The following is a 72,089-nucleotide window of genomic DNA, read 5'->3' on the forward strand; positions in this document are numbered from 1 at the left end:
CAAAGGATGAAAAGTACAAACTGAAGCTATAGCTTTAGAGGTAGTAAATGAAGCTTGTTAGTTTTTTTTCTGTAACTGGAAGATAAAATAGAAAACAGTAGAAATAGAAGAGAGCTAAAGGTAAGGCAGCAGTGCCTGTGTTGGGAAGGGCTATTAGTAGAAATAATCAGAAGAGATTTATGAACCAGTCCCCTCGCACTGCCTGTTAGACGAGTTAGTCTGGACTGAGCTGCCAGGAAACACATCTTACTGCATGCAAATTACCCACTCCTCTTCAAAGAACACAGTCTGTCTCCACACCTAAGGTCTTTCCTAACAGCTTTCTGGTTTTGTTACCATATGAATTTTTGTTACCGTATGAATACCATGTTCCAGCTGAAATACTTTCATCTGAACACAAGCACAAAAAGAGAAGTGAGTTAAAAGGACATATATATTAGAATCCTAACAAAACCATAATATCATTTGGGGAAAAAAAGTAATAAGAGAACAAAATACCCAGATACTTCATACCTTAAGCTTTTAACTGGGCAAGTTGGAAATGCCTTAACATTAAATTCCCCGCTCTCAAATATATGCAACCAGTGCTTATCCTACAAACACCCTCCTTGTTGTAGTCTCTTCTCAGAATCCTTTTTGATCCATGTTTTTGACTGCTAGACTTCTAAATTAGGAAATGGAAATTGTATTAGGAATGTGGGATCATCATTTTATTGACTCTCCCTTTATTCCTCAGATTATGAAATAAATGGCACAAAATACATCAAAGAATAGTTACAACTTCGGAATCATCCTTCTTCTGGATTAATTGCGTTTTGCCAAGTTCATTTTACTTGAAATTAAGGAGAAATTTGTCAAAGGAATTTCATGAAACAGTTAGTAAGGGACCTGCATGTTTTTCATTTCATTTGTTTGTAGCTTCCTTCGTTAATGGTGCAGCATCCTAACATGTTTGTGTAAGAAGCAAACGTACTTCCAGGTCATGCTGTTTGTGCATGTGGATCAATGCCAGTTTGTGTGCTGAGACCAGCTTTAATGAAGGAAACAGGTACTGTTTTTAATAGCAGCTACATGGTAGGATTTTTTGGTAACTATACATTGTGCAAGAAGTAGACACTGAAGCCTTTGCAATTTTTGGATTGCTGCTGTTCTTTTCTCTGTGGAGAGACAGGAGGCATATATTTGAAATTAGAAATAATGATGATGGCAGTGTGTCATTAAAAATGTGACTATAGAAACCCTCGTGTCGATAATACAAATGTGATCCAAAGTATGTAGTGGTTTTGGTACATTTTTGTAGGCTGAATCAAAAACGTCTAAGATGCCTAGAATGGTAATTCAGTAATGATAGACTTTTCCTAATAACAGGCTGTTTGTACTTGACTAGAAAAGCATTTCTGAGCGTTGTGGTATGGGAATGTCGCTCACAGTACTTGGGATGCAGAAGTTGTGTAGAAATTAAATGTGTGCAGTGGACCAAGCTCAGAAAGTTTCTTGAACACCTCTGCCTACCAAGGCACCATTACAGGAGATAGTGGCAACACCATCATAACAAAGCTCAACAGCATTGTGAAAGCCCTTTGTCCACTTGTCAGTTGTCATCAAGTTGACCAAGTTGAAAATAAGTCTTGATTGCAGCTGCCTATTCAGTGACAGTTGTGTTGTTTTGGAAACAGCACTCTTGAGATTGTTGTGTCCTGGAAAGGAAGAGCTCATACAGCGCTGTGGGAACATGCAGGGACATTGAAATGTCATAAGCCTAGGTACATAAGTTTTGTTATTAGCAGGCTAGTGAAAGGAAGGAGGAGACACTGCTGGTGGCAAAGCAGGTCTGGATTGAAAATGCTGGACAAGGGTAGTTGTTCTGTGTAATTGCCTCTGTTAAGATTCCTGATGTTGATGTGCAGCTGTTGCCCTGAGCTGTCTTTTAGATTGTGCAGCTAGCTTTCACCTAATGCTGTATCTGCAGCTGTTGTATGAGCCATGACAGAGGGTCAGTTCCTGCATGAAGTCCCCCTACTACATCACTACTAGCAATACAGCTCGAAGTAAAAGAAGAAAATTCACAGAAACACTGTTAATGAGGCATGGTCAGAGTCAGTGTCATGAAGTTTTTGCCGTGCTGCTTACATGTGCAGGCATTGTGGCATATAAAACACAGAAAGGGTGTGACAGTGAGTGAGCATCTGTGTTATGTACATAAAAATGGCTTTATTAAGTCATCTGCACTTTGTAAAACTGGTTGTGGAACAAATGAGTCTTTTACCTTGCAGCTTTCTGCTGAAGAAGTGTAAAGATTGCTGTAGATTAGCCTGTTATTTAAACTGCCCATGTTGTTAGTCATCCACTGATCCACCAAAATGGACATTTACACTGAGAACAGTGCCATATAAACAGGACAAGGTAGGACAAATATTCAAATCATTTTTCCACAGAGAGAGACCATCCACAGAGGTGTTCTCAGAGGGTGAATTTTAGTGGTTGTTTCATCCTTAAAGATGAAATCTAAAGAAGTATTGAAATAATAATATCAGAAATTTTTAAAATACCCAAACACTCCAAAACCAGCCAAAGGTTTGCTCCCCAAAGGGAAGTGATTTCTTTTAACACCACAAGAAAATCTTACATGTTTTAAAAGTAAAAGGAAGAAAACCGAGCAAACAGTGGACTAGGTGCTAAGGCTAGTCAGTTGCAATTAATAAAAGAGATCACTCTGATTGTTTCAGAAAATTTCTGAATTCAGCCAAGAGAGATGGAAGGAGTATTCCTGTGAAGAGACTGTTATGAAGAAGGGGAAGAACAGTTTATTCTATTGTTACTACTCAATGTCAGCAATTTGTGCTTAGGTTCAGTAAATGCCCTGAAGTACTGGGACAAAAGCAATAATTCTGGAACAGATTACAATACCGTTCTTAATCCTAATCTTAATCCTAGATTTACTTTCTGACAATTTTCCAAAATTGTTCACTATACCCAGCTATATTTAAATACAGTAAAAAGCTAATTTTGAGCAAAGAAAGTGCAAGTAATAAAATTAACTAGATAAATTCTACCTGATTTTTCTAGCAGTCAGTCACTCACAAATGGTCACAAATTTATTTGGCAACATTATTTACCATTTGATAATTTATAAGTTAATCAATAATGATTGGTTTCAGATTACTCTCTCATTATATGTATTATACCACCATCCATTTTATAGTGTATTTTCCTTTTTGTATACATCACATGGTACCATTTCCGTTTCTGACTGAACAATTTATGTGACCAGCAGTATGAGTTCTTCAACAATATGTTGCAATAATGTCTTGGTTTTGTTTTTCCCAGTGGATGAACCAAACAACTAACAAATTTTTGTTCTAAATTTCTTGAATGTATGCATCACTGAAGAGTGGCTTTCACCAAGCATTCAAGAACCCAAAGCTAAAATTTACAAATAAGTTTACTAGTGAATTTTAGAGTGGAAATGTATGTGGATACAAATACAATAAGGTTGTGGTTATGGCTTAGCAATCAAGTAAATTTGGGCGCGAAATACTTTCTTGTGTTTACTTATCTCTGAGAAAATAGAAACGGAAATCATGACAGAGCTCTTGCCATGCATTAACAGCCATACACAATATATAAAGCCAGACAAAAAGAGAGAAAAATATTTCAGAGTTTTGGAGTGCCAAACCCATGGTCTATCAGATTTAACATGGCTAGCACAACATTTGCAGAAAACCTGGATTCTTTAGATTATACAGCCCTGAGGACTTCAGTTTGGTTTTCATAACTGCTTTAAGTTCAGTGGAGGGTATTTAAAAAAAAAATCTTCTACATCAGTGAAAATATCCTTAGAAATACAATCTGTTCTTTCAGACTTCATTATCTGGGTTTCAGTGACTCGTAAATATGCTCTTAGTTTCATGAATAGCTTACTGCTGAAGTATTTGCTTTGTGCACACAATTACTTTGCCAAAAGCCATTGCGGTTTCTGAATATGTCTAGAGAACTGCGTTCCTTGAAGGTCTTTGATCTTTGATACTAGGAAGACGAAACATCCAGAATCACAGATAATTTTTGAAGTCTCAGCTTTAGGAAATAATCAAATTCTTTTAGATTCTGGAACACACAGTGCTGCCTCCTATGCAAAGCACCAACATAATGAACTCCAAGTCATTTACTTGCATCATGTCACCTCTGCTCGATAAAGAGTCTGTATATAAACTATACATGATTTTCCAAGAGGAAAAAGGAAATGTAGAAGGAGCTGACTCTGGTATGCATTTTCTAACATAAATAATTTTCACTGCTATAAACCAGTGCTGGAAAGACATTTTCTATTCACTGTAAAAAACCTGACCAAAGAACCATGCAACCTGCCATGTGTGCAAAGAAATTAATGAAACTTTTTTGGGGTGATAACTGCATGTTTTTACCAGGTAACACCACCTACGTGAAGTATGAGCTACACAGTACAGTTGGAGTATATCAGTTGGATATGGGAGTAGCAGACAAAAGAGTTGGAGAGATAGGAGCTCTTGCTTCTAGAAGCATTGGTAGACAGGATAGCCTACACATGTCATATATTATACATTTAAATTACTAGTTTGACTAGGTGTTTCTGGAATTTTGTGAACATCTGCTTTATTGTATAATCTGAGATTCAAAGAAAGTGCACTTGAATTACATTGCTATCCATATTGTAGCCATACGTGTTATCCATAACACGTGTTATACAGTGTTACCTGTAATAGATCATGCCTCAGCTCTGCTGATGAATTTGAATGTTTTCAGTTGGAATGTAAGGACAACAGATGCTGGAGGCAGGAGTCTGATCTGGCAGTCTGTTGAACATTATCTGCAGCATGGAACACAGTCTATATCCAAGAAGCAGGGCCCTGATTTTCAGGTGACAAGATGTAAAACACATCTGCAAGTATCTTCTGAGCAGATATAAGGAACAAGTAAAAGGAAGAAAGAAAACACTGGGATTTTCTTCTAAAATATCAGTGGATCTTAACCTTATCTTCTCTTCCCTGTTTCTTCACGGCAGGCACTTACTTGGACTGAGATGCATGCTAAGTAACCTCTAACAGTATGTTAAGATGCAGACAGTGTTCAGCAGTGCCCTCTGCAGGCTTTTTTTGTGGTGAGCCGAGAGAGGTGTGGCAGCTCCACTCTGTTTCGATTATGTGTTTATAGTGGTTGAGCTGGTTCTTTTAAAATATTTTTCTAGTAGAGCATCATCTGAACTTTGTAATTTTATTCCCAAGCTGCTTGGAAACATACACAGAGTGCTGTAAGTGATTCATGAAATGACACACAAATTACATGCTTGTTTGAAGAACCTGATTTCTTATCAGTTTTTGTGTTACAACCACACAGAGTTGTGAGCAACAGGAATTCCAACTCCCTTCTCTCTTTCCCCTAGAAGCTTATTTATGTCTGTACTGACCTGGCTGTGTCTGAAAAAAAAAAAAGTGATCGATTAAGTTTTTAGTTCTTTGAGAACAGGGATGACACTGGAAAAAAAAAAAGATCAACTGTTTTGCAAGGGCCTTGTGTCACTTTCAGCCAAGTTGATACTGAAATAGAACTGTCCAAACATCCCTAAAATATAGCTGCAAGTACAATGGACATTGTCACTGTCAAGAGAAGGCATATTTTGAGCTGTTTCCTATTGAAGTGCAATGTAAAAGAAATTATTTTCAAATTCTTCTTTTTTTACCTATTTGTTAATGATCTATGTATTGTGGCTTAAAATACCTTTCAGGTGCAGGACAGACTTGGAAATAATTTCTCTCTTGGTAAATTATATGAAAATTGATTGTTTATTCCAAATCATCATTGATTAAATGGTAAGCCTTTCAATGCAATGATATAATCACATAAGATAGAGCCTTCTCATTAGTGTATTTGTTAGTAAATTGCTCTCATTCCTGCCAGTGCCCTGCACATTAAGCAAACTATATTTTCCAGTTACGAGGCTCAGAACAATGAGGACACTTAGAATCCAAATGTTCTGTCTTCTAGTCTGAGACTGTGCAAGGTCATCTTTGTGGTCTCTAGGATGTCATCAAAGTCTTTGTTGCTAAAATCTTACTAAGAGTATGTGCATCACCACACTTAAGTGTGTAAATTATTTAAAGAGACAGATTTGAAGTTTTTGTCAAGCAGAGGCTTCTACTTGCGTAGCTGAAGATCTGAAGTGACAAAAGATAGTCCTGAAGTGGCATCAGGACTAGCTGTAAATACACACACAAAAAATGTGAATTCTGTCAGTTATATTCCTAGATAGACCTGACAAATATTAAATAACCTACATTAAAAATAAAATCATTAAAAAGAATGCACTTGAAAAATTATAGAAAGTTAGTTGACTTTATCCACATTTAGAGAAATCTGTAGGTATTCTGTAGCCTATTCAGAGATTTGATGTTGGTAAATTAACGCTGTGTGGAGCTGTAGAGCTTGTTCTTCAGGAGATTTAAATTGGCATCCAAACAACAAAATAAAAGGAGAAGTGCTATATGAACTTCTGCTTTTAGGCTATACCACAGTAGTCACATTTTTTCAGCCACTAATGCCAACTTTTCCGTGGTTCCTTGGCAGAGTTAGACATTTTCCTAATTGTAATCAAAGCTCTCGTTTCCAGTTAATAAGAAAAAGAGGATCATTTCAGTTTTTGTAGATCATACCCACAAAACTATTCAGTGGGAAGCAAACTGGTTGAATGCTGGAAGAAAAAAATACAGTTCTGTACATCAAAGCTTACTTGTTTTGATAACTGTGTTATTTATCATTGGATGCTAGTTTTTCAGCTTGGATACTACTTTATGACTTGGCTTTTTACTTACTTACAGTAAATAAATAAGGACATGCAGAAAACTCTCCATTACTCATCTCTTTAGGCATCATATGATGAAACATAGTAGCAGTTGTTCTTAAATGATCCTGGGGAACACAGGTCTTGGAGTGACTGGCTTACAGTCTCATTAAGAATATCTACCAGGTTTTACTGAGAATACTGTATTTCCATATTAAGAGTTATTTTTATGTTTTGCTTATGTAGGTCAATGAAAAATTCAGACCAACCCTGATTATATTGAAATGATCTTTGTGACAGGAAATGCACATCTTAAAGAAGACAGATGCAGGAAGATGTTTAGTAAGAAAACTGATTTAGCAAGCGTGTGCTTTAAGTGCCTTAGTAACTCACGTTGGCTTCAGAAGACTGTAAATAGATTAAACCCTTTAGCTATACTTTTTTATTGTGACATATTGTACTGATAAGAGGTTCTTACAAGTTAAAAATTAGTGACAAATGCTTTTAATGCACTCCTAAACTACAGCTACAATATCAGCTCTTAAACACTTTGAATCACTGATGTTTTGCCCTTTCAAATGCCAGCTCAGTAATACTGTACTGATAGTAATAAGGACATTATTTTATCAGTAAAGTTCAAAGTGGTCTTGTCACTTGAACACAGTTGGCTGTTCTCACTCTTTGATGTCAGCAAGGGCAACAAGAATGATCAAAAGTCTCAGGCCTGCAGGCTGCTGAGTAGGATCTGACCAAGGGTTAAAATAGTTGAAAAGAATGTGAAAAATTATTGTACATGACGTGAAAAGGACTCCAAATGTGAATGGACTTTTGAGATATGTGAGTGAGGGCCTGCATATGTGCTGTTGATCAGCCAGAGAGGAGGAGCAAGATCAGGCCATCTGTGTATCCATGCTTGTGTGAGTGCAGTTTCTGTTTGCATGGAAGACACAGAAGGAAGAGATGAGGGGGGAGCATTGCAAAATCTATCAAACTTGGTGGTATGAACAAGGACTTGTGTTCACTGTCCTTTCCAGTATAAGACCTAGGCAGTATCCAGTGAAGCTTGGTATTGGGTTCGGCACTAAAAAAACAGAAGGACGAAATCGGTGTGTTCACTTCTTGAGTAGGCTGTTCCATTGCAAGCATGTGTTTTCTCACCATTTTATGATTTTTTCAAAATCAGTTCATCAGTCAGTATATATTGTTACTTGACGAGTCTGAACAAGATTGCATAAAGGTTAAAAATCATAATGCTCATAATGAAAATTGCTGTAATTCCTGTGTTGCATCCATTTGGAATGCATAATATGTAGTTCATGAGCATTTCCCAGCATTAAATGAGGTAAAACTTTAATCCTTCAATCACAGTATCCAGTGATCCTCCTTCAGCTTTTACTCAGGCAACACATTTCAAAATGGCATGTTTTAGTTCTTTGATAGAGTATCCATTTTATCCCAAAACCTTGTACAAATAGAATTCTAATTAATCTCTGTTGACATAAAAAACCCAGAACCTCAGAGACTCACCAATTACAAATTACTTCTTAAGGGATGGATTTGCAAAATTTTATTTTTTGTTTAATTCCTCTGACAGACATCTGAGGGCTTATGAGAAGGCTCACAGGAAACTGCTCTTGAAACCTTGCTTTATCAGCTGGAATAAATTACCAGCTTGCAAGGCTTATAAGCAAGCATAGGACATGCATAACTGAAGTCAGTAGAAACGTTTATAAATCTAGTCCTTGCAACTGTTCAGTTTTGCAGCTGCTGTTGAACATAGATACTTGTGACAGCTCAGCATCCCTCAGGATTTAGCTCTATGTAAACATGGGAAAACCAGGTATGCCATTGTTCAGCAAAATCTGGAGAAAAGCTGTATTTAAAAGAAGTGCTCGTCTTGAGTCATGTTGCATTCTTGGATTTGTGAGACTTTTATACAGTCCTTGAAATACTGAGATTTTGTCCCCCCTTTCTTCTACTCCCACTAATAACTAGATTCCAAAATACTATTCCTCTTGCTAAGGCAGTAAACTAAAATTCCTATGTTACAGGCAGAGTCTTGTGCTTTGTTGTAAAGGTCTCAAGAGACATTTCCAAATGTGACATGCAAATTGGAATTAAGGAGCTGAAAACTCAGCTTCTGCCAGTCGAACAAAAGAGGTGCAGTAATACAGGATTTTGCAACAAGAACATTATAATTTAAATTTTGACAAACCCAGTGGAAACACTAGCAATCTGGAGTTTCAACATGTAAATGACAGGTAAAACACAAACCTCCCTCATGTCAATAGCACTGTTTAGCCTGTTTGACCAGGGCTAGGTGTCATTAAAAATGTAGGAACACCAGACCTAGATTCCAAATTTCTCTTGTTACAAAGTACATACTAGTGTGCACGCACTGTGACTAGTGCACAGCAAATAATCTTAAAGAGAAGAAAAACACAGCAATTATTTTTTTTTTTTAAAGAAGAAGAAAGATAACCAGATTTGTCAGTGATATTGTTGTTTTCCCTCAAATTTTTTTATGAGAAGCAACTTGATCTGTATTTCTCCTGGCATACAGAAACAGCCCTCACATGCCCCCCAACATCCCTGGACAGAGCACAGTGCTTGGGCATCAGACATCTTGTCTACTTTTATTTATAAAGTCTGACTTGAAATGGCATCTTAGTCAAATAGCGTAAAATCTTCAGGTCTCTGTATTAGTAAAAGAAAGTCTTTAGAGACTTACTGGCAATAAAGGGATTATTTGAAATATCAGCCAGACAATGGTACTCTGACTCAGTGTTAGTTATATATATTAAAATGTTAACAAATATGTTGTCATTTCTTCTTTTTTTTTTCCTGTGGCTGTTGGCACATACTGCTCAAGAGAAATTTGAAATATGAAATATTCAGAGGAGGGCAGCAGGAGAGGAGAAGAACCAGACAGCAGATAGGACTGAAAAACTTTAGTGTAGCATACAAAGAAACCTTTACTGATTTAATATCAAATTCCAGATTAAAGACCCCCATTGGAATCCTGTGGCTGTTTGAGACACATGGTATGCCTTCACAGCAGTTGAATTGCTGCATAAAAAGCACAGTTTGCTTGGCTATTTAACTATTTTCTTGTCACATCCTTAGGGCTGTTTCAGATTTTGGGCAGTGTATTTCCCTGTTGGAGTGATTGAGATAATGTGGGAAAGTATCATAGTTATTATCATAATTTTCCTTTTTTTTCAGTAGTTCTTGCTTTGTTCTTGAATTTTACCTTTTTTTCCTTTAGATGGTGAGGTCTTATTATGAGATTTTTTTTTTTTATAATTCTCCATTACTCTACTTGGTAAAAGTTCTGTCTGTGGTACCTGTGCTGATGATTTATTCAGCTGAAAATCACTTGGCTCCATACTGTGATAACTTTTTAACACCATCGTTTAATTTAAAGGCTTTTACTGAGCAGTAAAGGCAGTACTGCTGCAAGGAAGGTCTCTAGCACTTGCTATTGCATTATCAGCCCTACCAGTCTTCTGGTCTGCTGACTTGTGAGAAGCAGCAAAATTGCGAAGTCACACTATGTATCTGTCAGAAGCAGATGTCAAGTGACATTTCCTTAGATTAACCAAGTTTATTTTGAAAAAGGGAGAATAGGTTGCTAATCATGTAACCAATCCTCCTAATCTAAGATCTGTCAGCAGCATTGTGGTCAGCTCAGCAGAACTTAGCTGGGACAAGTTTCTTTTCTTGGTTAATACTTTCAGAAAAACAAATCCATTTGAGTGGGTGCAGGAATCAAGTCAGCTGTATTTCTGCTTAGAGTTTTCCAAACCTCTGCTGGGAGCTCAGAGGTTCCAAATTTCACAAGGAAAAAAATCATGCTGCTGTGCAATGCAGAGCAACTGGAAGTTAACAGACTTAATTTTTGTTAACAGACAGTTAGACGTGAGTATGAATAAATATATTTGAGCATCTGTGTTTCTTTATTGCAAAAGAAACTCCAAACCATTTAATATTTAAAAATAGCAGTATGCAGGGCAGCAGTTAAATAGTACAGTTAAAGCAGAAGGAACATAGTTCCTCCAGATAGTTACTCCAGAAGTGGCTGCTTTAAAAATAGGACTCATAGGAGACATCCTACTCTAGTACAAAGATGATTGCTATTAAAACTAGTAATATTAAATACAGGATGTGTTACAGAAGGCAATGAACTCCTCACTGTTGGGTGGCTATGTTGAACAGAGTATTTTAGCTACCCTGGCCAGCCTCACTGGTGACCCCAGCAATGCACCCTCTGCCCATGGGCCCAAGAATCCCCCTTTAAGTTCATGCTCAGGCACCCAAGCATTGCCTGATCTGAGCTGTAGGTAGGTCTGTGCCCAGCCCTGTCCCCTGTCATCCTGACTTTCTGCTTTTCCTGACTGGGGCATTGGTGCATGCTGTAGATTATCCTGTGTCCAGGCCTGGCTGGCTGTGCCCAACCAGATCTCTTGGATGGGTCTTGAACTTGACTTATCACCTTTAGTGAGAAGGGGTTGTTTAGAGATGTGTCACTCACCCTTGTCCTGCTTAACCTTGGTGTTAAGCTCTGCTGGGAGGATGTGGTGCTGAGGTTGCCCTCTGTTCCTGGCTTATAGCCCCTCATGGGGCAGCCCTGCTCTTGCAGCTCACTGACTACCTTGCAAGGATAGTAAAACTAGTTACATGAGAATTGTAATGAAATTTCGGAGATGTGACTTTTATTCCTTTGATGTCCTTCAGTCTGCTTTTATTAAGGTACATACTTGCCTTCTCTGTAAGTAAAATATATTTGGAAAACATTTTTAGACTCAGGTAGGAGATACTGTTTTGATGCTTCACTTAAAAAACACCAAGTCAGCTAATTAAATCCCTTTCTCAGGAAATTGTTGCTTCTTGTGAAGTAGATTAGATGACAAAGTATAAGATTCAGTACAAAAAAGTAGTCCCTTTCTCAAGTCATCTTATGAGAAATCACGCGCAGGATAGAAAATGGGGCCAAAATAGACCACCTTGTTCCTTCTGAAAGCAGCCATCTGCGTTTTCAACCTAGTTACTCTCTCTTTTTCAGAAACACAGTCAGCTATTTTCCTGCTACTTTTACCTGCAACTGTTTCCCAAAGTTCAAATAAATATAGTAGTGTGATGATGGGGTGTATGCCCTGCTCTTTGGGCAGACACTTAATGAAAGCAGGTAAGAGCATCCCTGCTTTCAAGTATTATTTGCTGTAGTGTAGTCTGCTGTACTTCAGTGTTCTTCTGTAAATATCTCAAAATGCAGCTTGCAGCACTGAGATCTACAGCTACTAGGTTTTGGAGGAAAAGAAGCACAAGCGTATCATGTTGTCCTAGCTTACCAAAAGCCAGAGGAAGTACCTCTCCTTTCCTGAAGAAAGTGGATTTTTAGAACGCATTGTATCCTATTAAAACACTACTAAAAGGAACAGTTCAACTTAAATCTAATGAAGTGGAAAAATTCTAGTAATTACACTGAAAATACAAGCCAGATTCCCTAACTCATTCACGTTTTGGTTCTCTTATCTCCCTATAGCTTTTTGCATGTAATTAACAATTTTTAAAATTTCAGGGGTGTTCATAGCCACTAGGAGGGTTTTAAAACAGATTGTGTCACTTCTGCTCCCACAGACTGGCTCACACAATTGGTTTCATCTGCTTTTGTAGCTTTTGTAGCACAAGGTGTATGTTAATGGCATGAAGCCCAGTTGTGCAAAAAGCCACATGCCTGCAAGCAGCACGCACACACGTGTCAGCTGGCCAATGCCTGCAGAAGCAGAGCCACGGGCAGGGCAGTAACTCATACCTGTACTCTGTACAACAACTCCCACTGTCAGACAGCAATGAAGTGAAAGGCTGGTGTGGAGGAAGCCTGAGCATCTAGCTACACACAGCTACATAAGGCAGAAGAACAGTTTAACTTACCCTTATTTCTGAATTTACCTTTTCCTTATTTCTGCTGTGAAGCTTCTGGTTTCTAAACCATCAGTAGGCCCTTTTACTAGAACATTTACTTCATGGCTGTGCAAGTTGAGAACTGTTTTTCATGACAAGTAAGGTTTCCATATACATCAAAACAGTGTACATGTTCTTATTCTCCTGGGTAAACCCCAGGTTTGAACAAGTGTCTGGCCAGTCTCTAAGGTCAAGAAATTTTTATTAAAACAGACCTTTTCTTTGGTTAAAGGCCTAGGCAATAAGAGTTTCTGAGCAGGAGCTTAGTTGTGGCTAACTACAGCTTGTCACTCTTGTTTATTATAGGTGGTTATGAAAGGAAATAATTATAGGCAAGGCTTACTGGTGGGAAACAGTGTCTCAAAAGTTGCATCTCCTGGAAGGCTGGTGTCCTTAGAAATATAGACCTCAGTTTGTGTTAAAAAGGGTTTCTGTGATCTTTAAAACAAGAGCACAATTGGAGAAGGTCTCTTTATTGTCATGTCCAGGACCCCAATTTTGCAAGACTCAGGTCATACAATCCCTTTCATAAACTTACTGAGCTCTAGCTGTACCACTTTCACTGAAAAGCTTCTTCTCATCCTCCCTTCTCTAAAACTCTCAAGAAGTCTAATCTCTACAGTGCCTTTAGCATACAGCCACTTTATACCTTTGTCTCACTGCCACTTATTGTCTTCTAAACAATTCCTTTCCATCCTGGTAGACTGTTTCTCTAATAACCTAGGTGAGATAATTCGTTTAACAACAATCCTGTCTTCACTGCAGGCAGGCAAAATCCAAGGAGTACTCAAGTACTATAGAAGGGGCAGCGACAAAAAGGAAAACTCTGCAGGCTTGGAAATAGGAAGTTGAATTATCTGTTACAATTATAATTTGAAATAACAAATCCAGGAGCAAGTTATAAGTGTAGCCCAGAACTGCAGCTAAGTCATATATGCAGTGTGTTGCTGTTGCTGACAGAGTACCTGTCATGGGCAGAATGGAATCTTTGGACAAGGTTCATCAAGGAGCTCCTTCGTTTGAGTACAGAAAGGATACACATGCTTTCTAAACTCCTTCTCAGAGAGGAGTCTTGGTGTGCTAGATCCAATCCTAGCCCCAGACTTGGTCAACAGTTTATTACTTTATATTATACTTACTTCTTTATATTATGCTTTATAATTATTCCTGTGTAACTAAAGGATTACGTAGGTGTACTTGAGCCTTTATATGACTTCGTCCTGAACAATTAAGGAGGGCAAACCAAATATATTTATATAAATAAATGATTTCTTCAAATTTATTATAATGATGATGGTTAGACTAAAAGATCTTAATGAGAATTACTTGCTAGACAGTATGGGTAGCTGGAAGTGCTAGTATAGTGCACTATTTATTGAGGCAATATTGAATCAGTTATATTAAAGTTAGCAAAATAATAAGTAGATATTGATGTTCCCCACCTATACCAAGGACCATGGACACATCTCTTGCTTAGCCAAGATGACTAACCTTGAGGGCTGTTCCCACTCAAGGGAGGAATCTCCACATGCGCTCTGAGAAGGAATATGTTAGAAGATCCTACCATTACAAAGTGGGACTGGGCTTTTTTAGGATAAAGTGACTATCAGTCAAATGTCTCCAGGCTAGCTGTGTCAGGTCAGCAGCTTTAGATAAGTTACCAGTAGTATCACTGATTCCTTTATCAGGAACCTTGTATCACCGTAGACAGTTTGCCAGGAAACACTGTTTTTCCTCAGGATGTTTTAAGTTCAGAATTGATGAGTCAGGCTGGTTTCAGCATTCTGCAATAAGAAAAGCAGTGTGTGCCCGCCCTCTCCTCCATCTATCACTGAGAGCTTTTTCAAATAGGGTATTGTTCAAGCTGGCTTACCCCCACTCTAGCCAGAGCATTCTGTTACAGTACCCAAGGCATTTCAATTAACGAATGAAGATCAAAACATGCAGATCAACAAAAGATGCATGACTTATATCAAGACCCAGCACACAGCAGATGCATAGATGATGACCTTTGACTGGAGAAAATCCTTGGCTTTTTCTGCATGGTACTGGGATCCTGTCTGTCTAGTTGATTTTAGTAATCGCTATCTACCATTCTTCACAGCTTTCCATATTTGAGTCAAGAAACTTTTAGCTTCTGCCCATGAGCAATTCTCCTGTCAGGCCAAATTCACAGCTAAATCTCAATGTTTTAGATGGTAACCAGTCACCTGGAAGCGCTAAGAGTGTTACATTATACCAGTGCACAGTTTGGCTTCCAGAATAGTGGTGTCTGCAGTAGACTGGATAGGTTGGCAGTGACTAATGGAGCAGAGTTGGCTCATGCCCTGAACTGACTTCCACAGTATGTCTTGTTCTAGTCTGCCTTGGCTGAAGCAAGAAAATTCTTGGACTTTTTCCACCCTCATCTCTCCAGTCTGGGGTACAATTGTACAACTCAGGATTGTGGAAATCCTGGGAGTACCCAACCCAAGCAACTTCCTCCCAGTGGAGATTACCAGGGCTCTAACATTCTGTTATCTTGCAGCAATTGTCATATGCATTTTTAGTTTTGAAAAACTGAATGACTTTGTAGAAATGAAGTTTCAGACTTTTTATAAAGAACCCAAACAGTCCTTCATACACTCTAACATAGTGGCAATTCAAACAGTGGATTGAGTAGTCCCTTCTGAAGTTAAACTGTTAAACCTATGTTAAGAGAAGAAGGTATGGGACAGTAGAAATCATTCCAAGTCACAACATATACTAATCTTCATCTATCTCTGTGAAATTTCATTTAAATAAGCTTCACAAATGGGAATTCACCAGATTCTTCACCTCTTAGGTTTGCTGAATCAGATTCTGCACCTGGTTTTGAGCATTTAACTGGTCCAGAAGCAGGCTCTAACCTCTGACATCTTCCCCAGTATCTCAGCAAGGTCTGCCCTCTGTGGCTTGCATTTTACTTCACAACTGTTTAGGAGTGTAAGGTACATGCATGGCAAACATAGAGAAGATCAAAGACTTTGCATGGAGGTCTAAATATGTTGCTTCTGCTCAATAAATTTACAGATGTCTTGCTGTCTCAGTTTTCTTACCAGTCTGAGGCAGATCTATGGACTAGGACTGCAGTATTTTGGGGATGTACAGAAACATTACTCAGCAGTTATAGCTTCTTATATGGACTGGGAAGTTCTTCGAGCTCACAGTGCTTCATCTGACTTTTATCATTTTCACAAACATTCTATGTCCCACTTGAAAAAAAATTGTTGACCTTCTCCTGTTCCTTTTTCTCACCAGCAGCTTCTCCTTTCTCAGTGATTTTCTCAAGTTTATACATCTATTCACTGACAGCTAACCTCTGTTCTGCCAGGTTTGCATAGTTAAGACTGACAATTATCTATTTTATTTCTGTAAAGAGTATGTTCATCATATCACCTGAAAAAAGTTGATTTCATATACAAGTACTGTGTCCAGTAGCACAGAAATCCCCTTGCTAGCAATGTTGTGATTAGAACCCCAAACTTTGACTCGATAGATTCCCCACCTCACCAGAGAAAGCTCTGCCTTCACCAGCTGAGACTCAGGTAATCATCTCACCCTACTGCTTGACAAACATGTGTCTAAGGAATGAGCTTAAACCCACTCTTCAAATTTCTACTGCATCATTCCTTATGTAAAGTGGTTTCTAACACAGACTTTGCACGAAAGACATTTCACTTCTCACTTGGGGGAAAGCCCATTAAGGAAAGGTGCTTGTGAGTAAACAAACATTAGCTGCTGAAAAATGGCAGTGAAAATAAAATCAAAAGTGAACTCAACAGTTCTTTGAAGTCAGCTTTTAAAAATGTTTGCACAGTGCACTTACCTGTTCCAGCTACTTTTTACCATATGGCTGCATATTGAGTTTGAGTGAAGTATTACCAAGTACAGGCTATAAAAAAGTATCACAGAGCATACTTGACAATATGGTGAGGAAAACCAGGATATCTTGTTGAACCAGATGGTAGTCATTGATCTGGGGCTATACTTTCAGGCCACCTGTTCATCAGGGTATACAAAAAGCCAGATAATTACAAAGGATATGGAAGTTAATTTGAGCAGCAAGTTTACAGTCAAAGGTCCCTGGGTTAGAAGGTACTTCTGAGATCAGTTAGTTGATCCCCATCCCCACAGAAAAAAAAGACAAGCTTGAAGTTAGACTTATTCCTGTAGCAGCGACTCTTTACTGTATAGAGGTGGTTTGTAAATCCATTCTCTCTCACTGTTTTGTGAAGTAGGTAGATACTGGTTTTGGTGGCAAGCAGTATAGTTCTGTCAGATGAAAGAACAAATTCTGTAAGAAAAGATGACTGCAGTATTTCTTAAGAAAGAACAGGGGTTTCTTTCCCAAAATTCTGGAAGGCATTTCCAATGACTCCCATGGTCAGAATCAGCTGGTAGTTTTCTAGTATGCAGACTTAAGTCTTGTAAGGCATTTCAGCTGGGTCTTAGAAATACCTTTTCAACTTCAGTCTTTTTCCAGGGATATTAACATTCTTGATGTTAACTGTTGCTTTCAGATATGTCTATGCTAATGGGAATCAAGAAAATGGAATGGGTTTAAGCTGGTGCCGGTATGAAAGTGGACTTGGTACAAACAGCTGATCTTACTCTGCTCTATGCTCTTAATCACAGACCAAGCTGCAACTCACGGCTACTGAAAATGCTGCAGTTGTGGAAAAGATGAAATAAGCCTACTGTAAGCCCTTAAAATCTCTGGTAGATAGCAGAGATGAGGAATGAGCAGGAAGACTAACCAGCCAATTTGCCAGTTGTTCCTGTGCTAAAATGGCAAGTACCTCACTCATACAAAGTGAAGCAGGTCAGTGAATTGGAAAAGTAGGTTTTCCTTAGCCATACCAGAAAAATTAAAACAAATTTTTTCTCTCCTTGCTTGTGAAAAATGGTCATCATTAGAGTTCAGTGAACTATGTTTTAGATGACTATAAACCACCGAGTAGATTCTTTGCATGTGTTTTCACACAAACATTTCACCAACTTCAGTTGAACCCATACTTTTTCCAGTACACTAACATGCTATTGCTTATGACATGCACCTAGTTGAGACAAATATCAGGAGATGAATGGAGGCAGTACATATTAGAAAGAGTAACAGAATCTTCTTATGCAAGGTATCCTCTCTGCCACTCAAAAATACCAGGTGACAGTAAAAGTAAGTTTTAAAGTCAAACTCTAAAAACACCTAATAGTTTTATGGTCTAACAACATCAGCTCTTGACTCACTGTAAGCTTCAAAACTATAAAAAAATCAAACAAAAAGACAACAACAACACCAAACAAAAACCCCCAACAACCCAAATTTTAAAAAAAACCCAACAAACAAACCAAACAACAACAAAAAAAAAACCACAAAGAGAACACCCCAAACAAGCAGAACACAAACCCTTCAAACATTTTGCAGGCAGTATGCAAAAACTTGCTTCAGCTGTTTGGAGGTAACAGCATGTAAAACAGTAGGTGAAGCAGAAAGAACAGAGACTCATCACATCACACACATATCATATGCTCAATGGCTTACAGTAAAAAACAAGTCATGCATGAATTCATAGACATATATAGACTGGCCAAGCTGCTGACAAGCTAACTTTCACATGCTCAGATGTTACAGTCAGCTTCATAAGCATCCAGTGAGAGCTGGTGAAAACAGAAACTCGTGAACCAAAATACATTTCTAGGTATTCTTATAATTATTGCAGTAAACAGTGCTATTGTTCCATTCATAATAACATGGAGTGGACAGGGTATAGGAGTGTTGTGGAAAACTGAGCTACCTCTGCCTAGGGATGCCAGGTGAAACCTTTAAGTGTACAATCCAGTAAGAGGGAAAGCAGGGTAGTGTTTGCCATGCCTGTAAAATGGGCAGGAAATGTTACCCACACTTGTTCTATGCTGCCCACACCAAGACAGTATTTACTCAGCAGTATAAGATAATGACAGGATGACTTCCATTTCAGTAAGGAACAAGGATAACGACTGTAATCTAATTGCAAAGACTGCGATGTACTATTTATGTTCATTCACATAAATTCAGTTTTAATTACTTCCATTCCATTACTATGAGGAAAAAAGAAATAGAAAAAAGGCAAAATTAACTCTTTCTAGGAACACAATGAGTTAGATTTTCACCATGGCTGACAGAAGGGCTCACAGTTCTCAGCAGAGTACAAATCTGGAACAGACAGAAATTGCTTGACCTTATGCACTGACCCTTAAATATTGCTAAATGGTGCAAGCCAGGGCAGTTCCCAAACTCCTATTCCATATTAAGCTAAGCAATGCTTCAAGAAGCTGCCTCTGATTCTCTGACATCTGCCTGATTTGCCTTGTCAGCAAGGACATAGGACATAGCAAGCCTGGTGTGGATTTGTGTCAGTTGAATCCCATGGCTACAAATGGGTAATTAAAGGTGCAATACATAGATATTAAATTAGAGGTGATGTCAGAGACAGATTAGTTTTTCTCTTCCACAAGTAAAATCAATAGCAGTCCTGCTTTTTAAATCACCTGTCCTGGTGAAACAAGAGAGGTTGAATGCTGATGTTCTGTCTCGTAACAGCACTGTGGGTCTGCTTTTTGCTGGAAAGTGATGCTGGAGAAGCAGTTCCCATCCAAATTCAGAGCAAGTGCTATGAAAACACCTTAACTAACGGCACTCCTCTAAGACCAAGATCATGACAGGAGTAGCTTCCACGTGAACACCTTTCTTCAATCTTGTTACATCTATCTTAGTAGAAAACACTGCTTACCAAAGCCACTGGTCTTTCAAAATCATATGGCAGATCTTACCCAGTGCCCTTGTTTCACTATCTGATGACTACCTAAGAGGCAAAGTTGTTTCATTTTGGATGTTTTTCCAAATCTGGCATTCCATTATTAGGAAGTAAAGCAGCCTGACATGGAAAAGACTCACCTCTTCATCTGAACAAAGACAAAATTACTGTTTAAAAATAACTAGTGCAGAAATCTGTCTGAGCTTCATTTTCACTTTTGCTTCCAAATTCCTCCTAAAGAAAATTCTGTTGAATCATCAGTTCAAATTTGAAACGTCTCACTCTTGTGTAGCATAACATCACAGTCCATGGTTTTTTACCTTACTGTGGGGTTTTACGTAGACATGAAAATTCTCTTATGTGGCATAATGTTGATTTACTGGTGGTGTTGGGATTTTTTTTTTGTCTGTCCTTTGATATAATTTCAACCTCTTTTGCTCTTGTGACATGAAATATCCTCTAGATGTTACCATCATAGAGAGTACTTGTGGCAATTTCCAGCTTAATGTGTTAGAAAATTTGGAAATGGGATACAGGCATGTAATGATGTTTCCACCTGAAAGACGACTGACATAAGACAGCATTTACAGCTTTTATTCAAATTCCACAAGATATTTGAATGCAAGCACCATTCCTGAGACTGGAACAGTTAACAAAGCCATTCTTAAACAAAAATCCCTTGAGCAACAGTAAGTCCAAAAGTAAAGTGTATCAAAGGCACTCAGATGACCTCTTCACAGTCACAGTGGTAAACAGTGGTAAACCACATTTCATGACAGCATAGTTCTCAGTAACTTCAAGATAGAGTATCTGAGCAGGCATAGCTTTCCATCGTTGCAGTGCAAATACATCCCCATGAGTTCACTGTTTCACCAAGGCTAAAGTGCTGTAATTTTCTTTCAAATTCCCCAAAAACAGATAGAAGAAGTGCAAATTATGGCGTGTAGGATGAAGAATTTTCACAGACCCACAGTCCCACTGTCTCTTGAAGCTGTGACAGTTGACAAGTATAAAGCCTCAGTCTGAGAGTTAAAATCATCGCCTTAAAGAAAGAAAATGCCATTGTATTAGTTTAAAAATCTGCAGTGATTTAAGAAAATAAAAAGCCTGACTTTAACAACTGAGTGGTAAAGAGTAAAAGCTCTGTCTTCATTTTATGCAAGTCTTCAGGGTCATGCTGAAGTTACAGTGGCTCCTTAAATCTGTCATGATTTACAAGAAAATCCTATTGCAATCTTTTCAGAAGAAAGAATTATCTCCTTTATCTGTAGTCCAAATTCTGAATTTTCTGTTACAGCAAAGATATCACTCACTTTCAGCCATATACATGAAATAACAAAACTGAAATCTGTTTAGAAAGCATCCATGGGAATGATTGTCAGTAAATCTACGCATGTGATTAAAAGCGTGCAGAACTGGGACTTCTCTGATGAGTTCAAATGTCCTGTATATTCAGTTCTGATACAGCTTGAGCTGTTAGTTAAAACTGGTAACCTTAACAATCCTTGTTCCTGTAACTAGGACTGTATGGGTCATTTCCAAGGCACTGTGGTAAAGTATCTGTGGCTTTTATGCTTCAACTACCTACTCATCATGGAAAAAAGGTTCTTTCCAGTGTTTCTTAAAAATATATGATGCTGAGAAATATAAATATTTGTCATCTGACTTACTGCATGTTGCACAAAGTTTTTTTGTCATTAAAATGAAGAAGTAAAACCACAAAGAGCAGCCTCGTCTCCTTTAATTTCTTCATTTCACTAAGTGCACAGAGGAGGCTATGGCCTACAAAGTGGAAAAATTCTACAAAAGTAATACAAAAAGCCAGGGGAAGCCAAGCTATGCTCAGACAATGTGCACTGGAATTATGTCCGGACACGCACTAACGCTGTCCTCCAGAATTCTGCGTGCCTTGAGCTTGTGTTCATTAGTGCATGGCATGATGCCACTAAAGTTTCACACTGTCATATGAAAAATAAGAATGAGACTTTGACTACAGCAAGATTTCTGGAATGTGAAAGTGATTTCTGAAAGTGTTATTTTAACTGTAATATCTACTGTTGGTAGTGGATCGAACAGTTACAGTTAAGATGCAAACAAGACAATCCGAGGTGATTTGGAAATCAATGAATTCATGCCCTCTTCATCCAATCTCGGAATTTTTACCTACAAAATTTATTTTTGAAGCTGGTGACTTCTTAATGAGAAACATGGGTAGATTCTCAAATAAATCCTGTCCTTGGAAAAGCCCTGAGTTGTCTCTGTGTTCAAAAATTGATACATATTGTTTCTTCAGGCTGCTTGGTCAGCTGCATCACAGTTTTACTCCATTTGTGCTCCTTGGCAGCCTCAGGACTGACCTCAATTTGCTGTGTGAGGGTCTTCTTGGACACCAAGGAATTATGGCTGAACCAAATACCTCTGTACCTAACACTGGCCACAGCCTCTCTCCTCACAGTGCATTAACCTGTCAAACTTTTATCTATAGGTACAAAAACTGATCTATATAAGTAGGTGTATTAAGATGTTTCTTGTCATATTGATTTATAGTTTTCTATGGTGGTATCTTTTTTTTTTCAGTTCAATTTTTGTACAAAACAGTTAGGTGCATCCTGGCAGTGTTTTAGGTATTACCTTCCCTCTGAAATGTAAAAATTCCTGGATGTCTAGGCAAGTCAGATGCTCATAAGATGAGAAGCAGCCCAGGAGATGATATAATATTACAGATAAATGAGGTATCATTTTATTTGTTGTTAAAACCTGTAGTCTGATCCAAAAGTATAACAGATTATTGCCACAAAAATATTGATGCTTTCCAAAACAACCAATTTTCTATGAGTATCCTTCTCAGACAAGACCACTAGAACTCCAGTTAGTATACAGAGGTGTGCGCTGAGCTATGTATGCAAGCTGCTGATACCTCAGTGAAAGGGAACCAGTATTTATAATTTTTTACATTGCCTAGAAGAAATTCAAAGCTTTAGAAACTGCATTTTTAAAAAACTCTTGAAAAAGTGAATTTAAACTCAAAACTACCCTCTATTTTTATGTAACATTCTTTAGGTTGAAATCTACATATTTTTTCAGATTTTAGATGTAAGAAAGAAAAATCTGTAGATGTAAATTTAGAAAATTGCATATGAGTTACTGTTCTCATCTTTCACATTAGGGTTCAGTTTTCTTTTCCCGTCTGTTAAAGTAGAAATTTAGCTTAAACATTTCTAGATTTGAAAGAAACAATACAATTCAATAAACCTGTAGATCAAACTGAGCTGTAAGCACAATTAAGTTTATTCTTAAATCATACCAAATAAATAAACTTCTCTATGTTTCTTTTCTTTTACAAAATTTGAATCAAATTCTGAAGTCATAAAGTTAAGACTGTCCTTTCATGACTATAAATACATTTGTCTGGTTTACTGGAGTCTGTTAATTTGCAAGGAAATACTAGAATAATAGTCCATATGCTTTATGACTTTTGCACTACTGCACATGCAAACAAGGAAAGAAACACCATGATAGTCCTGTATTGCACATCATTTTAGTTATAGAGTCCTAATGGAGTTGAAAAATAAAAATTCTGTGTAATATGCTGTAGCTACAATGTCTTTGTAGCTATGAAAAAAACACCATTCAAACAATGCTTTTACAGTCATCTTTACCCAAGGCAAAGTTTGTTCTCTATACAGAATACTAACCAGGCAGTTTTAAAAATGTGTCTTTCCATATACCTTGTCTCACATAGGTAACAGAATGAGGAAAATAAAACCCAACTCAAGTGATCCAACATCTCATTTTCTATCATCTTGTCATCTAGAAATAAAATGTGACCAAAGTCACACAAGAGTGCCTAGAGTTACTAAAATTTCCTAAAGATTGTTCACGGGAAAAAAATAAAATAGTGAAAAGTGTCACCATCTGAAGTAAAATGTACCTTTTTTGGCTTGCCCATTCTTGAATGTTTTTCTCTTCTGAAATATTATTAGTGCACAGAGAAGGACAGCTACAATCACACTTGTGGGGATGATAAATGAGATCAGGAGTTTTTTTCCACTATACTGTGTACTCATTAAAGCTGTCAAAAACATGAAAGGAAAGTAAATGTATAACTTACAAAACAGGCATTTTTTATCAAGTTATTGGTTCTGTTTCTCCAAAGTCTTGCTCTGACTGAACAAAGGATTTTTAAAATTTATCAACGTGTTTTACACCCATTTTATGAATATTTTGTTCTGAAATATTACTGTAAAAAGCCCTACAAAAAACCAGTGAAATCTCTCATTTGTATAACATTTGAGTCTGGCACCATTCTCTTGGCATCTGCCTTTGAAATATTTATATATATTGATGAAACCCCCTCTCAGTCTTCTCTTCTCCACACTAAACAGGCCCAGCTCCCAGTGTCTCCTTATAAGAGAGATGCTCCAGACCCCTCATCATCCTCATGGCCTCTGCTGAACCCTCTGCAGTACCTCCTTCTCTCTCGTGTCCTGATGAGCCCAGAACTGGACACAGCACTCCACATGTGGCCTCACCAGCGCTGAGTAGAGGGGCAGAATCACCTCCCTCAACCTGCTGACAATGCTCTTCCTAATGCACCCCAGGCTACCATTGGCTTTCTTGGCTGGTTCATGGAGAGCTTTTTGTTCACCAGGACTCCCAGCTCCTTCTCTGCAGAACCACTTCAGAGCAGATCAGCCCCCACCCTGTGCTGGCACTTGAGGTAATTCCTCCCCAGGTGCAGGACTTACACCCCGTTGAACCTCATTAGGTTTCTCTTTGCCCAACCCTCCAGCCAGTCAATGGAATGGCACCACAGCCTTCAGGTGGATCAGCCACTCACCCCAGATTAGCGTCACCACAAAACTGTGGAGGGTGCATTTGATTCCTTTGTCCAGGTTGTTGATAAAAAAATTGAATAAGCCTGGACCCAGTACTGATCCTTTGGGAATGCCACTGAGAGCAGGCCTCCGACTAGATTCTATTCCTCTGATCACGACCCTCTGTCATTCAACCAGTTCTTGATCCTATTCATCTAACCCACATTTCCTGAGCTTACCTGTGAGAATGCTATGGGCAACAGTGTTAAAAGCCTTGCTGAAGTCAAGTAGACAACTAGATAGAACAATTAATTAGGAGTCTATCAGGGAAGACACCCAAGCAGGTGAAAAAATTCCCTCTGTACTGGCAGGAAAATAATGAAAGCTACCCTAAAATTAAAATATATAGAAAAATACAGACTGGTTTGTTGGAGTGGAACAACACACAGCTAGCTGTGACTTCAAAGACATAAATCATACTGATTTGGGAAATGGTTAATTTCCCAATAATCAATATTACACTGATTTCTAGAACTGAACTCCAGTGGTGGACCATAGCAGATGATGTATGTGTGAACACTCTGTCATGTACAAGTTCGAGGTCATACGAACCTGAAGTGGAAACGTGAGCTGAAGTTTCTGCATTCAGTTCTTTATTCCAGAAGACACAGGTGTAGTTCTCACTCATATTTGGTTTGAATGTCAGGATGCTGGTGACATTGTAGAGGCCGTCTGCAGTCAGTGTATAGGTGGTATTGGCAGATCCACTAAGATTGAAATTCTCATTTTGCCAGAAAACCTCTGCCAGAGGAAAGCCTTCTGACTGGCACATAAAAACAAACTTGTCTTCACTTGGTATTCTCATTACTTGAGTGTTTATTCTCTTGTAAGGTGCTGCATAAGAAGTTGTTGAGTGAAATTGTTGTATGCAACAATAGTCATTTTCCCGCTTCACTTTCCCTGCTTCCCTTTAATACCATGTATTGTCTCTGGCTATATCTGTGGGACACTTATTTAAAATGATGAAGGATGTTTTGTAGAACAATGCAAAATTGATTATTCAATCCTTATCATGCCTACAGCAACAGAACACACTCCAGTACTTTACACAGGGCAGAAGTTGACACTAAATTTGTAATTTATCAAGACAGAGGAGACAAGTGGAGCCTTATGGGACTCTTATTTTCACTTTTTGAATATGCCAGTTCAAGAAAGGCTAATTTTCATGTTTGTTCTTCCATAGCTTATAAACAGTGTAATATTTTCATCATAGTGGTATACAATCGACTTTTCAGTTGGAACCAATGTAGGTCTTAAGAATGTCTGTGTCCATTTTTACATTTGATAAAGGTTGCTATTTAAATGTCTGGGTGGGAAATGAGTGCTGCCTTGTATCACATAGGCATGCAATTAGTGGGAAATACCAGAAGTCTTGCAAAGGTCTGGTCTGTCATGCTCTCCAGTAGCATACACCTTTACTGCTATTTGGCTTTGATGAACACAGAAAATCACATGTCTTGCTCTGGGAGGTGCAATCACTTGGGGAATTCCCAGCCACGTGGGTAGTTGCAGCAGGGTTCATAAGGCTATCAAAGCACCTCTGAGAAACTTTTGGGAATGACTAGAGGTGGCCCAAAAAAGCAGGGGATTAAATGAGAGGAGGGAGGTGGTGGCACCGGAGAAGAGTAGAAAGAAGAAGAAAGGAAGAAGGATGGAAGGAGAACAGATGCTGTCCCTCTCTGGCACTGGGTGCTTCTGGAGGAGCTCAGTTGTTGAACCAAAGGCTAGCCAGCACTAAGACAACGGCTTTGGTTCAGGTGGGGGCTAAGTACAAGGTCTTGGTGAGACAATTAACAAAAATTCTTTCAGATTAATCAATTTCTACAAGCTTGTAGGAATTTAGTAGAGACATACATTAAATTTAACCACTCACCTTTTACTTCCAAAGCAATGTACTTATAGTCCACGCCCTGGTAGTCAATGAGACAAAGGTATGATCCTGCATCTGTGACCTTCACATTGGTGATCTGAAGGATGGCTCGTCCCAGCTTCAGTTCACTGTGCAGAAGTGATGCTCTTCCTATGTAATCAGGATGTTGGGATGGAGGGAATGCCTTCCCATTGCGGAATGTGTACACCTCTTTTGATTTCAACCAGCCCTGCCTTTTCTGCTCCCAAACAACAGTCAGGAGTCCTAGATCTATTGAGCCATTCACAGGGAATCTGCATTCCATGGTCACATTGCTCCCATACTCTGCAGTGTAGAGCTGTTGAGGAACTTCAACTGTAAATAAAGCTACATGAGGAAAACAGAACAGTTTTGTTTGTTTCATTAAAATATGTTCTGATTTTCTTTAAATTTGGGCAAAACTGTGTCAGATAGTATACAGATAGTGTACTGTATACAGTGTTTGACTAAACATCTTAAGCATTTTTTGTTCATATTCACACTAATATTTTTACCATATAGTAATTATAGCTAATCATCTACATTCTGTATTGATTACAGAATGTGAAAGATGAGGGCAAAATGAGCAAGCTTTTTTTTTTTTTTCACATTTTATTAATAACTTAGGGCTCGGCTGGTGGTTAAACAGGGACCATTTTTATGAAACTATGATATGGTCTCTTACATGTCCTAAGGTTGTAGTAAAAGCAACCATTAATTGTGAAAATTGTAAATCTAATTTCACTATCTTTTACAAAAAGAAATGCCAGTGTAATTTCCTGTGAAACAGAGCTGCACTGGATAAACATGTAAAGCTCACAATTGCTATGTAGCAATTACAGTCTCCACAAACCTGGAGCCATGTGAATATCATTTGATCCCATGCATTTTCTCAGATACATGCAGTAGTATTACAGAAAATACATCAAAATAATCTTAGCCACTCACTCAATCTGAAATTAATATTGTTATGAATAGTTTGCCACTTTAAAGTGTACTTTATATGGCAGAGTTAATTATAATACCTCATTCAATATAACTTGTTACTGCTTTCCATATTGGATGTACCATATATTGGTAGACTTAATTCAGGAGCACTTGGAAGTGTTGGTAGGGACATTCCAAAGAGAAGTCCATGCAACTCTTCATGCATTCGTTTTATTATACGTGTCTCTGAAATACTAACTAGGAAACCGTAGCATTGCTAGATTCCCTTTAGCAATGTTTATTTATTCGCTCTAATACAACTGTAACGAGGAAAGAAATTATGTGAAAATGTGCCAAGCTCCTTCTGAGTTTTAGCCAAGCTGCTTCTGCTACAGGCATGGACAGGGGAACACAAGTGATTTTACTTCTCCCCGTCTCACTCAGAGGTTGCTCTGTTTCCCAGTGAGTGTGGGTTGCTTTGGTCATCCTCCTTCTCAAGCCATGCTTGCTGATGCTGGACATCTCAGCTGCCAATACAAGATATGTTAAAGAAGCCTGACTGGAAAGTGGCGGACACCTGTCCTGTGCTCAGTCAGTGCCAGTGTCTTCCGTGAGATGGAGAGCAGAGGCTCCAGACATTACTACCATTCATGCTAGTACTGCTGGAGGTGCAGAAGCCCACAGGCTAAGGGCTGCGTTATGTTCTGCTGGTGGATCTGAAAGGCCTAGTTTCTGTCTTACCTGAAACCCTGGAGAGCTGTGTTTCCAGCAACAGCACTGTGAGGATCTGGAACATTTTCTCAGAGATCTGAAATAAAAGTAGGATTGCATTAGAACTTGCAATCTTCTACTGAGGCAGATCAGAGCCGTGCTAGCCTTTAAAATCCATCACAGATCATAAACAGCAAAAATAGAAACATACACTAGGCTACCAGCAGAAACAAGGAAAATCCTTATTGGAACAACATATGCACACACAAAGAATATGAACCAATAGCAACAAAACAGTGGCAATCAAGGGAAATAAAACATTTCCGCAACTTCACTCATGACATTTTCAGGATCTGTAGTTTGCAGGCAGTTTTAAATAGTCTGACAGGGAAATGCTTTTGCATTTTTTACTCCCCACGTACAGTCAATTGCAATTGACTTTTTCCGTGCAGGAGAGAGTCATGAACAAACACAAGCAGATTTTTTAACTGTCTGCACTAACACCTGATCTAGTTTACTAGATTTTTAACCCTGCTTTTGTTTCAACTGTGCTTTGCATGGGTTTTTTTGCAGGTTCTTATTGCCTTAAACCTAAAGACCAGGAAATACCTGGAACAAATTGTGAGGCAGTGGAAATCTCAGGATGAGTAAATTAATTTTTGCTTCAGAAAGGATTAGAATGAAGACTTACTGCTACTAATTCTTTCACTTTACATATGACAGTGTCTAAGATGTACAAATTGCCTTGTATCACTGATTGTAAACCAACAGCCCTGGAATAATGCAAAAGGAGTAAGTACAGTTCTTGAGTGAGTATATTTGTGTTCCAGTTGCAAGCAAACTATTGAATATTTTTCATACTATTGTGTACAGGTCAACATAACTAAAAAGATAAAAAACCCCAAACAAACAGCAAAGAAATACCAGGGGTAAAATTTATAACAAAACTAGTGAGATAATAGAAAAAAAGAAAGAGTTACTTTGAATAAAGCTTGCTGACATGCAGTTTAATCTGAAAAAAAAAAAAAGTAGTGAATAAGATCCAGAAATAAGCTACAAGGAACTAAAGAAGAGAAGGAGCAATTTTAGACTTCCCCAGAGCTAGACTTACTGGAGGAGGGGTTTAATTTTACTTCCCTATTCTTTTGTGGGCTCAGCTTGAAACATTCTGGTTCCAAATTTCTCAGGTGCTGAGTTCTTTCATTGTTTCTACCCTTGAGCTTTCAGTATCTTGGAAAGGGAGGCTCGAAATTCAGCAAATTAGCAGCCAAAATTATGGGACTTTTTCTGGAAATTTAGACTTTAATCATGTGATGTCACAAAAGTTTATGAACAAACTACTTTAAGCAGACTTATTACATGTAAATGAAAGCTAGTTACCTTTATCAGAGGACTGACTGAGCCCATCACTACTTGATGCATGATGAGACATAATTACTTTGGCTGTGGGAGAAAGGAGCTAATAAATGTTATCAGTAGCACTATTTTCCAGATGCAGAAGTAAAGGCGGTTAGTATTTACCATCCTCAATCTCCTGCTATGCTGACTTCTCCACACAGTTTACCTAGGATCAGGTGGACATAAGGGGAAGAAGTGAATGAAGAACGGAACAATATTTCACATCAAGGTTTAGGTCCCTGGATTAACTTTATGTGAGACATTTTAGGGATTCTGCTCTCTTTTTGTAGTTCAGAGTACATGCAGGGCATGTCTATTTTATAATGTAGAGGATAGGATTTTTAAAATTATGCATATTGTGGATACAAAAATGCTGCTAGCAAGAATTTTCTTGCTATTTTCTAAGTCCATGAGAGACTTTTCTATCTCACGGAAGATAGTAGCAGAGTTCTGTAAACAATGAAACACCTGCAAACTTGAGAAGCCTTGTTTATACTATAGTAGAAAAATATTTTGACAATGATCCTTGTCCAATTAGACTATGAAGAAAAAGTCTATAAAAGTGTTTGTAGAATGATTAAATCAATCAATCTTGCTGCACAATTCCTGCTTGCTGGGTCTTCTCTCCTCCTCCCTGTGGCTGCAGGACACATAATATACCCTAGGGCATTTCAATACATATTACTGAGAGTAAGAATAAGATACACAATCAAAGCCCCAGCAGATTGAAATCATGATTATTAAATACCAAGTAAGAGTAAATCCTGCCTGACCAGAGGGATTAGCATTTGAAAAGCATTTGAAAAGCATTACACATACATAATATGTGTATATAAATGCACAAAAGAACCCAAATATGAGAACATTTTCACGTGTGATACTGAAAGCAGTCATGGAATGCTTGTGGAAATCAGGAAGGATCTGTATTAGAAAGATCAAAGATCTATTAACAGATATATGTATTAGAAGGATCAAGGATCTGTCAGCAAGGATCTGTATTAGAAGGTGTCCTTCTTTATTTCCATGATCTCACTAGCAGACATCATGTTGTGCAACCTCAGTGCAATCTACCCATGCAACTTCATCATGTGACTCTGACACACTTCCATACAGAAGCACCAGCATGTGGAAGGTGATTTCTTCTGAGCTTGCACTACTAACCATTCATGCTGTTACAGAATAGCCCTCATGTTCTTGCTGCTTTTCATAAAACATATATCATGCCCTGTTCTGCAGTAGTCCTTTTACACAACTATCCTAACTTCTCCTAAGCTTATGCACAGCACTGTCTTTTGTTCTTTTCCTTTAGGCAAAAGGCCATTTCTAAAATGTATTCATCATATATCTGCTACAAATTCGTAGGTATTAAACAAGGAATGCTGGGCGGTAAAATTCAGCACTTAATGGTTCTTGCAGCAAAGTGAGGAGATGAAAATACACATCTGAGAACGGTAAGAAGTAGCATAACATTTCAACAGCAATTCAGATCCAGTCACTAAATTAATTTCCCAGACCAACCTGCAGGAGAAAAAGCAAGTTACCACACAGTACTGTGTGATTATGAGTAAAGCTGAAAAAAACTTGGAGAATTGAGGTGGTGAAAAGCATCACATCAAACATCTCAAGATCATAATGGCTTTTTATGAGTTGTAATATTTTCAATGAAGATGTAGGGCCCAAGACTAAAAATCTGAATGGTAACAATGAAAACAAAAGTATGATGATGAACAGGGAAAAGGAGGAATATAATCTTGTCTTTTTATACCACTTTTTTGCTTTACTGGAAGTACAAAGTTGAAACCTGTACTTGACTTCATTGGCCCACAGGTAACATATTCTGGTAAGTTCTCTTAGTGAATGCTGAGTGAAATCCAGACACCAATGATAATAATTTGCTAAAGATCAAAATGATACTAAGTATTGTTTTTCTCCTCTTGATTCATTCAGTTGATCGTGCCTGTGACTCTAGTCCTGGCCCCAGCTCACATATCCAGAGGGATTATAACACTTGTCTCAAAAAAGGGGTAATTTTTGACCAATGAAATGCCTTATTTCACATAAAATCTTGAATGATTTTCCAAAATCCTTCTTGTAAGAAGTGAGAAGGATATTTCTTGTTCCCTTGGAAAATTTAGACAAGCTGTACAAGCTGTATGCTCCATGCAACAATATTATTCCATTTTCAACATAATGTATAGGCTTCTACAGACAGAAGTGAAAAGGTGTTTATCTTGACAAAGCTGGATGTTATAAGGACACTCTCAGGAACTGAAACCAGTGACAAAATATAAATTTCAAACTGCAACATGCTTAAGCCATGGAGCTCTTGAGCAAAAGCTAGGATAGTTTTGACCTCTTTGGTATGTGTTTATTGTTATGGCTACTGGATCTTATTTTCAGAAAACACTCATGTGAACCACAATGAGGTTGGCACCAATCTAGTCATGAGAGTTAGGATTGGTTTGGCCTCAGTTAGTGACAACTCTCACAATGCTCATAATATTAAGTTTACAAGAAGTTTGTTAAGCAAAGGATCATGAAGATCACAGAGTATTTTGCAATCTACTCCTTTCTAACAAAGATTGAAACTCACATATGAATAATGTAAATTAAATCCTATTCCTTTCCTCCATGAAAGATCATAATGCTTTTCTTAAGTAAAAGGAGCATCTTAGTATAAGATTCTCTGGAACTACCTTTGGTTAGTACCCTTGCTATGATTGCTCCTGCACATGGCAGGGGGGTTGGAGTAGATTGCCTTTAAAGGTTCCTTCCAACTCAAATAATTCTATGGTTCAATAGGTCTATGATTATTCTCAACACAAGTTTAACAAAGGATCCTGAACAAAATCCTTGTGCTGTCCACTAAACAAAACAACCAGAGGCACAGTCACTGCTTCAGGAACATTCTAGTCTAATAAATCATGGAAAGCCCTTTCCTGGAAACATTGTTTCAGCTATTAAAATATTTGTATTCCAGAAAATTGATGATTTAGAACAGTAAACACATTTAGTGTCTACATAATGAAAGTTAGCAGCATTAAGCAAGCAGAGTTTTGTAGAGCGATAATTTCCACTAGAATAATCAGAACAGCTGGAAAAGGTAAAAAAGCTTTCAAGCACACCAACTTTCCTCCAGGTTTAAAGCAGAAGTCAAATCAACACAGAAGTTCACAATAATCACTCAAATTTCATTCTGGAAGATCAAAGGATTAAAGGACTGAGGAAAGGATATTTGGTCCTTTTAAAGTTCAATGGCTATTTAGTATTGTATTTCCCTGCAGACCAAGGTATCTCATTGGCAGCACTTATGATATGATCATGCTAGGTATAATACAGGTGTTCTTACAATGTAGAAGGAAGTAGGGACATTGAACTCCAGGACTGGGAGCTGGGAGGATGGAAATGTCACCAGGCTGGCCAGCTGGCCTGTGTTTGCCTCCACACGATCTGTCATGTACACTTTAGCAAACAAGGTCTTGCAAGTGGTCTTGTATCCTGAGACATCCTGAGCTGGTAGGATTTGTTATGGATTTGAAACACCAATATTGCAATTGATCTGTTCACTCCTACATTCAAAGTTTTTGCTCTGCTGCTGACAAACTCTGCAACATTACTGAGCTGAGATCAGCTCCAACCATGCTTTTCCTAATCCCTCTCCTACACTCTCTGTTTTATTGTACTGCAAAGCTAGAACCTGTACTAAGCACAGCACAGTGCCTTCTATAAATACTCCAAAATGACAAACTCATCTTAATCAAAAGCAATCAAGCTGTGTTTATGTGGCATCTGACTTGGCTCCATTTGACTCTTCCTGCATGGAAGGGAGTTTTATGCTCACTTAGTTAGAAAAGAGACTATCTTCTCATGCACCTACATACACAGCAAAAGATTATATGGTCCCAGTCACTGTTTGTTTTGTCTTTTTCTGTTATGGAAACTCCCTTGCCTTCTGTGCATTTTGCAAAGCTTTTTCTCAAAAGCTTTGTTCCAAGACTCTTACGTGTGCAGAAAGACACAACTTTTTGATATCTTCATGAAATGGCTAAACTGATTTTACTTTCAATGTAGGATCCAGTTTAAAGAAAAGAAACAAAACAAAAAATTAAAGAAAAAAAGGTTTAAAATCCTAGGTCAGAAAATAAACAACAAAATAAAAGAAAAGACAGCATTAGATCCTCATACAAACTACAGCTGTTTTATATCTCACCATCAGAAAGAAGGTACTTTGTTTCCATTTCGGGAATTTCATAAAAAAACCTAACCATGCATATTAAAATTTGTTCCAAGTCCATTTCTCCAGCCTGTCTCTGTGTATTGTGTGGACATAATCTCTTGCTCTCATTCTCTCAAACCCACCTTATCCACCTTATCTCACCTGTTGTTCTTCCTCCTATTGCAGTCCCTTGTCCCCTCACCACACAGGCAATTTATTGTTGGGACCATTGCTTTGCTCCTGATCACCTGTGACAGCCTATTTGCATCATTTCAGTCTGCTCTCCCTCTCACTTCATCTTTCAGGTGAAGAGATATAATTTCTCACTTCCTCCTTTGCTCACGCTATCTGTGAATTCTCACTTTCCTTGCACTGTTTAACTGTCACCTGTTGTATATTTTCCACTGTCAGGTTTTTTGTCCTATGACAAATATAATCATTCTAATACAGCCACTTTTTTTCCCTTTTTTAAAAAAATTGATACTAGGATACAATTGGGATGAAATTTTGTTACATTTAAAATTCAATTCTGTATTCCACAGAACCTTTCAGAACCTTTCAACTCTTAGCAGCATTGCTGAATACAGGGTAACATTCTGGCATGATACAATGAAAATTTTCTTTCATATCTCCAGCTTCTACACAAAGCAAGACTTCTCAGAGAGGCACAAGAACTTCTCTTCTTCATAGCCTGTGCTCTTTCTGGGATGCAGAAGGAGAAAGTCTCCAGACTTGCTGAACCATCAAAGCAATACATTGTGGGCAGATAGTGGGTTAATAACAACTAAAAGAAAGTAAAGAGGAATAGACAGATACAAATATATACAGCAGTTTTTTTCCCCATTCAAATCTTCCCTGAAATGCAGGATAAAATATTTACTAACAGCTACATCCTCATGCATAAACTGAAGAGGCTCACCAGCACCACTCCTCTGCCTTTGCCTATGACAGAGGATAGAGTTGCAAGACAGGTTCAGCTTCTAAAACTATCAGGACTAGAAGTTATATGGACCTGTGTTTTAGGATCTGGAACTTATCCAGTCTTTCGTTCAGAATCAGAGTCTATATCCCAGTAATAATTTGAAAAAAAACTTAAGTAAAACTTAAGAATCTAGGAAAAAATCTGCAATTCATCAGTCAGAAATACAGGAAACATCAACTGGCATTTTATCAGTGTTATACTCACATTAGATCTTTATGCAGGTCATTGCAATCTGATTCATGTAACAGCAAAGATATTCAAAGCTCTATCCTATTTGCACCACAGTAGAAACTACCCAGCTCTTGTGACAGTCTATAACATGCACCAATAGCACAGCTTGTAGGCTGATCTTATTCAGGCTCTATGTCACAAAAAACTGACTATGTTGAAAGGATGTTTCTTAGGATGTTGTTAGCAGTTTCAGTTTCATGCTGAATGTATGCTGAGCTCAGTTCTCTGCATTGCTGAGAATGTGCATCCAAAAAAATTATACAAAGCATTCTGTAAAATATATATGGTCCAATTCTGCTTTTGATTATACCCATGATTTTTCACTGGGTTTATAACCATTTAGAGCAGTGTACAGCATTGGCATCTAAACTTGCTTACTAGGACTGTTTGCCATTCATGAAACTATCAAGTTACATTTTCTTAGTTTTCATCAGATTAATATTACAAGAATTCATCAAGCAGTTACCTAATATTTGCAGAACCCATTTCTTCTTAATTTTCATCTAAATTGATGTTATTAAAAAAAAAATCACCATGAGGCTAATCAAATACTCCAGAGAGGTTGTGAATCTCCATCCTTACAAATACACCAAACTTTGATGTCACTACTTTGAGTGGAAGATTGGATTAGGTGACTGACAGATCCTGTTTCCAATTCAAAAGTATTGTGTTCTATCAAACAGCTTTATCAAGGGAGAGACATAAAAGAGAAAGAGTTTCCTCCCAGGTTTCAAGGATGCATTTGTGCTACAGGTGGACACATACACTCTTTTGTCTCCTGTTAGATTCTCACTGCTTGGGAGAATTGTGTTCTACCTCAACATGAAAAATGATTGTGGCTTTACTCCTGTGAATCCTATCTGGTTTGGGATGATGTATGATGATTGCCTGCCTCACAGTTCCAGACTGATTTAGACCATGAAATCATGTCTCCTGCTGTCTAGTACAGAGCAAACTAGTTCAACAAAACCACTGTTACATTATTTTATTTTTTCTCAGTAAGCTTATCATGCGTAGCCCTGTCACACAAAGTAATTCATGGGTAGTCTCACATTTTCTCAGAAAAGCCCCAATGATTTCTTTGGCAGAAGTCAATGATTTGGATGACAGAAAAGAAACACCAAAGTTACTTCACAGGCACCATCACTGTCTTCTACTCATTCTGAGCCTGTCTTGCCTACAGTATGTTTCCTTCATGTGTTCCCATTTTGGAACAGGGAGATAGCTCCGTGAAATTGCCCAAGAGTGACTTGCCTTAGGCATCACATGAACCCAGTAGTATCTGACTTGCCTGGGACAAATTATATATTTGCAGGACCAGAGAAATACGGAGAGAGAGACAGGGAATCTGGGAGAAGATGCTGAAAAATCAGAAGTCCTACTGTTAACATCTGCAAAAGCAGAAATTCCACTGTTAACATCTTTGTTGTTTTCCGGGACAGCCCAAGCTTGAATAATGCACCATTGGTACTTTTTTGGCCAAAGGGGAAAAGGGACACATCCTGCAATGCTGCTCCATGAAAAGCTATGCGGGTCAATAGCAATGATTCTATTTTTCATATTATTAGATCTTTAATGGAATTGTTATTAGTAATAGCTTTCATATTCTGCAAAATTAAATGCCACATCATGAAACAGGCCACCACACAGGTTCATGGATACATTTGTTAAATAAATGAGTCCTTAACTGAAATAGCAGTAAGCCAGTTTAGATTGTGCACATGAACCAGGCTTTTCTGAGCACTTTTGGAAATCTAATAATGCTTGGCCATCAGGAAGTAAAATGCAGCTTACTGAAGCTAAGTCTGCTCCTGCTTGCTGCTGTATTTTGTCTTCCAGATATCCAAAAACACTGAAGTAACATGCAAATGTTTTTAACCGAAGGAAAAAGATGTTATTACATATATAGTGCTTAACTACATTTTTTTGTGTTACAATAGGAAGGATTTCCACTTATCTAGCTCCCATAAGCTAAATGTGTTCTATTTTCACTTCTTCCTGTGTGTTCTTCCTGTGCAACGAGTGGAAAATAATTGAGCTGAAACCACTCATGGCACTGGAGGATAAACATGTGGGCCTGTCTCCCTGTATTCATAAAAGTGAAGCCACAAGACTAAGATTATACTAAAAGCTTAATTTCTAAAATTAGATTATACAAGTTCTGCTTTGTATTTCAGAGAAGTATAAAGTAGAGCTTGTTTAGTGAAGACAGGTCTTTTCTCCTTACCTGTTAGTCACCACATGCCCTGCTTTTCCAAGGAAGTAGCAAAATTTTATGCTTCCCATCAACCACTCAGGGATTCAAGCACTGTCATTTTAGAAGTTAGGGTTCAGCTACAGAATTTATGTTTGTCCCCTCATTTAGTTATTCTACTCATCTGACATACAGCATTTCCAACAGTAACTTGCCCTTTCTCCGGCTGGGAAAAGAGAAATGTAACTGTTCCTGCTGTCCAGTGGAGTTTGATAAAGACCTTAACTACAGTTCCATAACCCTAAGCATGCACTGTTAACAGCACTGCCTTGCAAGGCTTTTAAGGACTAACAAGAGGAGACTTCTTCACTTTTACTTTAATATGCACACAACTTCTCCAGTCTCAAACAGGAAGTAGAAAGAGAAAAGGTCATCTTGTCTGGAAGGGGAATTATTTATGTGGTAATATGATTTTACATTTGTGTGCTGAGTCAGCACTTTGTCTACAAATGGCCCTGATATTTCAAAAACCCCTCTGTAGATAATTAAAATTCAGCCATCACCTTCAATGACACCCAGACTCAAAAAGCATGTTGGGAAGCAGGAGGAGATATTCAAGTTCACATAGCAACCTCAAAGAATCAAATGGCAAGAATCAGTATAAGAATACACAAACTTTGCAATGAATTGGGGAAATCACTGTGTAGTAACTATTTTGCTTAACTGGGGTTGACCAACCCCATTATGATTCTGAGACACATTTCTCTATTCTACTACATAGGAGAGCTTTCGGAGAATATTAAACACAATCTTACATTAGCTAGATTGAATATTGCCAGCAGTGAAACCCTGGCATTCATGAATGAGGACTGTGTCCACATCCTTAGAACTGCACAATAAACTTATTTATTTTCGACTGAAAAATAAAACCTGAGTCCAATGAGATTCCAGTTCTCTGCCATCTCTTCTTCGTGGGAGCCATTAGGGGACATGGCTGTAGGCTGTCTTCTACACACAAATCTTAAATACTGTTTTTCTCAGAAATTTCCAAGTAGACCTTATACTACTTAGTGACAGGTCAAGGTGATGCCTTAGGTTTTAACTTTTATATTTTTCAAATTCTGTACTGCTTAGTGTGTAACTCTGAATTTTCTTGTATCCTGTTAACTTCTGCTGTCTCATGCCAGGTAGACAAAGCCTCTCTGGGCCTGCTCTCCAAGGACACCCAGACCATCCTAGGCCCAAAAAGTATAAACCAAAGAGCCTCTAAACGGGGGCAAGTGGAGGGGAATTACATCATTACACTGAAGCTTTAATTGGAGAATTAACCCTGATATGCAAATGAACCAAACCTATAAAAGTGTGAAGAACTCGTGACCTGTCGTCCATCTTGGGGTCCATCTTGGCAGTAGCCTCTGGCTCTCCAGGGGCTACCTTTGAAGGCCTTTCAAATAAATACCTACCTTATTCCCTTATTCTTGTCTAGTCTCTGTTTCTAGGAGGCCTCTTAAGGCATCAAAGGAAAGTAGGAAAAAACACAGCAAGAGCTAAACGTATTTTATTAAAAAAATACAAATGTGAATACCATTGTAATAAATAATTTTCACCTGTGTATGATCCCACCCCCCCCAAAAAAAGCTGTGCACTTAGCCAAATATAACATAACAATAACTTGCGAAATGGGATCCAGGAACAGGGTTCTTCAACATTTCTAAGTAATCACATGTGCATGTATTTCACATCCTAGAAGTAAGTAGATTTTCCTTTTTCCATTCCGAAGACAAACCAAATGGCCATCTAAAACAAGGGCTGCTCTTCCTAAGTGTCCGAAGAATTTTATTATCCCCAAATTGTAAATCAGAAGACTAATGAACAGTAACCAAGTAGTGTCAGCTATATAATGAGGAAATTAAATGCCCAAAATGCTTTTCAAAGAAAAATATCAAAAAGTTCAGTATTATTTAATTTCCAAAGCATAGTTGCCAAGAGTTTTAAGTCATCTTTTTTAGGCTTAGCTGTGAGCATCTGGTATTTTAAGGACTGAAAATGCCCTATATGTGTGGCATCTTGTCTTGTTGCACCATCACCTTTTATGAGGATCAAAGTAATGAAAAAATTCTTCAACAGATGGAAAACCAATTTTCTGCAGGAAATGAAGAGCTCAGGTGGAGAAGGAACAAAAAAAAGGTTCAGAAGATGACTATCAAGAACTAACTATGAAATTAATGATGGTCATATACATAAAATGCTTTACCTGAGAGATACTTTCAATTAAATGTGTCTTTGAAAGACATATTTGCCTAAATTTAAGAAGGTAGAAACTTGGATATTTAAATAAATACCTCAATATCTAGTCACATATACAGAAGCCTGAATTCAATAATTTTTTTATGCTATAATTACTTTAACTTCATTACATTTTTTTCCTTAAGATTACCATCAGACAATGAATACAAAAAATTAATACCCCCTTTAACAGACAGAACATTTGAGCTGTAAGATCTTCACAACTGAGGAAAAAAGTCTTCCCCTCGTCTCTCTAGGTCTTCTCAATTTGCATATCTGTAACAGGAAGAATTATATGAAAAAATTGTCCAATTACAAGATGATGAAGGCACAGAACACTTCATAGCTTTGGGCCATTTTCCTAGAGTTTGGAGGTACCAAAAAATTTCCTTTATTGTCAAAATTAAAGATCTAAAATGAAATTGATTAAAAGATCAAACAGTAAAAGAAGATGATAATGGGAGGAAATAAAGGGGTAGATCAAACATACTGGTGGGAACTGCTCTTTAGCAAATACAGTGAGATTGCTGTTGCTTAGGTCCCCCTTTCTTTTAAGAACTTTTAAAATTCTTTCAAGTACATTTAGTGCTATATCTGTCAGTATTCCTAGTAGCATATCCCCAGGCCCAAACTCTTTGGCTTGGAGGTCTCTAACTGCAGGACCAGCAGGCTTACTTGTAAGTTTACTGTAGTAAAATGTAGCAGGGGTTTGGGATGCAATTAATGCAAATACATTATAAGTCAGCAAGAATGTGAAAGAAAAACCTCGATAATTTCACCCTCCTGTTGCACACCACAGGATGTTTCATAGATTTCAGATATGTGATAATATATTTTCTTCCTTTGCTGAGACAAAATTGCATGGCCTGAGACCTGCTCAAGCAGCTGTGGTGGGTTCCTGTCTCCTCCCTCACTGCCATCACCACCCTTACAGATGTGTATGAACAACTCTTTCTATAGCAGAAGTGTGAGCAGAAAAAAGAGACTAATTTGGGTTCTTATCACATTTTCCTTTGTATATATTTTCTTTCTATTTTAAAAACCAGATTCATTTTTATGTAACAAACAGTACACAGTGAGTTATGATGGTGAGTTTGTAAGACACAGAATGGGAAGCTGTATTTCTCTTGAAGGCTCTGTCTGTTGAAATGAAGCGAAATAAACCAGCCTTGAATCAATGCTCCAATGACCAGGGATAATATATGCTGTGTGCAGTTTGCTACTAATTTTTCTTTGTGATTTATACTTACATTTCAACTCTCTGTCTTCGAAAGAAGCATCTCTGCAGTCATGTGTATCCTTATCTTTTGACAGGTCTGTAAGCAAAGGACATATATAGACGCAGCAGTGAGTATAGTTTAAACATTTCCTATAGAGATAAATCTGTGTTTAAAACTGCCATCTCAGGCCACGCAGGAACTAGAGTGACTTGAATACAGAGAGAGATGAGATTAACACCAAATGCTGTGTCTGAGTTTTTCTTAGGAAAAATGCCAGTGGCCTATATGAACTAATTTTCACACAGCAATTTAATTTGTGGTGGTCTCCAAATAAAAACTTACAACAAATCAAAAATAAATCAACCCATAACCACCCTGGGAGGCAGCAAAAGGATTTTAATCTCTTCTCTCCTGCTGTAAATAGTAGCTATCTTATCTTTTTTTGTCATTTCCTTCAACACCACCTGTCATGGTGGTATTGGCCTTCCACTGAGGTTTGCTCACAGTAAGTACCATCAATATCGCAACACAGAAGCCAGAAACTTCCCTGTGTTTCTCTCAACAGGGCCAATCTCTCTGTCATGAATATTGTGACCAAGACCCACAGATGCATGCTATAATACTGGAGAAAACACAGAAACACGCCAATGCAGTTCACATTGCAGCACAGTCTGCACATCAGGGTGTGATGCCATTCTGAGGCATTACGTTCCAGGGAGCCTGTCCCATCATGTCGCAGACTTTCCAAAACACTGCATAGTGCTTGGTCCTTTTCTTGTGCATATCAGGAGCGTATCAGTTCCTGAAACAAGTACGCTTTTCTTTCACATTTTCCTTTCAAAAGGATGACGCAGTCATGGAAAGCCACTCTTTAATTGTAATTTAGAGTTGTTATGTAAGTGAAAAGTAGAAGGCAAAATCAAAATTGAATTTAAATCTCCATTTGGTTGTCACCATTACAAAGTTAATTCTCACGCAATTATTTCCACAAGAATCACACTCTGCTAGATTTATGTCATATGTACGTACTTGCTATTGATGAACTTGCCACAGGTGTTCTGTTGCCCCTATTTGCTCTAGCTGAAAGAAAACAAAAGAGAAAAAAAATTTAAAAGAACCCCATAATACTTCCTTTAGACTTAATGAGGAACTTAAACACACAGGTGGGAGGGGCACACTTAGCATAGTGTAATCATTTGTTCTCAAAACATTAAATTTCTTCAAAGACTTTAAAATAAATTCTTCAGTGCTCCCAGTTTGTTGGTTGCCTTTCCAACTTCCTTTTCTTGTTCCTAAGCCAGAAGTCCATTGATACTGTACACCAACATCACTGGAAGATACTTGTTCAAATGGTTTCCCACCCGAAGTTTGAACATATCAAACAACAAGGAACAAAAAGCGGATCATCTTCTCAGTGCTTTTTTAGGGGAAAAATGCCCACATTCTGAGGAGATTCTGTTTTGAAAGAATCAGTTGTCCAGTAACCTGGGACAGCTTAGGGTTTAAGACAAAAACCTGTTGGCACTACTTTAGCTTTTGAATCAACTTGCAGTTTATCACACACACACTCACACATGTATGTGTGTATATATATATAGCTATGAAACCTAATCATGGTAATAATGTACATCATGACATGTATATACATTATCACATACACAGACAATAAATATTAGTCAGGCAACCTAGGAATCTTCTGACCTTCGCTGAAATCCCCAGTGGGAATCTTTTGAGCGGTCAAGGATTTTGCTGTCACTTCTTCCACTTCCATGTTCTGCTCCCATTCCTGTCGTGTTCTTAGGGCAAGTATATTCTTACACTTGCAGGGTTATCTGCAGGCCTTTTGCAGCCTGTTAGCAGCACCTGCAAGCCTGTTAAGTCATGAATACTTCTCCCAGGACATGTTTCCATAGCCCCCCCACAACTAACCAACAAAGGAAAAAGAAATTAACAGTACTTCTTTCAGTTTAAGTAACAAGTTTCAAACCTTTTTTTTTCTTTGAGTGCTAACTATATTCTTTCATACTCAGATACACTAAAAATTATTTCTTCAAGTTTTTTCTTTTGTTAGCTAGCAAGTGAAAACAAATTATTGCCAATGCTTTAACTTTTCAACATACTGTGATGCTGAAAATGTCCAATGTAAATTAGTGAAGTGAACTGAAAAAGCTCAAAACTTAGTAAGGAAATCAATGAAGTGGTATGAAGCCTGAGTGGGAATATTCTCTTAGAAACACAGGTGCTCACAGTCCAGTGAAATTTTTCAGAGAATGCAGAAAAAAACTCGCTAAAAAACCTCTAGTATCCTGTCTGCTGCTGGCGTTCTGATCCCCAGTCAAAAGGGATGACAGAGAACAAGAATCTCCAATTTCCAGTAGGTGAATAAACTGTGCTTTGATGTTAGAATAGGTTAGACAATAATCTTACTGCTCTACATCCTTATCTATAAGAAAGATTAACAGACATGCATGGGTAAGTGATTTGTGTGGAGCTGATAACCTGTTTCAATCTGTCAACCTGCTAGTATTTACCTAAGTCCAGCAGAGAAAGAAATAAACGATACGGTAAAAAATTGTCTCATTTCACTCAGCAAGGATGAATTAACAGAGCAGATTGATAATAACTGCGATACCCTAAAATAAATAATTTGCATACCTTTTCTTATGCAGAACATAAATAGTAGCCCTGATCCAACAAAAGCAGTAGCAATGAGAGCAGCTCCAACAAAGCGTCTGCTCTTAGTCTGGAGAATGCCATCGGCTGAATCTTCAAGAAAAAGAAGTGGGGGATAAGACATTACATAATTGTGTAAGATCTTCCCTTTGGCTTTCGTTGTCACTGTATTATTTTTGCTAAGAGCAGTTAAGACATTATAACAGCATTATAGATTGTGTCTAAGGTCAGGTGCTAATGGTGCACTTTAACATTTCGTTCAAATAAAGCGGTGGGGTGACGGGGGGGAGACAGGGCAGGGAAGATAGAGCATATTAATACTTGTCTTTGTTCCCTGCATTCCATATGATAGTGCCTTTGATCTTACCACAATTCTGCCTGTCAAAGTGTTACATTTAGCTTAGTTTCCCATCAGGACTACAGGAAAAAGCTAATTGAGAAAGAGAAGAGAGTCCCTCTCATCTGGTAAAGCTCTGATTGCAAAGGGTAAGCGGTCTCCTTGAATCTCAGATTTTTTTTGGTTAAAATCAAATTTGCCCACTGAAAGAACAACTCGGCTTTCTCACTCTAACCTGCCTGTTTCAAACCCTTGTCAGGCCCAAAAAGTGTGCCTGCACAGGTGTTTTCAAAACTAGGTGGTGAACAGGACCAGGGAAATGACCCAACAAAGTTAACAGTCTGACAAAGAGAAATACTGTTTTTGAGTTGGATCGGGTCTCCAGTCTGGTTGAAAACTTATCAGGCTACAATGTAGAAAAGAATAATCAAAAGCAAAAGCAGCAGAGGAGCTTCCCGGTAGAAAGGTCTAATGAGGAATTGTATTAGTCTTGTCCATTTATGAATTTTCCTTCAATCCAGACTTTATGAGGAAAAAAAATCTGTGTACAATAGGTTAAATTTAAATATGCTCAAAGCAAAGGCTGTAGTGGCAAGAAAAGACCATATTATTCAAGTTTATTTGACAATAATCATCAACTAAATAGAATATTCTTGGAAGATGTATTTAATTTATACAGTAGAGTTTAATTCCCAGTTGCTGAGCTGCATGTCTTCCAAATAATGGAACTTTTTAAACATTTAGACCCAATTTTCACATATCTGCAGGTCACACAAAATTCCTGTCTTGAAATTCTGACCATACATGCATGATGAACATGTTAGTATGGTAAAAGTGTACATTAATAACGAAACTTAATGACACAGGTATTTCTTTCTAGCCTTTTCAAAATTAGATAGGAAAGAGAAACAAATTATGGCTGATTCATCTGGGAGAAGATTACATTAGCACCTTGGAGTGTATTACCATAAATGAAATTTAGAAGTGTTACCTGCTATGTGTAAAATGCCAGTTGTATTTTCTTGCAGCTCTTTATTCCAGAATATACAGTAAAAAACTTCATCAATTCCACTTTTGATTGTAAGGGTACTTGTCACACGGTACAACTGGTCACTTCCAGTTTCATATCTTGTGTTTGCCTTATCGGTCAAATCATCATAGTCTCTGTTTTGCCATATCACTTTAGCTTCTGGGTATCCTTCTGACTGACACGTCAGCTTCCATTCGTTGTGTCCTGTGCTCCCCACTCCTTGGTTTATAATTCTGTAAGGAGCTAAACAATTGGGAAAAAAACCATTACCAGTAGAAAACTAGAAGAACAGCATGTATTAAATGCAAGACATGTTTTCTTTTTCCCCAGCCCCCCGGGTCAAGTTTCAACTTAGATTTTGACAGGAAAAGTAAATAACACAATTGTAACTGGAGGTACAGGATTTATTACAATTTTGATGTGGTTTAGAAAGCTCACTAGGCGTTATGGTCTTTGTACTGTCTACATGATTTTGCAACCCCATTTCTCACATGTCATTGGACAGAACACGGATTCAGCCTAAACAGAAGTGCCAAGTTATACAGCTGTGCAAGCGCCATTGGACAGCTCCTGTCTCTGCTGAGGTTTCTTTAACTGCTAATCCAGACATGTCAGGGTCTCTCCTGAAATCTTTTAAGAGTATCAGAGAGTATTGAACCTCTGGTAGTAGCACACTCACCCTTTACTTTTAGATGAATTGTCTTGTAGTCAGCTCCCTCATAGGCAATAACACAGCGGTAAACCCCTGCATCTCTGAGCTTCACATCAGTGATCTGAAGGAGAGACTGTCCCAAGTTCAGATTCTCTTTCAACAATTTTATTCTTCCCCTAAAGTCACTGTGCTGATTTTTGAAGTGTTCCTCTCCTTTGACAAGTTCATAAACCTGCTTCAACTCATCTTTCTTTTCCCAGCTGACACTTAAATCTCTAAATTTTAATTTCCCATTCACTGGAAATGTGCATTCCATGGTCACATTGCTCCCATGCTCCACAGTGTAGAGTGACTGAGGAGCTTCAACAGTGAATAAAGCTGAAAAACAAAATTTGGAAGAAAACTTAGTTTTTCAATAATACACCTAATCTTTGAAGTCATGTCTTACCATATCCATAGGAGATTTTAAGGACCAAAGTATTTGCTCTGTTCTGAAAAGTTAAACATTTTGGTATGTGCTTGTCCAAGCGTGTGACAAAACACGAGACCTCTGCTGTGTGCACAAACAATGGGCACTTATACCTGCAGACACCTGCTTTATGCACACACACAGTGTGATGCTGTACTAATAACAGTGAACTGTGTATGCACAGCCCCTCAGCCGTTGCTTTGAGAACACTGCCATGGTAACAGGCAAGTGTTAGTTCCTCCGATGCGAATGTTCTGTTTATATAAATGCCAGTTGGTTTTGCACACAATGGTAGAAAATGCACAACAATTCCCAGGTTTTATAGAGCCAAAAAAACCTTTTGTGTAATGCAAACGGTACCTTGTTTGAAATGGTGTCTCTGCTGGAACAGACAGGGATTTTAACCTGGCCCCATATCAAAGCACAGGCATCTAGTTTGATTTAAATCCATGCTTTGAGCTTTTTATTTAAAACATTAAGGAAAAAACCTCAAATGCTAGCAGCTGAAGGAAGACTGGGGAAATTAACATTTCTGTGCTTTTACATGGAAAGAAAACATACTAAAACAGTTCTACTGCTTTTTATGACTTGGCTTCTTACCATTTAGGAAATGCCAGTAGAATAAAAATATATACAAAACCAAAGGTCTTCCCATGGTGTATATAGAACCTAAAATGATAAAATAATAGACAAATATAAATACATTCTTATTTTCTGACTTGCACTGTAAAATACACTTTATAGTCAGTCCACACAAAGAACTGGACAGAAGACACTGAATTCCACCCTAATCAAAAACAGGACAAAACTGCACCCAGTAGATAATCAGGCAGAAATCTTCCTGCATGGGTGGGTCCAGGAAAAACCTCTTACTTAATTTGCTTTAAACATCTGTTCTTGATAAGGGCTAAATAGATGCTTTATCATTATCTGTTGATTAGTAAATAATGACTCACAAATACACAATTGTTCCCCTAACTGTAGCAGGGAATGTTGCTCTTAGTAGGAGAATGAAAGAATTCTCTATATTCAGTCACTGGAGAAAATAGAACGTGGTTCTTCCCCACCTGTTAACTTTACCACGCTGGGAGTACACCCTGCTTTTTTACCCTGGTCCCACAGTACTTATCACAAGGTTCACGAAGTTACACACATTGTGAAAGCAATCCATGCAGTAGTTCATCTGTAACAAGTATTTACACAATAACGACTATTTACCAACTATTTACTCAATAGTGCCTTTGTAAAATAGTGACAAAGCCAGTCAATCTACAAGCAGAATCTATTGTCTTGAATTTCTGCTGCTTTACCTCTGAATACACAAGTAACGTCACTTTTCTGTCAGAAGTTTTTCCCCTCTTTACTGACATAGGTTTTATACTCCTACACAGTTTAACATTTTAAAATGCTTATTAATATCAACTCATACATTTAATCTTCGCACACCCACTGCTTTTGGTAAGTCAGTATTTTAGGTCAGAACAATACTAATATCCACTAGTGCCATCATTTTTCAACTTACTGTTAAGAAAAATACAAACACCGCAACGGATATCTTTCATTAACACAGAAAATGGTAGATTTTTTTCTAAATAAAGTCCCAATTTTGGATACCCAAACATCCCCAAAAATAAGGAGGGACTGCCTTTAACTGTTTTCTAGTGAGAGTTTCAGAATTTGTATAAGAAATTAAACAACTGTAATATCCATGGCATTTCCTAACTGATGAAATTCTATCGAGTGCCATTCTTCACCATTTTTCTTTAATCCTTCTTTCTCTGATTGCCAACTTCAGTATGATAGTAAAAAACCAATATTGTCCTGAATTCATAAGGCACATGTACCTTTACAGTGTTGTGCCTTAAGGGAACTAGACTTTTCACAGAATTTGATTCAAGCTACTGCTTTTCCTCAAATTGCTGCTGCCTGAGACCAACAGCTGATTTGCAGAAGTCAATGTATATGGAGCTGAGAAAGGAAGGCAACCTACTACATTGTTAACAATCTAAGCACATTCTGAAAACAAGTGCAGGAAAAATACAAAGAAGATTCTCAGGGTGCAAGACCTGATTCATTGATAAATCCTAGGCTTCATAAAGTGGTTAGGTACCAAATTTATTCCTAAGCCATGTCCTTGAAAGCACGAGAAAATTGCAGCCTAATCCTGTGGGTCTCCAAGAGCTTCTCTGAACATGTATGAATTAGAATGCCTCCATCATTATTCCCCTGCTTGAGTAACAAGCACTCCAGATCACCAACTAAGCTCCAAAGTAAAGCTTCTCAAACAAGGTAGAGATATACCAATCTCACAAGTGTGCCATGATCACACTTACTCTGGAAACAAGCCTGCCATTGAGACTGATGGGTATTGCTTTGCACTCCCCATGTCAGAATGACCAGAGCTGCAGAACACTCAGACTCAAATACTTTCTAGTTTGTTTTTTTTTTTAATAGAGGTGTAGACTGCTCAGAGCAAAGTAGACTGCCTGAAATAGTACACTACTTGGAACAAACAGTATTTGCACTACAGTCAGGATACTGAAACATACCCATACTCATGCCTGAAACCCCTGTCCACCTTTTTGAAGGAAATCTGAATGTCGGCATGATCACCAGGAGAGGTGTTCTGATTAACTCCTGGAAGACAGATGACAACAGGTTAGCTTTTATAGTTCTAAGACCCATGTTTATGTCCTGCAATTGCTGAAATTTATTAGCGTGTTTTCTCCCACTGTGGAGGGAAAACAAACTTTACAATACACAAAAGAAGTATGACTATTACTTACAGATTTCCTCAAGCCTGAGAAAGTCTGCTGCTGTATTCAATTTTTCACTTTCAGAGAGATAAAAATGTAGGTCCAGGTCAACTCCAGATGTGCATGAAAAAAGAAAACCACTGCAACAACCATTATAGAACCTTCTCCTGTTTCACCCTGAGCAGAAGGATCCTCTGGATCAGTTTGAGACCTTGATGTCAATCAAAGTCCTTTACTAAAGCTATCTGGTTGCTGTTTTTCTTACAGAACCTACCACAACGCCCCTTCTGTCCTCCTGCCAGCTTCCAACAGCCGTGGCAAATATTTTTTTAAAAGCAAAATATATTCACTGTGCAAAATGCTCCTCACTACTGCTGCTGCATATTTGCCCCACTATCAAATGAAGAAGACAGGAAAAACAGAACTATTTGTTGAAAGACTTCATGTGACAACTTAAATGTTGATGTAACTACACCTACTTCTTCAGGAAACTTCCCCATTATTGGAAAGTTCCCCAGTAGGGAAAATTCTCTATTGCTAATAGTGGTTCACTGTAACTAAAGACATAAATGTTGCAAAAATTAGAACATAAAGTGCCACGGGCATTTTAAGAAACAGGTAATCCAATCAAAGCTGTGTGTGAGCACCAGTCCTTGGAACACCAGTTGCAACTGGTTGTCCATCTACACAAATTCAGGGTCCCGAGATTATTAATCTCAAGCAGGGCCAAACAGCACTAGACAACTAACTAGAACTTTCTGCACTACTTTCTCATGTCCATAAAGGTCATAGGAATAGGAATAATGTAGGAATAATGGGAAAAGCACTTCCTACCCTCCTCTGGTAAAGACAGATATTCACTTCCCAAGATTTGGCCACAATGAAGGCCCCTTGCCTTGCTACTGAGTAGTGAAAGAAGAGTTCTTAATCCTATACTCTCAGTTAGCAAAAAATAGAGAGCACTGCCTTTTTCATTTTCTTGACTTTAGAAGTCATTTAAGAATACAGAACCCCCCTCGTCACTTCCCCCCCAAAGATTAGAAGCAAAAGGATGTACTCACATTAACTTGCAGACTGTAGTGGGAGAACCAGGTCAACAGCACAAAACACAACTTTAAACATATGTTTCAGTGTAAATCCATTCACTTAAATTGTTTTCGCATACCTCAGAAAAGGGTTGAAATTCTCAGAAGAGTTAAATACTGTGAAATGACCACTTAAAATTTTCAGTGTTTTCTTCTTTCCACTTGACAGCCCACTCATAGTATCTGTCATGGAATAAAAAACACGTAATATACAAAACTGGTTAAGGGTAATGTTTTTACTTGATGTGTGAGATGAATGTGGAAACCACGGTATATAAAATAGTCAAGTGTAACATTCAGGTTGTTAACAACCTGAAACTACCTTAGGAGGTTGAGGGGGTGGATATCCGCAGCAGGTGAGATAGATGAATGTCAATTTCCACTGGTTTATTTGCTGCTCTTAAAAATAGGCTAAATGATATTGTCTCAGTAAAGAAACCAAAAAAAAAAAAAAAAAAAAAAAGTGCAACAGAAAGAAACTGAAACACATTTATAAAGTATGTGAGATAAAGTACGCCCCTGATGTAGTAACCTTTCAATGTCAGGAAATTAATTTCCACTTTTTCATCGCTTGCCTCGAGGTCACAGGGTTGCATTTTCCATGTAAATGTTTAGCAGCAAATAAAAGACCAGGACAGGTAGGGGTTTTTTTGGTTGAGTTTCTCCTCGTTCTTATTGTTTAATTTTTTTGTATATACACACATATTCCTATATTTATACACACACACACATCTACATGCACAGAAACACATTTTACTGCACAGTTCTACACTACGATGGTGGGGTTTCAGGGGTTTTTTTCACCTGTTTCGCAACAAATTTCCCAGACACCTGTCTCAGTCCTGCCTGCCACCGAGCATTCCCAAGGAAAGCAAACGGCTTCAGGGACAACGCGCCCGGGCAGGCTGGGGCGGGCGCGGGGTCGCTTCAGGGCAGGATGAGGTGGGTGCAGCCCCGGGATGGGGCTCCCGCTCCAGCAGCCCCGCGCTCCGCAGAGCTGCGCGTCGGCTCTCCCTGCCTGGCGGCTCCTCCTACCTGGCGGCTCCTCCCTACCTGGCGGCTCCTCCTACCTGGCGGCTCCTTCCTGGCCACCGGAGCTCTGCGAAGGCCCACCTCGGCCCGGCCCCGGCCCCGGCCCGCCCCGGCCCCCCCGCTGAGGGTTGGCCGGCCGTGGCAATGCCGGGAACTGCTCCCGGCCGCGGCGCTTCGCAGAAACCCGTCCCGAAACCCCCCCGCGCCGTGCTCCTAAGCCTCACGTTTCCCAACGCTTCAGCCGCGGCGAAACAGGGAACTCTCCGGGAAACTTGTCTATTCCTGAGAGCCGAGAGCTCTAGAAAACAAAACCAAAAGCAGCATCAGTACCTCCCCCACCCCACCCTGCTTCCCTTGCCCTTTCCTTATCCTTTCTTTTTAAACGTGGCGAGATCACTTTATTCACTTGCCAAACGGATGGCTTACATGACTGATACATACTGAGGAGGAGGATGACTGGTGCCAAAGGACTGCAAATTATGACACAGTATCCAGGATATCCGTAAATTCCAGGAGTTACGTCCTGCTTTGCCAGAGACAAAGAAGCAATATATTTAAATAGTTCTGTTCCCTGCCACTTAAAGATCCTTCCTAGAGATCAACCTCCAATTTAATAACCTGATAATACAATCTGGAAATACAGTGTGGTATATAGTATCTTTGCTGTGATAACATTTCTTATGTTATGAAACATAACCCTAGCAAGATCTCTGCCATAAGTTTTCTCCAAGAGAGCGACCCTGAAATAAGAATATTACTCAGGACATTACCAAAGAACCAAGCAGCCGTTGTGAGAACAGTTTACTAGTGGGTATATTTACAGGGTGATACATAAATCAAATACAAAATTGTGACTCATGGTGGCATACAGGTTGCAGAGATGTGTACTGAAGGAGGAGAAGGACACTCAAACCCCTATGCTCTCTATGCCCTAAGCACCAGGTACTGCCACCTGCAGTACGTAGTTAATGGTTTTATGGGACATAAGCCATCAGGTGGTTGAGAAACCACAGGAATCCCTACCTGGAAACCACTGGGTTTTCTGTTGATACCGCACATTGATATGGAAGTGTTTGACAGCAATTGTTTTAATTGTGTTCAAATCTTCCAAAACCATATCATGAGTGCCTCAGAAAGGATGTATATATTAGGTTGTGCAATAAAAGCTCCTCTGCACACCCCTCACATACACCTCCAGAGAGACAATGACTGCTGACCCTGCTGCTTTCAGGCCCTTCCCAGGGGATATCAGCCCAATAGAGATCCATCTCCACAAAGGCAGAGGAGCACAGAGGCCTCAAGGCAAGTAGGAACCTTGACTCAGAGGAAGCTCATAGTTTAGCAAGCTTCAAATAGTTTAGCAATAGACATGACATTTATAAATGGCAAATTTACTTACACCACTATGCGGTGTACATGAACTTACAAAACAGTCACAACGCCAGAGAAAATAGTCATAAACCAAGCTGTGAAGTTTCTTTCCAATAAGAACAAAAAATGATCACAAAAACATTCCCAGAATGAAGTGGAAGCTTCCAGGTTATGATAGATGCTTTAGTCAACTAAGAGTACATAACATAGGGACTTCCCCTACAGCAAATAAAAAATGCTGTGTCAAACCTACAGGTTTTTCTTTGCACTGTGTTGCTGCTAGGATATTCATTCACACATTTCCTATTTTCAGAAGTCCAATAGTAAAAAAAATACATAAAAATCTTCAAGATTGCAATCATCTTTCTTCGTTAAGTATTAGAAATTTGGATTGTTTTGCTGGACATTCATTCCTAATTAAAAAAAAAAAAGTTATTGTCACAAGTTAAATAATTAGTTATTATGGGGTTAAAATGTCTTACAGTCATTTATGTTTACAGCCAATACACTTCTATCATAATTAAGTAAATATACTATAGTAAAACAAGGAAATGGGTTTGTTAATACAACAAATTCAGGACATTGATCTGTATTTCTTTCAAACTAACTATTTGGATTGATAGATTTTGGAATTTAAGTTTGTAGATAATCTTTTGAGTTCAATTAAATCAATCTGGCAGACTGTTACAGAAATAACCTACTTTCCAGATACTAGTTCTACAAGATATCTCTAGCCTGATATGCTTCACTGGACCTGAGCTGATATGATCAATCTGGATTAGATCATTGAAGTGAATAATGAATTGTTTAACACCCATTATGATAAAATTCCAACTGATGCATCCAATTGTGCTACATATAAAGATAAGAGGAAGAACGCTTGCTTTCTTTCAAATATTTCTTCTGGTTCTAATTCTATGTTCCTCTTTCTTCCTCATCATGAAAAAATCACAAATAAATTACCCAAGAAATATCTGCATTGGCACAAATTATAACTATTTCCATTTTTAGTTGAGTCAAATTTTTTTTTAAGGTACCACAGTCAACATTTCCAAGGTTCAATTATTTTTGGGCCAGCTGTTTGTGGAGAAAATACATCTTATAATTTAAATATTATTTTTAAAAAGACAGTAAGAACAAAGGAGACAGGACTGCCTCTCTAATGGCTGCTAGATTGGTGTTACTACAAAATGTCTTTATATGTATTTATATATATGCATGGGTCTTTTGTAATGGCAGCAACACCTGTAGTTTTCTGGACTGCAGAAACACTTCCTGCCTTCAGAAATGCTGACAACCTAACAGCATCATGCAATATATGATGCTGTCTGATTTTTTGCTGTGGTCTCCATACCATGAGCCAACAGACTGGGAATTCAAACAGGAGAGGCAACGTCCCCCAGCGTGGGGCCATCAATATTGACAGTGTCAGTGAAATCACATCATTCAGCTCATGTCTGGAGCAGCAAGTGGTGCCAACAAAGAGAGGCAAGAGCTGCAGCCCTTGCTGCAGGTGGGCTCTTCCCCATGTTAGCAGTCTGGTGTAGTTCAAACCAGCCTCCCTTCCACAGGCATGGATCACAGTGGCTTTTTACGCCCTATGGGAACTTACTTCCATTCTCTATGCTGCTTCTTAAATCCTAGATCCTTTCTTCAGAAACTGCACCATTTCCCTATCAATAAACCAGAGTTCTGCCCCTCCACCTCCTCATTATCTATTCCTGTATTATTTAAATCTGCTGCCCCATCAATGTCTCCACAGAAAGCAGACCTCTGTAACACAGAGGTCTGTAAGAGCTGCAATATAGAGGTCTACTGCACTCTGAAACACCTTTCTCCTAAAAAGAAAATATTTGGACAGACCAAAATGGTTTGCTTGGCTGCAAAGGGCTTAGTGGGTGATGGATGGTATCTTTGGTAACCTGCTTTGAAGGAAAATTACCTTCTCACAAACTAATCAGTGAGAGACCCATCAATCACAATTCTCTTTGATGAAGTCTAGTTAAAGAAATACAGTCAGCGGCTGCCAGTGCAGTAGTGCCATCTTGCGTGGAGCTGGAGTATACCAAGAAATTTCTCCCGGGATCTCTGCTGCATCAGAGATCGATGGGAGAAATGACATACATGTTAAGTACTTCAGAAAGTCATAGACGTTTTCAAAATATCACTAAAATACTTCAAGTTCTTGGAAGTTCTATACTTCAAGTTCTTTAGTTCAAGTAAAAATGCTAAGCAAGCTTTCACAAGAAAAAAAATCATTATTTTTTCCTTACTTTTCTCTCGCTTTTTCTCTACCAGTAATTAGAAAAAAATTTTAAAAAAGGAAGACAGCTGTCTTCTCAGTACTTTTTTTTCCCAAACAAAACTCTTTGAAAAATGCCTGAATTTAGAAAATGAGTATTGGCAAAAACAACATTTGCATATCCAGATGTCAGCAGATTGAATGAGTAGACTCTTTCTGGGAAAAGCATTAATTTTTTGTGGTAAGATGAGATGTCAAATTGTACTATGAGGTGGAGTTTGAGGTGCCATATATCCTCACAGAATCAAGTTGGAAAACTGAATGAAGATACTCTTTAGTGCCAAAAGAATTCTGGATATTAGAGCATGGTGCTAACAATATCAAGACTGTAGGTCTGATCTCTGTATGGGCCATATACTTAAAGAGTTGGACTCGACGATCCTTGTGGTTCCCTTCCAACTCAGAATATTCTGTAGTTCTGTAATTCTAGCCCCTATTTGTATCGCTGATTTAAAGGCCAACTGACGGAGCATGATTTCTGCCTCAACATTTTGAAGCATGAAAATTTAATTCCTTTGGATTTCAAAGCCAGCCTTTAATTACGGATGATGATGCCATGAAAACATGATGAAAGGCACAGCAAGATAGGAAGCGTTAAGTGTCAAAGGCATTTTTAATTCCTTTCCTTGTTGATTTATATGCAGTGCCTAGATACATCACACCCGAGTGGTGAGCCTACCAGGGCCTGTGTGTATATTTATACGGGATGGGTTTCTCCAAATTTCTTGAGACGGTTCTACGGACGAAGGCGGTGGGGAGGAGAGGGGTGAAGGTGGGCGGGAGCCAGGACAGGCTCCGCCCGGGGGCGGCTCTCCTCACCCGGGTTCCCGGCTCGCCGCGCCGCCTGTGGGGTGTTTCCTGCGCTGCGCGGCGGGGTGGGCTTGGTCTGCTCGGAGGCCGTGAGCGACAGCCTGAAGGGACAGCGGGAGTTTCTGCGGCTGCAGGTGGCAGAGGCCGGCGGCGGTGCGGGGAAGGTCACCCGCGGCTCTCTGCCTGCACGGGGCTGGGCTGGCAGCTGCAGCTGCTGAGCTTTGCGCTCCTCTCAGGGTTAAAGGTGCTCCGTTTGCGTGCTCCGCCAGTTCCTGTGTGGTTACCAGGCTCAGGTGTGTAAAGCACCTGTTCTCTGTGTCAAAGAACTTCCTCAACAGTCTGCCTTAACAAACTGTAGAAGTGAAAACTAGTAGCCAGACCCTAAAAACACAGTTTTGGAAACCTAGTTTGAAAAGTACACTTATGCTCAAGTTGAGCTCGCACTCAAGTGCAGCTGTGCTACTGCAGTGTTGAGAAACATGTATATGTTAAAGTGAATCAGTAATAGTGTGGTTGCTAAAACATGGATCTTATACTCTTAAAATACATGAGTTAAATATGTTTCAACTCTTCCACTATAAGGAAGTCTTTCAAACAGCTTTTTGCTTAAAGTTCAATCGGGTAACTGCAGCTATTAATTGTTCTGGAAACCTCAGACTAGAGCATGGGGATGTTTTATTCCCTCTCATAAAATAAGAAAATAGCAGCAGAGAAAAAGGAAAAACAGTTTGATCAAGGTTCAGAAAGCTGTACTGAACAGACCTACAGAATAGCACTAGTTATAGCTTTCTTAATTGTCACTAAATATCTTGTAACTTACTTGTAATATTTGAATGCTAAGCGCTGGAATGCGATCTGAAGGATTTAGCTGGAATTCTTTTCCTTTAGTTTTGCATTTAAATTGAACACAGGTTAAAATTTTAAAATACTCAAGTAGTGACGGATGAACTTCCAGTTTAATAAATTGCCAGTAGATGGCATATTTTAGCTTACAAAGCAGTGTGCAGACAAGACAGTAGGTTTTGTAGGATCACAAGTAAACCTAACGCTGAAGGTGACCCTGGAAATGGGTCTAAGAAGAAGAAAGATAGCTTAAGGAAAGAAGATATATTAAAATAGTGGATAACTCTTAACTGTTCAAAGAAAAGCAACTTTTTGCAAGGTTTGTAGACATAATTTTCTGTTTCTTAGATGCAATCACAAGTTTTGTGTACAAATCTTTTTATTTTTTTTCCTCCACACAGAGGTGCTGCTCCAACCCCCAAGGTTTTTGGAAATCCAAATAACAGGAAGGTTTTCAGTTTGACAGATTGATAGTGAAATTAAAGTGGAAGCTTGCTTCATGATCTGCTTCTCTGTTATTCAAACAGAAAGGAAGAGTTGAGTAAAGAGCTTGAATTCAAGCTAACATTTGTAGGTAGCTGCAGACTTTGAATGCCAGTCTTTGCCTTGGCTAGTTCTAGCTCAAATGCTCAGGCATTTATAAAAAACAAACTTCAAGGGCAGTTACAAAAAAACCTTTTCAAAATTACATATAAAATTCTTGCACATTGCTCTTTAGGAACTTCCCCTGCATTGTATTTCTTCTTTTTGACAATAGTTATGGTCAGCATAGTACATTTCTTTCCAGCACTACAAACACCTGATCATCTCTGATCCCTACTGTGTTTGCAGACACACCTGCCATGTTAGAAAACCACCATCTTTTGAAAATGCATGAAGTGTAAAGTTGAATCTGGTGTAAAAGATTCAGTGGAGGCAGGGGGAGAACTAAATTTTATGTCATTAGGGGATGGAAGAAAGTAGCCCTGCTTTAAGCTTGGGGAGAGTGTAGGGAAGAGGAAAGACTGCCATTTGTCTTTTCCATATGTGACTAAAACCTGTGATGTGTCTGGAGTCTACTGTTAGACTTTCAGGCTATTTGTAAAAAATGGTATAGCTTGATTTATTTGCTTTTAGACAAAAATCATAACTAGAAATACTCGGAGAAGTTAGGTCAGGCTAGGACCTGAATGAATAGCTTAACTTAAAGCAATTATACATTTTCTTACGGTGAAATACCGGGACTTGGATGCTATCAGTTCACCCATCTTTCTCTGAAAACAATCATATTTATTAATAAAATAGAAGCTTACACTTGAAGCAATATGATGTATTCACTATAAGATATTCAAAAATACTGATCTGATTTAAATGCAAATCGACCCTAAAACAACATATGGGATCAAAAGTTCTTGGAGCTTTTCATAGCTTCTGAATGTCCTTAAAATGCCCCATGATTAAAATGTTAAAGGAATAGGGTACAATTGTTACTTCAAGCCAATTGATGTCAGTCAAGAAGTCATCAAAATTGTTTCAGCTAGAATGCCTTCCCTACTAGCAATGATTGTGTGACACTGCACAGAAATGAGCTAGTTACTCTTTGGGTAGAACTGGAATGAAACACAGTAGGTGTTGCTGAGACAGTCAGAACCTGTGAAAGCTTCTCCTGCTCCTTGTAGATGAACAAGTGTCCTGTAAAATGCTTGGAACAAGATTTTTTTGCTATTCATTTCTGTGACAGAACACTTTTTATTTTTAAGCAAAAATCCCTCAAGTAGGTGTATGCCGTCCTCTGAAGAGAGAGAAAATACAAAGCTGTTTAGTGATTGACTTATTCTGTGTGTAAGATTGGACTTATTCTGTGTGTAAGATTGTAGGTTGGAAAGAGGCTGTTACAAAAATAAGAAGGCAAATACATGACAGAAGTTGGTAAAGACCCCTCCAAATCCCAAACCTTGGTGCATGCTAAAGCTCAGTCAGTTTTAGAGTCATTGTGATGTGTGCTGGACACTCAAACCAGCTCAACTACTTCCGAATAAGACAATATTAAAATATGTTGGGCATGTTTTTTTTCTTTACACCTTTCTTGGGATAACTCTGAAAAGAAGGGATTGTGGCGTTGTAAATTGTATCTTAATGCTTTTTGGAAGAATAATAAAAACTCAACTGTTTGCCTTGGTGTTGAAGGACTTGCCAGTTGTTTGTATTGTCTTCATGTGGCTCCAGAATGAACTACCAGTCTGTGTCAAGTGCAGACTGTTTGTGGTAGAAGTTTGTTGAGACTTCATTTTTTATCATGAGCCTGCTCCTTAAAGTGTCGTTTGCAAAATTATTTTCAAGCACTTTAATGTATCAGATCTACAGCTCAGGACTAGTTTATGGCCTTGCGAAGTGCTTTTAGTGAGGCTGACTGGGTTAGAGGAGGTCTCTTCTCCAGGCCACAGAGCAGTTATAGCAGATTGTTTATTTTTGTGAGCTCTGTGTGTGCTCTTAACACAATTAAATATGGGGATTTCATTAATTTCTTTAGTCGAAGTGCTATGTTCTGTACTTTCTGTTCTGGTGAGACTTTCATTCCTTGTTTGTTTGGGGTTTTTTTTAACATCCCAAATGTATACCTTGAGAAAGCTATTGCAATAGCTATTTACTAAGAAAGCCGTTTTAAGATGTAGAAGGCAGCCTGGATAAAGATACATATCTGAAAGTGGCAAGTAGGAATGCAGAAATGTTTGTGGCTGATTATGCTTTTCTCAGTATGGATGAGAACACTTTAAATATTTCTTATTAATATTTCTAGACCCTGACATTACTGTCTAGAACCAGGTGTCAAAGAACCCTGACAGGTTGTTTTAATAGGAATTTGTCTGACTTCACATACTGTGATGCTCCTAAAGATTTTATTGTGATGAGACAGGCTTAAGTTTGATTAGTGCATAATACAAGTACATTGTCTTCAAATAATACAAAATATACTAAAACAACCTTGTATACTCTATATGTAGTGTTATTTAGAGTGATCAGAAGCAAAGTTATGGCAGAAGGTCACAGCACAGTATAGATTAAAATTCTAATTTACTGCTAATGAATTTGATTCTAGGATTGCATAAAGAAGAGCTTACTAACTTTGCATCTCAGAGGAGCATTCTTACAGTGATGTGTAAAAGCCATTCTAAACACAATTTTAAAGGCTTTTAATTTAGGGTATAGACATAGAAAAGCCTAAGGTCTCCTGTCAAATTTTAGCCAGGTTTCCTAATGCATTTAGAGGAATCAAAAATGATTTCTTTAATTTTGAACAGGACCCCACCAACTCAGTATTATGCCACTCCCTCCCCTGACACCCCATCCCACTCCACCAGTTAGATATTAGTTTGTGTCCTGCTGTTATTTTTATAGAGGTAGCACTGCTTTTGGCTCTAAAAACTTGCTTTTTCTTCTTTCCTTGGGAAACTCTACACAGAGAAAACCAACTCATATCCCAGTTCTCCTGTATATAGCATGTCTGCACTACCTGAAAGATAACCCTATGGAGGAGGAAGCTGAGATGTTGTTTTAATAACAGGGGTTTTGGTTCTTTTTGCAGTGGTATTATAAGAGTTGAATTACATGAAGGTATCTTGGTGTGTATGGGAATAATACTGCATAGTAACCAGTGGTTTCTAGTCCATACAGCTAAAAAATTTAAGTCCTTGAAGCATTTAAAATCCTTTGTAACTGTTTTCAGTTATATCTCAGTGTATAAGTGTTTAATTACTTAACTAGAAGACATTTTTCATTGGAATGCCACAAATAACTGGTGATACACTGAATCCTTTAATGACAGACCTTTTTACTCTTTCTCATATTAGCTTAATCATTAATAATGAGATCTGAATTGAAGACTTGTTTGTAATTTTGTTGTATCACTCTTTGCTCTATCACAAGATGATACATGGGAAGGCAGTATCTGGCTCATTTGTTTTGGTATTTTTATGTATAACAATCAGACCTAGGGGTTAAGTGCATCTCTTGATGTTGTCTAGCTATTCAAGTTTTTACCTAGATACATTTCTGGGAAAACTGTACAAAAAAGCAGTGAGGAGAGAAGCACAGATTCAGAGTAAGAGAATTCACTGATTCACTGGTCAGAGAATGGAAGAGAAAATTGTGTTGCATAGAGGCCTGCCTACTGAAATGAAGTGAATAGGTGGTAAATAGAGCACAATGAATTCTCTAAGCTATTGCAGAGCACTTTATTCTGGTTTTGAAAAAAAACCCCAAACCCCAGAAAATGAAAAACCTCTGTGTTTTCTCCAAATCAAAAAGTAAATCACATTCTGCCATCCAAAAAAAAATTGTTTCTACTACAACAGGACAATAGGAGCATTTTGCTGTAGCAGCAGATGTTAAATAAAGAAGTCTAGAATGTATCTGATCCTTGCAGAAGCTTTTATGAGACAGTGTGCTGGGATTTTCTGCAGTGTTGATGGTTCTGGAGAAAGGAAGCTTGTACCTGTGCAAGCACATATGTTCACACCCTGAGAAACAAGCAGGAAGAACAAGAGCTGTCTCTGATCACAAAAACTGCAACATCATGGGAATAACTGAGATGTGATAGGGCAGCTCATGAGACTTGAAATCTGTAGCAGACAGACACTAGCTCTTCAGGAAAGACAGGAAGGAAAGACAAGGAGTGGTGATACCCATGATGAGAAGGTGTAGCTTGTGGGTTATTGTAAAAGTAGAGTCCACAAAACAAGACACTGTGGAAGGAGCATGCTGCAGGTCACCAATCAGAGTAACAAAGTGCATGAAGAAACAAGAAGCTGTTTTCTTAACAACTGAAGGTCTCTGGGTTACTGATTGATTCTCATGAGACTGTAGTCTCCATAAAGTCTGCTGGAAGTGCCATAAATAGGAGGACATAAGCAATTGAGTACATTTCTGCAAAAATGTGAGGAATAACTGCTTGATACAGGTATGTGTGTAACCAGATGGGCTATCCAAGGGCCATCATGCACAGCTCAATTTGTTATTTACAAATAAGAGAGAACTGTAATATTAGAGGCAGACTTGATTGTGGCAAGATGAGTTGCAGACCCTGGACATTGGGAGAGAGGATTTCACCTTGCTTGGCAAACTGGTAGGTGAGGTGCCATAGGAACTCTGAAGGATAAAGGAGTTCAGGAAAGCTGACATGATTTAAGTGTCAGCTGAATGTCCTTGGTCGCAACACAGACTGGGAGCTGAAAAGTGGGAGCAATTCACAGAATCACACAGAATCACAGAACAACGAGGTTGGAAGAGACCTCCAAGATCTTAGAGTCAAACCCATGCCCTAACACCTCAACTCTGGCACCAGGTGCTATGTCCAGTCTTTTTTTAAACACATCCAGAGATGGTGACTCTACCACCTCCCTGGGTAGACCATTCCAGTACTTTATTATTCTTTACATGAAAAACTTTTTCCTAATATCCAGCCTATACCTTCCTTGACACAGCTTGAGACAGTGTCCTCTTTTTCTGTCAGTTGCTGCCTGGTGGAAGAGACCAACCCCCATCTACAACCTCCTTTTAGGAAGTTGTAGAGAGTGATAAGGTCACCTCTGAGTCTCCTTTTCTCCAGGCTAAACAACCCTAGTTCCCTCAGTCGTTCCTCATAGGGTTTGTGTTCCAAGCCCCTCACCAATCTTGTTGCCCTCCTCTGGACACGCTCAAGCATCTCAACATTCTTCCTAAACTGAGGGACGCAGAACTGGACACAGCACTCAAGGTGCAGCCTCACCAGTGCCGAGTACAGGGGAAGAATGACCTCCCTGCTCCTGCTGGCCGCACCATTCCTAATGCAAGCCAGGATGCCGTTGGCCTTCTTGGCCACCAAGGCACACTGCTGGCTCATATTCAGTTGGCTGTCATCCAGCAACCCCCAGTCCCTTTCCTCCCAGACACTCTCCAGCCACACTGTCCCCAGTTTGTAACGTTGTAGGGGATTTTTGTGGCCAAAATGCAGAACTCGGCACTTGGACTTATTAAACTTCCACCTGTTGGTCTCTGCCCATCCATCCAACCGATCCAAGTCTCTCTGCAGAGCCCTCCTACCTTCCAATAGATCAACACAAGCTCCCAATGTCATCTGCAAATTTACTAATGAAGGACTCAATACCCTCATCCATGTCATCAATAAAAATATTGAACAGAACTGGTCCCAATACAGACCCCTGAGAGACACCACTGGTGACTGGCCACCAGCTGGATGCAGCACTGTTCACCATCACTCTCTGGGCCTGACCATCCAGCCAGTTCCTGACCCAGCAAAGAGTGCTCCTGTCCAAGCCATGGGCTACCAGCTTTTCCAGGAGTATGCTGTGGGAGACAGTGCCAAAAGCCTTGCTGAAGTCCAAATAGACAACACCCACAGCCCGTCCTGCATCTACCAGGCAGGTCACCTGGTCATAGAAGGAGATCAGGTTGGTCAGGCATGACCTACACTTCATAAACCTGTACTGGCTGGGTCTGATGCGCTGGCTGTCCTGTAAGCGCTCTGTGATAGCACTCAGTATAAGCTGTTCCATTACCTTACCTGGTAATGAACCTTACCTGGTAACTGAGGTCAGGCTAACTGGCCTGTAATTACCAGGATCCTCCTTCCTACCCTTTTTGAAAATGGGTGTCACATTGGCTAGTTTCCAATCATCTGGAACCTCGCCAGTGAGCCACGACTCTTGGTAAATGGTGGACAGTGGTTTTGCAAGCTCCTCTGCCAGTTCCCTCATCACCCTGGGATGGATCCCATCTCGTCCCATTTATTTATGAATATCCAAGTGTCTCAGCAGTTCTCTGACTGCCTCTTCTTGGATGACAAGAGGACCATTCTGCTCTCTGACACTATCAATCAACCCCTGAGGACAGTTGTCTAGAGGACAAGCTGTCTTCCCACTGAAGACTGAGGCAAAGAAGGCATTAAACACTTCTGCCTTCTCCTCATCTTTAGTTACCTGTTAGTTTAGTTACCTGCCTCATCCAATAACCTTTCCTTTTACCATTAATATATTTGTAAAAACTTTTTTTATTACTTTTAACAGAAGTTTCCAATTTAAGTTCGAACTGGGATTTGGCCTCCCTATTTTTTTTTCTACATGCCCTATCAGCCCCCTTAAACACTTCCTGAGAACCCAGACCCTCCTTCAAGAGATGATACATCTTCTTTTTATTTCTAAGTTCCTTCAAATCCTCGTTGCTCATCCAGACTGGACGTTTGCCTTGTTGACTCATCTTTCAGCACACAGGGACAGTCTGTTCCTGTGCCCTCAAGATCTGTTTTGAAGCACACCCATCTCTCCTGAACTCCTTTGTTTTCAATGGCTGTTTCCCAAGGAACTCTCTGAATAAGTCTCTTAAACAGGCCAAAGTCTGCCCTCCGGAAGTCCAGCGTAAAGATCTTATTGGTATTCCTCCTGATTTCACCAATTATCGAGAATTCTATAATTTCATGATCACTGTGCCCCAAGCGGCCTCCAACCTTCACATCACCCACCAGTCCATCTCTATTTGTGAACAACAGGTCTAACATAGTTCCTCCCCTGGTGGGCTCACCCACCAGTTGTGACAAAAAGCTATCCTCCACACACTCTAAAAACTTTCTAGACTGCCATTTTTCTGCTGTATGAAGTTCCCAGCGTGTGTCTGGTAGGTTGAAGTCGCCTACAAGAACAAGGGTTGATGATCCTGAAACATTCTCCAGTTGCTTATAGAATAAGCTGTCCACCTCTTCATCCTGGTTGGGAGGTTGATAACAGACGCCCAGTAGAATGTCAGCCTTGTTGGCCTTCCCCTTAATTCTTACCCATAAACATTCAACTTCATCGTCATTAGTTTCAATACCTATGACATCCAAAATCTCCCTAGTATAAAGGGCCACCCCTCCACCTCTTCTCCCTTTTCTGTCTCTTCTGAAGAGCTTGTAGCCATGCAGTGCAGTGCTCCAGCTATTTGACTCATCCCACCATGTTTCTGTGATGGCAATCACATCATAACTTTGTTGTAATACCATAGTCTCCAGCTCTTCTTGGTTGTTACCCATGCTGCATGCATTAGTATACATTCACCTCAGCTGGGCTACTGATTTCACCCCTAACTCGGGCTTGCCACCCTTGGTCTGCTTCCAGACAGCCCTGCTACATCCCCTTCCCCCTTCAAACCTAGTTTAAAGCCCTCTCAATGAGTTCTGCCAGTTCATCTGTAGAGATGCAGGGACACTGGAAGACAGCAACTAGGGCATAAGTCAGCAGTGTACCCTGACGGAAAAGGCAAAAGGACAAATGAGGGCTTTATAAGCTACAGTGAAGCCAGTAGGTTGACAAAAATTGCCATTGTCTTCTATTCAGTGCTTTGCTAAATGCATTTAAATACTGCATCCACTTTTTGCCCCCCTTCTCCCCCAATGCAAGAATGATGAAAAAGAGCAGCTTTTGCAGCAGACCATCAAGATGGCCAAGGGCTGGAGCACTTCCTGCAAGGAGGCCAAGTGAGCTGTGCTTACTTAGCCTGGAACGGGATGCCTTCTGAGGTGCATGATCCGAAGGCAGCCCCCCACCAACTATGAGTAGGTAATCAAGAAAGCACAACCAGGAAGGGCGAGAGGTAATGGGTATACACTGAAAGCGGATATGGGGAGCAGTTCAGACTGAGTGTAAAGAGAAACCTTTTCCCCTGCAAGGTGAATCCAGCAGTGGAGCAGAGACTCAGTGAACCTCCATCCTTGGAGGTTTTCAAGACCTGGCAGGATAAAAGCTCTCAGCAGTTTGGTCTCCTGGTCTGATCACATAGCTAACCCTGTTCTGAGCAAGGCTGCTGAGGTCCAACCCAAGTTATTTTATGATGCTCTAACCTCCGTGGAAGCAGGCACAGACTGTGGCTCACTGTATTTTGTGGATCCTGTGAAGGAGGATTTCCTTACATCTCTTTCTTCCGAGGCTGAGAATTGTGAGCAGTTACTGCTTGATGTCTGCACTTGTGCTGAGCACCACATGCACAGCAGCAATCTGTTGAAACAAGATATGACTTGGTCTAACTTTTAACTGACAGCTGTCAGATAGACTTTAGGTGTATGTAAGTGATAATGATACAGAAATAACATCACAAGGGATGGAGAAGGGGACTGAGAATTAAAACCTCTGTGTCCCCTGCCTGTCAGATCGCAAAACAAAGCAAAAATTTTGTTTGTGGGAATAATCTACCTGACAAAGAATTGTTCAATCTCCTGTATATTTTGAAGATTTTGTAATATATAATGCTGCATGAGGTACATGAGGTACATTTCCTCTATGCTGTATGTAGCATTATGTATCCAGAATTAGCACATATGTAAGTCAGTTGAAATCAGAAATTTCAGTAAAAAGCTATGACCATTATTTAAGCAAAACACATTTTAAAAGTCTTGCTTTGAGATTACAGCAGGTTGGCTCTGCCAGTCTTTCAGAGTCAGATTAGGCTGATAAGAGTGGAAGACTGGAGGATTGAAACTCTTGAAAAGTGTAACTTTTTCTTAAAAGTTATACAGGAGGAGCCAAGAATCACTGAAAATGCTGGAAAGAGACTAGTTAGTGCTTAGGGCATATAATTGCTTTATTGTTGTTTTGGGGTTGCAGTTCAGAGTGATTTGGAGGGGGTTTTTATAGACTTTTGGGGTTTTTTTTCTTCTCAGCAAGAGGATTTCTTACCAGACAAAAAGATAGCCTTCTTGGTGGGAAAGCATCGTTGCTTTCAGGAGTCAGATATAGTCCTTCAAGTTAATCTTTGATGGGAGCCACTTAACTTGTAAGAAAATAAACAGGCTAGAAAAATAATATACTTCTGACTGATCTTGTATTTACTGATAGTAAAAGTGTTTTATTATAACCTGTCTACAACATGAATCTCTGGATAGTCTCATTCCCATTCTGCTGCTGTCCCTCTTCTCTCCCTATTTTACTGTCAGGCTCTAAAGTGCATTCTTCTCCCCAGGTAATATTGGATAGCCAGGAAACAGTCATAGATCTGCTTTCATAGCAGTTAGTCTTTGAGAGTTTATAGACTTGCTCCCTGTATGCTCCCTGCGTGGGCATGGAAAAGATTCTATACTCTTTGGTTTAAAAAAAAAGTCAAGATCAAGTAAATCTGGAAAAGGAAGAGGTTATTTTTCTATGTTTTGACAATACAGTGGAAGTACATTTTTTTTTCCTGAAAATCCCTGCCAAACTTTCCTTGTTTTTTTAAATCTTTTCTTTCTTTTGGGGTCCCTAACATCATCTAGGTTTATTTTGAGCCATGATAAAACTACATTATCCTATTCTAATGAGGACCAGATGGTGGTATAGAAAATCCTCTATAGTTCTGTACCGAAGTGGATACTGTTATACTCCTTTTTTTTTTTTTCCCCCTTCTCTTTCATGGTATTTTTTTCCCCCCTGCTTTGTTTTAACAGCTTCTTTTGAAGTTTTGGCAGTGATACAAATTAATAAAGGAAATAGAAATTAAAGGCTTTTCTTCCTCAGTTAGTTAAAATTGTGGAGTAAGTGGGCAGATAGTATAAAACATTGCTAGGGAAACTCATCCTCTAGTGCAGTAAGGCATGGTCTGCCTTTTCATAGATATAAATAATACAGCATTTTCTTCTGTAAAGTGAAATGTTCTTTTGACAGAAGACGGAAATGCCAAATATATTTATCTCTTGCAAAAAAAAAAAATCTTAGTTCATTCAAATTATAAATCATAAGATTTCTACTTCTGAAAATGGCTTTCAAGTGTTCTGTACTTTCATCTGTTCTTCAGCTCTTGCCTATGGAGAAACATGTATGCATTTTACACTGTATGCACAAGTTCTGTCACATGCATTCACAAATTAGCTTGAAGCGAAACTGTTGTTGAATGTTTTCCATACCTACAAATGGTTCTAAAGCTCTCAGTTTCATAAGAAAATGTTTTGGGATATTATTTCATCATGTATGTTAACGTGTAACTATTAATATCATTAGAATGTAATTTAGAGTTACAAAAGGTGTGTGACAAAAGTATCTGTGTTTGGAAAAAAACTATCAAAAACTCACCGAAAGCATAGAAAAATACAACTTAATATCATATGTTTTCTTTCCTCTGCACTGTCAGCTCTTGGTTAGAGGCAGACCAAAGCATGATTGCATTACTTTCCTGCCAGGACTGTATTGCCTTAAGAGGTTTGCTTTGAATGGCAATAAATGCAAGTAACAAGGCAGTTTTCTCTTCACATTCAACACTTTGTCCTTAAATCTGAAATGAAAGTATGGAAGTACCCTGTAGCATGCTTATTAATTGACCATTTTTTTGGACTAAATTATATTGGGTTTTTTTTCTGAATTAAAGAAATAATAACAGTAAAAAATAAAGTTAGATCTACTATAAGAGACGGAAGAGGACTACAACAATTTATATCCAGACAGTCATGTGTTTCTCAAAACAAGATGTTGTAACTTCAGTTATACAGCTGTTTATTATTGGTGTTTGCCTGCCACCTCAATGTCTTCTTGAAAATGTGCGAACAAATCATAACATTTATATATGCCCAGTAAGAAATAAGTTTAAACCTTCCAGCAGGAGTTCTATGTTTTTTTCTTATTGGAAGCTGTCTGATAATCTAGGTAACCCTCCAGTGGTTTTTGAAGTTCTTTCTTTTTAAGAAACTTGTAACTGAAATTTCTATGACAATATGTGACAGGATGTATAGTAGAAGAGACAGCTGAAGCATTTTAAACACAAATTCGAGTGAAAAATGAGATTAGACATTTAGCAGAGATAAAGTACAAGCAGTATTTGTACCTGCATATTTAAGGAGGTAATGTTTTTGTACAAATGTACACCTTCTTTAAGTTATTGTTTTTGTGACATTTGAACTGAAACATGGATTCTACACATAACCATTTGCTGGACTTCCTTTGCTACAGATACTGAGAATTTTGTGAGGAAGAGATGAGGAAAACCTGATTTATTTACCAGATAGCTCATGGGGCTCCTCTGACACCTCTCCCCAGTTAGTTTTAAATTCCTTAAAATTAAAAATGTATTAAGAATGTACAGATGCTATTACAAGATAGGTCAGTAGGGCTTTTATTAGAAACTAGACATTGATAAAGACAAATGCAAAATGTTAATGGAAATTGGATGAGGAAAAACCAAAATTTTTGAAAAACAGAAGCATTAATGGTTTTTTGATACCTATTAGGCACCATATTAGTACCCCATCTTAAGCAGGTAAAAGGAATTCATAGAATCATAGAATATGCTGAGTGAAAGGGAGTCATCAGGATCATCATGTCCAGCCCCTGGCCCTGCACCTCATAAGCCTATGGTTTGTTCTTGGTAGGGACCTCTATCTTGCACGTCCTGGTCCTTTATCCTGGGACGCTTTTTGAGTAATGAGCTAACAGTAGGAATGGAAAAGAGTATGAGAAAGTATGGGTAAAGGCAGGGGGGAGATGACATCTCTTTTATTTGAAGATGATTATATTTACAAATACAATTTTGGAGTTCTGTTGTTTTGTTTTTTTTCCTTAATAAATTCAATTAACCCATTACTCAGTCAAAATACTATCAATTATTTATCAGTTGATCTTAAGATGAAGCAGTGCTTGAAAGGCATATGTGTGCTATGTTTTCACTCTTGGCAGGAAAAATGGCTAATGTTAAAATGCCATTGAGTTTCTGAACAAGAAAACTTTTTCCATGCTTTTTCACTTCCATTGATAAAAAAGGAATGTACTGACACAGGTTTCTGCAGTCCTTCCTGGGCCTAATAAAACTTTGTGTGATGACATTTTTTCCGTCTACAGATTTGTCACCTTATCTTTGTTAGTAAAAGATCAACCTCTATGATGATACCTGAAAAATTTAATTTTTCTTAATGTCTCAGACACTGAGTCATTTTCTTCAGGGTCTTGTAAATCCCTAACCTTTTCCTCCCCAAAGTTTTCAGTGAGATTTAGTCAAAAGGATTTTTTTTTTTTAGTTCTATTAAAATGAAAACAATTGTTCCCTTTCTTCCTCGTGAAGTAAAATGTAAGCAAGTTTTGCCTTTCCAGATTACCACCATCTGTTTCCCTTTGGGGTGGGAAATAGCTATATTTGTTTTCTATTGACAAGATACTAGTAGCACTCATGACATCACTAATGCATTTGTCTTGAAGCATTACATAAATTGTTTTGCCCCCTAGGTGATCTGGGCTTAATTCGGAGAAATAAATGCTCTCTGGCAACAATTCTATATCCTTATTAGTTTCTGCGCATCAAATGGAACAGAACAAGATAAATTATATCTGTACTGAGGAAGATTAGAACTATCTGTCTTGCAGGAAAAAAAGCCAGTTTGCTTTGTATTAGCTGACATTGTATACTCTGCCTGATCACTGTAAAGAAATAAATGAAGTGGTTAACAAAGAGCAGATTTTAATAGCTATTTCTGGCATGCAATGATTACCAGCAAAACCAAAAGGTTGCTGCACTAGCAGTGAGACAAATATTAATTAAATTTATTCCATTGAATCAATTCTACTGGTATTTTTTGGGGGGAGTGTCTGTGATTAGTACATATCATTGTGAATGCAGCTTGCAACTTTTGTCTTGCTTGGAGGTGCACCTCCAGCTTATCCTTACATGTTTACTCTCAGTTTGTTGGAGGAATTTAACTGACTTCAAGGGAAAAATGCCTTTGGAAGCTGCTTCCTGTGACACAACAAATTTTCCATAATTCCTTTCTTCGTAGAGGAGCAAACCTATCATTTTAGTCTTCTGTTAAGTCCACTGAAGTAAAATTTGGTTTTTTACCTGTTTTCTATGAAATAATGTTTCCTGAATGTTAAGTCTAGGAGAAAAAAATATTCAGTTATTAGTCAGATATTGAAATTACTTGATCCTGGTGGGTCCCTTCCAACTCAGAATATTCTGCGATTCTGTGTGATATTTTTCAGTGCAGTTTATGTTCTGTCTTGTGGGTAATATTGTGAGACCCTTTTCTTTTTATGATAGTTCTTTGCTTGTAAAAAATTTTTAATCTATCTTTGTGTGGGGAAGCTTTAAAAATTGAGGGGTTTTTTTAAAGAGTGCAGTTTCTTGCAGTGCTAATAATTTTAATTGCTCTGTGTACTTGATGTGAAAAATATTTGCAAAGAAGCTTTGAAGCAGCAGGATAAAACATTTAGCTGTGATTTATTTTAACTGTTTGATCTGGAGGCCCATTTCCTGACATGTCTGTGCATATGCTGGTCATAGAACCAAACAGACACTGTGTAATTATTTTAAGTTGTCATCTCTGTATTGCACTCTGGTGACTTACACAGGAGGTGTAAAGATAGGTATCACTATTCTATTTTCCATTTATTTTTTGCCAAACAACCATTTCCAGCAGCTTCTGGTTTTACCCATTAGGAAGAATGACACTAAGGATACGTCACATTAGCCTTTAATCTTTCATCTGCTGTTGAAATGCCACATGTAGCTGTACTATCTGCACACTAACTTTCATACATGTTTTGGAAGGGATTTGCACACTTTTGTATGTGTGACTGTCACTTTCTTTTAAACTTAAGCCTTATTTTTCATTGCAGCTCTAGTGCTCAGAAGTTAGAAATTAGCACTTTTTAAAAGAACACTTTCAGAGTGTCTGACCATTGAAAAACTGTAAGTAAAAATAACCTATTATAGGCAGAGTAACCATGGCCTATAACAGATGTATTAACCTGTGACAAAACTGGAGAGTTCTTTTAACATGAGTGTAAGGGTACTCCAAGAATTTCTTCAAGTTTCACTTTTTTTAGATTTAGATACTGAGTTTCAGAACTTAAGCAGCGATGGTGTTTATCTGGTTATTTCTTATAAGGTAGTTAATTCCTTTCCTGTCTGAAGATCTGTTTACCAGTCTGTTGGTATAACTATGTCTTAATGATGGTGGCATGAAATACATTCTCCATAGGTTTACTGCCATGACTGCCTAAGTGTTTGTCCTGCCCAGTATTTTAGACAGGTTGGGTAAAAGAGCATATGTCCCAGGAGAGCTGTTAAGCATAGTGGGTTGCAAATTGACTCTTCATTGAGAGGCGATTACTGTGTCTTCCTCCCCACAGTCACATAGACTAACACAAAATACACCATGAGATTGTATTTAATACACATGGACAGTGAAGAAAAGAGCACTTTGCGCTGGCTCTGCTTTTCATTTCTATTGAGTATTTGTACACCACCTTCCATCCCATTTGGGGGTACAAAACTAAAGTAGCATCCATTCCCTCTACAGCATCTGAACATGGAAGAGAGAAAACAAGCTAAGAGTCTAAATATTGGAAATTTCTTGTCCAGTGAAGATGTGGCTTTTAATCCAGAGAGGTTCTTTTTTTTGCAAATTGTCGAAGTTGATTAAATTATTTCAGATGAGAATTTTCTCCCGCTGGATTTTAATCAATGAAATGATGGTATAAATGCTCTTTTATGTGGTTTGACATCATTGTGGCAGTCTGAAGAATAATCAGTAGAAATGATAAGGATGGTTACCACTGACTAGTTTATTAGCATTATCAGTTTCACAGTACCTGACCTTTTCCCTCTCCACCTCACTTCCCTTCGTCTGTCATGATTCATTTTGTAACATTGATTTCCTTTTACTATAGCGGTTTGTATGTGGCAGACTTCAAAATCCCAATCAGCCCTTACTGTTGCTCACACAGTGTTGAGAAACTACTAGCCGTATTTAAAGAAAAGTGGGAAAGTTATTTGTAATTGGGTCCTCTTGAGAGTGTCATAAAATTTTAAATGTCACTTGTTACTTGTACCCATTTTATTTTGAAATACTATACTTAATTTTTAAATTATGCCGTCAATATTTTTTGCCAATATAGAAGTTACTACTGTCACTTTTTTTATTATGATATTAACTGTGTCTATAAAATCATGGTCTGATTGTTATAGGACACAAGTAATTGAAAAGCATGCTTGGATGTGTACCCATGCATCCACATCATGTTGAGTTCTCTTGTGCACAGCAACCTGATTAGGAAAATTACAGCATCGCTCTTCCTCCTGTGCTAAAACTGCACTTGAGACCATATATCTGTAGTTTTCAGTGCAAGTATAGTCACGTAAATAATTCCTGCTGAAGTTTTTATGTAGATGGGCCGTTTGTGTACTTAAAATGAAGTAGAATTTATTCCGTAAGACACGCCACTTGGATGATGAATGGTTGTTCACCTGATATGTGTG

The 72,089-nt window shown here is 38.6% G+C and overlaps 2 protein-coding genes across 18 annotated transcripts; both read right to left on the reverse strand.

Annotated features, from left to right (window-relative positions):
• Positions 1–20,166: 20,166 nt before the first annotated feature.
• On the reverse strand, positions 20,167–34,947 carry LOC121657400 (programmed cell death 1 ligand 2-like). The gene is made up of 6 exons (XM_042013088.1): positions 34,791–34,947; positions 28,021–28,087; positions 26,338–26,700; positions 25,017–25,298; positions 23,519–23,659; positions 20,167–20,629 (listed from the first exon to the last, which is right to left on the reverse strand). Exons 2-6 carry the CDS (start codon positions 28,073–28,075, stop codon positions 20,547–20,549), a joined length of 924 nt encoding a protein of 307 aa, XP_041869022.1. The 5' UTR covers positions 28,076–28,087; positions 34,791–34,947; the 3' UTR covers positions 20,167–20,546.
• Positions 34,948–39,413: 4,466 nt separating this feature from the next.
• On the reverse strand, positions 39,414–51,011 carry LOC121657378 (programmed cell death 1 ligand 1-like). Of its 17 annotated transcripts, none has more exons than XM_042013033.1 (11): positions 50,993–51,011; positions 50,776–50,849; positions 49,600–49,702; positions 48,465–48,574; positions 46,279–46,347; positions 45,237–45,587; positions 44,519–44,800; positions 43,173–43,283; positions 41,547–41,597; positions 40,548–40,613; positions 39,414–39,573 (listed from the first exon to the last, which is right to left on the reverse strand). In XM_042013033.1, the coding sequence occupies exons 3-11, from the start codon at positions 49,695–49,697 to the stop codon at positions 39,551–39,553; spliced, it is 1,161 nt and encodes a 386-aa protein (XP_041868967.1). In that variant the 5' UTR covers positions 49,698–49,702; positions 50,776–50,849; positions 50,993–51,011; the 3' UTR covers positions 39,414–39,550. The 17 variants fall into 17 exon arrangements, 16 of the variants coding, with proteins under 16 accessions (XP_041868967.1, XP_041868965.1, XP_041868972.1 ...); XM_042013031.1 differs by lacking the exons at positions 50,776–50,849; positions 50,993–51,011 and adding exons at positions 50,324–50,554; positions 50,590–50,760; XM_042013038.1 differs by lacking the exons at positions 48,465–48,574; positions 50,993–51,011 and adding an exon at positions 48,228–48,315 and having other exon boundaries at positions 50,776–50,919.
• Positions 51,012–72,089: the final 21,078 nt, after the last annotated feature.

This window comes from Corvus kubaryi, unplaced genomic scaffold (assembly GCF_017639235.1).
Source record: "Corvus kubaryi isolate FWS band 111438036 unplaced genomic scaffold, C.kubaryi_AGA036_p1.0 split1-37296, whole genome shotgun sequence".
NCBI lineage: Eukaryota > Metazoa > Chordata > Aves > Passeriformes > Corvidae > Corvus > Corvus kubaryi.

Excerpts from the sequence above, each read along its gene's own strand:
- LOC121657400 (XM_042013088.1), bottom strand. The coding sequence starts at position 28,075 with ATGTTCCAGATCCTCACAGTGCTGTTGCTGGAAACACAGCTCTCCAGG. Across the intron at positions 23,660-25,016 it reads AGCTCACGTTTCCACTTCAG|CTTTAATGAGTACACAGTAT; the intron begins GTTCGTATGACC and ends TGTTTTTGACAG. Across the intron at positions 20,630-23,518 it reads GAATGGGCAAGCCAAAAAAG|GCGATGATTTTAACTCTCAG; the intron begins GTACATTTTACT and ends TCTTTCTTTAAG.
- LOC121657378 (XM_042013030.1), bottom strand. The coding sequence starts at position 49,709 with ATGACAGATACTATGAGTGGGCTGTCAAGTGGAAAGAAGAAAACACTG. Across the intron at positions 46,348-48,464 it reads TCTCAGGCTTGAGGAAATCT|GTTCTATATACACCATGGGA; the intron begins GTAAGTAATAGT and ends TTATCATTTTAG. Across the intron at positions 39,574-40,547 it reads CGAAGACAGAGAGTTGAAAT|ATATGCAAATTGAGAAGACC; the intron begins GTAAGTATAAAT and ends TTCCTGTTACAG.